The sequence below is a fragment of the Salvelinus alpinus genome, chromosome 6, assembly GCF_045679555.1.
Source record: "Salvelinus alpinus chromosome 6, SLU_Salpinus.1, whole genome shotgun sequence".
Taxonomy (NCBI): Eukaryota; Metazoa; Chordata; class Actinopteri; order Salmoniformes; family Salmonidae; genus Salvelinus; species Salvelinus alpinus.
In genome coordinates this window covers 52,988,679-53,050,300 of record NC_092091.1, presented here as the reverse complement: position 1 = coordinate 53,050,300, position 61,622 = coordinate 52,988,679, and the positions used below count along the sequence as shown (strand labels likewise).

The window sequence follows — 61,622 nt, the reverse complement described above, 5'->3', positions numbered from 1 at the left end:
ATGCGTTCACTCTTCAAGTTCGTAATGATATATTGTAACAACGGACCGACGCGTAACAAATCATGATACCATTGTAACAAAATCGGTTACCAATGTCAAATTTATTTTCCGTGTCGATGTAGGCCACTGCCCTAAAGAAAGTAAGATCTGAGTGGGTAACAGCTCGTCACAATTTTCTAGGCACTGTGGGGGCCATGGGTAGAATAATTGCCGAAGGCCAGTGGTGTAAAGTACTAAAGTAAAACGAATTTAAAGTACTACTTAAGTAGTTTGTTGGAGTATCTGTACTTTACTTTACCATTTCTATTTTGCCAACTTTTACTTGGACTTCACTACATTCCTAAAGAAAATAATGTACTTTTTACTCCATACATTTTAATGCAGTTAAGTTTATGCAAGAAAACTGATGGATTGGTAATTCATTGTATTTTTAATCAGTGATTATTAGATAAATTACACAATAATATCAATACCATTCTCATTACAGTGCAATACAATTCGAAAATTGCATGTAAAATACATAAAATACAACAAAATACAAATACAACACACATATATATATACAGTACCAGTCAAGTTTGGACACACCTACTCATTCAAGGGTTTTTCTTTATGTTTTAAAATATTTTCTACATTGTATAATAATAGAGAAGACATCAAAACTATGAAATAACACATATGGAATCATGTGCTAAAAAAAAGTGTTCAACAAATCAAAATATGTTTTAGATTTGAGATTCTTCAAAGTAGCCACCCTTTGCCTTGATGACAACTTTGTGCACTCTTGGCATTCTCTCAACCAGTTTCATGAGGTAGTCACCTGGAATGCATTTAAATTAACAGGTGTGCCTTGTTAAAAGTACATCTGTGGAATTTCTTTCCTTCTTAATGCGTTTGTGCCAATAAGTTATGTTGTGACAAGGTAGGGGTGGTATACAGAAGATAGCCCTAATTGGTAAAATACCAAGTCCATATTATGGCAAGAACAGCTCAAATAAGAAAAGAGAAACGACAGTCCGTCATTACTTTAAGACATGAAGGTCAGTCAATACGGAACATTTCAAGAACTTTGAAAGTTTCTTCAAGTGCAGTCGCAAAAACCATCAAGCACTATGATGAAGCTGGCTCTCATGAGGACCGCCACAGGAGTTCAAGTAACAGACACATCTCAACATCAACTGTTCAGAGGAGACTGCGTGAATCTGGCCTTCATGGTCAAATTGCTGCAAAGAAATGACTACTAAAGGACACCAATAATAAGAAGAGACTTGCTTTGGCCAAGAAACACGAGCAATGGACATTAGATCTGTCAAAATCTGTCCTTTTGTCCGATGAGTCCAAATTTGAGATATTTGGTTCCAACCGCTGTGTCTTTGTGAGATGCAGAGTAGGTGAATGGATGGTCTCTGCATGTGTGGTTCCCACCGTGAAACATGGAGGAGGAGGTGTGATGGTGTGGGGGTGCTTTGCTGGTGACACTGTCTGTGATTTATTTTGAGTTCAAGGCACACTTAACCAGCATGGCTACCACAGCATTCTGCAGCGATACACCATCCCATCTGGTTTTCACTTAGTGTGACTATCATTTGTTTTTCAACAGGACAATGACCCAACACACCTCCAGGCTGTGTAAGGGCTATTTGACCAAGAAGGAGAGTGAGGGAGTGCTGCATCAGATGACCTGGCCTCCACAATCACCCGACCTCAATCCAATTGAGATGGTTTGGGAAGAGTTGGACAGTGGAGTGAAGGAAAGGCAACAAGTGCTCAGCATATGTGGGAACTCCGTCAAGACTGTTGGAAAAGCAACAGTCTTGAAGGAGTTCCCACAGCTGGTTGAGAGAATGCCAAGAGTGTGCAAAGCTGTCATCAAGGCAAGGTTGGGTACTTTGAAGAATCTAAAATATATTTTCATTCGTTAAACACTTTTTTGGTTACTACATGATTCTATGTGTTATTTCATAGTTTTGATGTCTTCACTACTATTCTACAATGTAGAAAATAGTACAAATAAAGAAAAACCGTTGAATATGTAGGTGTCCAAACTTTTGACTGGTACTGTATATATATTGATGTCACAAATGTATAATTTGTACTGTTCTTTATTAAAAAAAAGTAGATATTTGTTATATTTGACTGTGTAAAACCTAGAACTACTACCTATTTATCTGAGATTGAGGCAAATATATAGCATTTATCATGTTTTAGGGAAGACCCAGATGCAGACAGTGTCGAAGTAACAAAAGTTTATTACTAGAACAGGGGCAGGCAAAACAACAGGTCAAGGGCAGGCAGAGGTCAGTAATCCAGATCAGAGTCAAAAGGGACAGAACTGCAGACAGTCTCAGGGTCAAGGCAGGCAGCGGTGTGACAATGTACAGTACGGCAGGTAGGCTCAGGCTCAGGGCAGGCAGAATGGTCAAAACCGGGAAAACTATAAAACAGGAACTATAGAAAAAGACAGGAGCAAGGGGAAAACCGCTAGTAGGATCGACGGATAAAACGAACTGGCAACAGACAGAGAACACAGGTATAAATACACTGGGAATAATGGGGAAGATGGGTGACACTTGGCGGGGGGTGGAGACAAGCACAAAGACCGGTGAAACAGATCAGGGTGTGACAGCATTTTGCCAAAAAACACGATTATTTGTCTCTGAAATGAAACCATCAAGTGATAGATTCTAAACAAATACATGTCTGTCATTGACCAACCCCATGCCATAATTAGAAAGTGAAAAAACACATCCATCTCCATCATAATTTCTATAAACAATAAAAGATAATTTACCAACATTTCTGAAAATGGATATATAGCGTTTTGGAATTAAACTCTTCATGTGAAAATGAGTGAAAAAAGCAAATGAATAGGAAAAATATTTGCAACCATGACTTCAAACCATCTACTTCAACACTTAAACCTATATTTCTGTAACAATTTATTTTCCGTTTTATTTCATGCCAACATCAAAACAAAGCATAGAAGTCAATGTCATACTATATTGCTTGATCTACACTGTACTCCCTCCCCTTGCTTCATTTGAAATGCATCCAACCTGATACAGTCAAATGGGGGATGTTAGCATTATCTTCGTAAACTCAACTCCCTATGCTCCTCTTCAGGCATGAGCAAATCATCCATTGGATAACGACCATCGTCACCTATATCTTGGAAGAAATATTCCTCACTGTCACAGGCAGTGCTGTGCACACCCTTCTGGCAGTCTGTAGCTTGGCTCTGGTGTCTCTCCTCACTCTCACTGGTATCACTCTCTTTACTTTCACTGGTATTGCTGCTATCACTGCTCTCACTAGTGTCACTGCTCTCGCTACTTTCACTGCTTTCGCTACTATCGCTGGTATCATTGATGTTACTTGTGTCTCTTATGTCAAAGTTAACAGTACTGACGTCACTGGTATCAATGCTGACACTGGTCTCACTGAGAGAACCAGAGGCTTTGAGGAAGCTCTCTACCAATGCCAAGGCTGCGCTGCTCTGAACTGTATCGCCAGGCTGGCTGTGGTTGGTTGTCAAGGCGGTGGGAGAGAGTGTGCTCTGTTTCACTGCCCCCTGATTAGTGGGTAGGTCCAGCTGCCCTTTGACCTCAGAGCTGCTGTTGTTCTCTGCACTCAAGACTCGGACGGCAAACACTCGGATCCAATTCTAGAGAAGTGGACAAGACACAGATGGGTGAAATAATGGTTGGTTGTCGTCAGTTCATACAGAATGGTAATCCTTCATTTTAAATCAAATCAAACTTTGTTGATCACATGCGCCGAATATGACTGTACAGTGAAACTCTTGCTTCCGAACCTTTCCCAACGATGCAGAGTTTCAAAAATAGTAACTAACACAAGTGGAATAAAATAAAATACACAAGAATGGAGCTACAGTGCATACGGAAAGTATTCAGACCCCTTGACTTTTTCCACATTTTGTTACGTTACAGTGTTATTATAAAATGTATTGAGTACATTTTTTCTCTCATCAATCTACACACAATACCCCATAATGACAAAGCAAAAAGAGGTTTTTAGATTTTTTTGCAAATTTATAAAAAAACAAACAGAAATATCACATTTACATAAGTCTTCAGTCTCAGTACTTTGTTGAAGCATCTTTGGCAGCTATTACAGCCTCGAGTCTTCTTGGGTATGACGCTACAAGCTTGGCACACCTGTATTTGGGGAGTTTCTCACATTCCTCTCTGCAGACCCTCTCAAGCACTGTCAGGTTGGATGGGAGCGTTGCTGCACAGCTATTTTCAGGTCTCTCCAGAGATGCTAGATCTGATTAAAGTCAGGGCTCTGGATGGATCACTCAAGGACATTCAGAGACTTGTCCCGAAGCCACTCCTGTGTTGTCTTGGCTGTGTGCTTAGGGTTGTTGTCCTATTGGAAGGTGAACCTTCGCCCCAGCCCCACTTCCCTATATCTGTCTTTCCTCTGTTTCATCTCCATGTCAGCATTATTGTCATTTCCGTTTTCACTGTCCAGACGCTGTCCGTATTCTGTTCCTGTCTGTGGTTTTTTAAATGTTCACTCCCTGTGCCTGCGTCTTGTCTCCAGCAGCGATCCTTACTGTGATGCTTGGCATTCAGGCCAAAGAGTTCAATCTTGGTTTAATCAGACCAGAGAATATTATTTCTCATGGTCTGAGAGTCCTTCAGGTGCCTTTGGCAAACTCCAAGCGGGCTGTCATGTGCCTCTTACTGTGGAGTGGCACAGCGGTCTAAGGTGCAGCGGTCTAAGGCTCTAGAGGCGTCACTACAGACCCTGGTTCGATCCTGGGCTGTATCACGTCTGGCTGTGATTTGGAGTCCCATAGGGCAGCACATAATTGGCCCAGCGTCGTCCGTGTTAGGGTTTGGCCATCATTGTAAATAAGAATTTGTTCTTAACTGACTTGCCTAGTTAAATAAAGGTTAAACTAAAAAATTTAAATTAAAAGTGTGACTTCCGTCTGTCCACTCTACCATAATGGCCTGATTGGTGGAGTGCTGCAGAGACGGTTGTCCTCCTGGAAGGTTCTCCCACCTCCACAGAGGAACTCTGGAGCTCTGTCAGAGTGACCATCGGGTTCTTGTACACCTCTCTGACCAAGGCCCTTCTCCCCTGATTGCTCAGTTTGGCCTGGCGGCCAGCTCTAGGAAGAATCTTGGTGTTTCCAAACTTCTTTCATTTAAGAATGATGGAGGCCATTGTGTTCTTGGGAACCTTTAATGTTGCTGAAATGTTATGGTACCCTTCCCGAGATCTGTGCCTCGACACAATCCTGTCTCGGAGCTCTACGGACAATTCCTTCAACCTCATGGCTTGGTTTTGCTCTGACATGCTATGTCAACTGTGGGACCTTACATAGAGAGGTGTGTGACTTTCCAAATCATGTCCAGTTATTTGAATTTACCACAGGTTGAAACATCTCAAGGATGATCCAATGGATGCACCTGAGCTCAATTTCGAGTCTCATAGCAAAGGGTCTGAATACTTATGTAAATAAGGTATTTCTGTCATCTTGTGGTATTTTGTATAGACTGATGAGAAAAATGTTTTATATAATCCATTTTAGAATAAGGCTGTAACTTAACAAAATGTGGAAAAAGTCAAGGGTTCTGAATACTTTCCGAATGCACGGTATATACTGGGAGTACAAGTACCAGATCAATGTGCACAGCTACGAGGTACTTGAGGTCGATACTGTATCTACATGAAGGCAGGGTAAAGTGACTAGGAATCCAGATAGATAATAATAAGAATAAAATAAAGAACAGAGTAGCAGCAGCAAATTATGAGTGTAAAAGTGTGTGTGTGAATGTGCGTGCGTGTATGTATGTTTGTGTTGTGTCGGTATGCGTGTGTGAGTGTTATGTATGTGTGTGTGTGTGTGTGTGTGTGTGTGTGTGTGTGTGCGTATGTACTGTAATGTTTGAAGGTGTGAGGGATTTGTGTGGGAGTGACATTGTAGAGTGTGTGATTAAATGTGTGTATATGGTGTCAATGTATAGTGTAGTGAGTGTGCGTAGGGTCAGTGCAAGATAGAGTCAGTGCAGATTGTTTGGGTACCATTCATTGGCTATTTTAGCAGTCTGGCTATTTAACACACAGGACGTTGGTGGCTCCTTAATTGGGGAGCACGGGCTCATGGCAATGGCTGGAGTGGAATTAGTGGAATGGTATCAAATACATCAAACACATGGATTCCAGGTGTTTGATGCCATTCCATTCACTTCGTTCCAGACATTATTATGAGCTGTACTCCCCTAAGCAGCCTCCTGTGATTTTAGCAGTCTTATGGCTTGGGGGTAGAAGCTTTCTCGAAGCCTTATGGTCCGAGAACCGATGCTCCGGTACCGTTTGCCAGACGGTAGCAGGGTCAAGAGTCTGGCTTGAGTGGCTGGAGTCTTTGGCAATTTTTTGAGCCTTCCTCTGATGAGCTAGTAGATTGTAAATGACTCGTAAGCACATACTGTATGTAGTAAGTGCTTTGTGCAGACAAAATATAAATGTCAAATTAAGATTTTGACAGGCTTAGTATTGTGTAAAAATGCGTTCTTATTATAAGTATATGACATAACAGGACACAGGATATTATGACAAGTGCAAGACTAACCTTTCGAACGTTTTCTTCACTGCCTTGGCTGTTGTCTCTTGTATCCCCAATAGCATTGGAGTCAGTCTGTTGAAACAAACCAACAGAAGATACAGTAAATGCAACCATCGCCATTTTCCTGACATATTGTAAATTGATTGCATCTTTCTCATTTTATTGTTTTGATATGCACTCTGTGAAATTATGTAAATCTGAGGATCTTTACCCTGTCCTCCAGTGATTGGCTCTCACTCTCCAAAGAATGGCTCTCGGAAGACTGTGAAGGGGAACAGATTACAACAAAATGGACCAAGGAGGTATTTTTCAATGTATTTATTTTTGTATCGACTAACAGCCCTAGTATTTGCACAACCAGAACAACCTACATTAAATACAATACTACAGTTTACGGTAGAATACTACAATACTTACTATAGAATTCTATAGCAAACTGTAGGATACTGTAGAATACTATACTACACACTGTAGTGTCCCTCAATCATTTATGGTACTTACTATACAACATTGTAGTATACTGTAGAATACTATAGTAAATACTACAGTATTATCTGCAAAAAAGGCTCTGTAGTAAATACTACAGTAATGTCTGCAAAAACACCAGTGTGCAAAATACTGCACTTTTTATACTACAGTATTTAATTTGCATTTACTCTGCCCATTCCCCTCCCCATATAGCAATTTATGCCACGCATAAGTGAGAAACCTACATGCCAAGTATAGACCATATATTGTGTTCTCTACAGGTTATAGAAAAGAGCAGAAGCTCTGAACTATCCGTTCAGACCCCAGTCCTACCTGCGTACAGGTTATGGAAAATGTGTTCTTTTAGTATTTCTCCAGTAGGTTTCCTGAAGGAGAAAGCCTCCACTTCTATGTCAAAGATAATACAACTAAAACACTATAGTAAATACTATATTAATGTCCGCAGTAAATACTACAGTATACTACAGTCCACAAAAATACTACAGTAAATACTACAGTACTGTATACTACAATCTGCAAAAACACTACATTAATTACTATAGTATATACTACAGTTTTCTTTTACTCCAGTGTTTATACTATATTTTACTGTGAATACTACAGTATACTACAGTAAACACTACAGTGAATACTATAGTATTTATACCATAGTATACTTAAGCAATAAGACCCGAGGGGGTGTGGTATATGACCAATATAACACGGCTAAGGGGTATTCTTATGCAGGATGCGACTCGGAATGGCTAGATACAGCCCTTAGCCGTGGTATAATGGCCATGTACCATAAACCCCGAGGTGTCTTATTCCTATTATAAACTTGTTAACAATGTATTTAGAGCAGTAAAAATATATGTTTTGTCATACTCATGATATACGGTCTGCTATACCACGGCTGTCAGCCAATCAGCATCCAGGGCTCGAACCACCCAGTTATTAATATAGTATTTTTTCAAGTGGGAAGGATAATACTGGAGTAGGAATACTGTTGTTGTCACTCACCTCTGAATTGGATTCCAATGATTCGGACTCAGACTCTGAACTCTGAAACGCAATTTAACACAGATTGAATATTAAAGATTAGAGCCACTTGATTAAGGAGAACAGGGGCGTCTGTATCAAGCGTACGTATCAAGCGTCTCAGAGTATGCTGATCTATGATCAGTTTTGTCTTGTAGATCCTATTGAATAAGGTTACATGGACAATGGGGACCTGATCCTAGATCAGCACTACTGCTCTGAAACGCTGTGTGAATACGCCCCCAGATATATTTAGGCATTGCTTGTAATGTCAATACTTTTGAGCAGAAAATAATGAGCCTTTTTTAAAAAGATGAACTTACTTGGTCCTCTGAGGTACTTTCTTCAGAGCTCTATAAGAAAAGAGTTATAAAAACATTTACAGTGGGGAGAACAAGTATTTGATACACTGCCGATTTTGCAGGTTTTCCTACTTACAAAGCATGTAGAGGTCTGTAATTTTTATCATAGGTACACTTCAACTGTGAGAGACGGAATCTAAAACAAAAATCCAGAAAATCACATTGTATGATTTTTAAGTAATTAATTTGCATTTTATTGCATGACATAAGTATTTGATCACCTACCAACCAGTAAGAATTCCGGCTCTCACAGACCTGTTAGTTTTTCTTTAAGAAGCCCTCCTGTTCTCCACTCATTACCTGTATTAACTGCACCTGTTTGAACTCGTTACCTGTATAAAAGACACCTGTCCACACGCTCAATCAAACAGACTCCAACCTCTCCACAATGGCCAAGACCAGAGAGCTGTGTAAGGACATCAGGGATAAAATTGTAGACCTGCACAAGGCTGGGATGGGCTACGGGACAATAGGCAAGCAGCTTGGTGAGAAGGCAACAACTGTTGGCGCAATTATTAGAAAATGGAAGAAGTTCAAGATGACGGTCAATCACCCTCGGTCTGGGGCTCCATGCAAGATATCACCTCGTGGGGCATCAATGATCATGAGGAAGGTGAGGGATCAGCCCAGAACTACACGGCAGGACCTGGTCAATGACCTGAAGAGAGCTGGGACCACAGTCTCAAAGAAAACCATTAGTAACACACTACGCCGTCATGGATTAAAAACCTGCAGCGCACGCAAGGTCCCCCTGCTCAAGCCAGCGCATGTCCAGGCCCGTCTGAAGTTTGCCAATGACCATCTGGATGATCCAGAGGAGGAATGGGAGAAGGTCATGTGGTCTGATGAGACAAAAATATAACTTTTTGGTCTAAACTCCACTCGCTGTGTTTGGAGGAAGAAGAAGGATGAGTACAACCCCAAGAACCCATCCCAAACGTGAAGCATGGAGGTGGAAACATCATTCTTTGGGGCTGCTTTTCTGCAAAGGGGACAGGACGACTGCACCGTATTGAGGGGAGGATGGATGGGGCCATGTATCGCGAGATCTTGGCCAACAACCTCCTTCCCTCAGTAAGAGCATTGAAGATGGGTCGTGGCTGGGTCTTCCAGCATGACAACGACCCGAAACACACAGCCAGGGCAACTAAGGAGTGGCTCCGTAAGAAGCATCTCAAGGTCCTGGAGTGGTCTAGCCAGTCTCCAGACCTGAATCCAATAGAAAATCTTTGGAGGGAGCTGAAATTCCGTATTGCCCAGCGACAGCCCCGAAACCTGAAGGATCTGGAGAAGGTCTGTATGGAGGAGTGGGCCAAAATCCCTGCTGCAGTGTGTGCAAACCTGGTCAAGAACTACAGGAAACGTATGATCTCTGTAATTGCAAACAAAGGTTTCTGTACCAAATATTAAGTTCTGCTTTTCTGATGTATCAAATACTTATGTCATGCAATAAAATGCAAAGGAATTACTTAAAAATCATACAATGTGATTTTCTGGATTTTTGTTTTAGATTCCGTCTCTCACAGTTGAAGTGTACCTATGATAAAAATTACAGACCTCTACATGCTTTGTAAGTAGGAAAACCTGCAAAATCGGCAGTGTATCAAATACTTGTTCTCCCCACTGTATATGTATTACAATTAATAAGCATAGTACATTTGAATATTTAAAAAGTATAAATAATGTCTTACTCATGCAAGTAATTATAAAGTGTAACGGATATGTGTTAGATAAAGACCTATTCTGATTTTCGCCAATACACTTACAATTGTATGTTTTACATTCTACACCTGGTGACATTTTAATATTATTCCATTCAACCCACCTTGAGCTCTGAAGTGTCACTTTGATCCGGAGATTGTGAGGCGGATGAACTTAACCTTTGCGTTTGATTCTGAAACACAATGCCAACAGAAAACCGCAATGCATTTAATGACAATCTGTGCCAGCATCAACAATCATCATGCTTATTTCAAATCTTAACAAGTCCACCATTGCCCAAACAACTCATTGTAGGGATAAATATGGGTGTATACAGTGCAATGACCTCTACCTCGATATACAATCTAAACTTGAGGTTTGGCACAGGAATGATGAACTACCGTAACTGTCAGCTTTTCTGACTTGGACTGCGGTGGAGGTTGACAACGTGATTGCAGTCAACGGGCTTGCGTTTGTGTGCATTTTTCAGACCCACACCGAAACACAATAATCAAACTGCAGATACTTTTGATTGCTTGTTTTGATAGCACTTACCATGTTTGATGATTCCAGTTCGCTCTGCTCCAAAATAACTTTGTACAGAATCTGTCAAAAGAAACAAATACAGTAGGAGAACACAAAATAACACAAAAGTCTGATGTGTTAAATCTATATCATCTCATCATTTACATTTTATTGTGAATAAATTAAGATTGTTCAATAAAAACAAGGGTACTTACTGGGTTGGCATAAACCGCCCCAACCAAGCAAAAAATCACTATTGTAATCTTCATTCTACAATGAACACAGAATATTAACATTGTTGATTTTAGTAACTGTGGATTGATGCATTAGGCCTACTGGAATCATTTTTTGTATTTCAAATAACATGTATCAAGCGTCTGAATAAAACCATCAATAATTGTCCTAGGTGTGCTGTTAAAAGAAAAGCATAAAAATGTTGCCAACCCAAACAAGTGAGACAGTCGCTTAGGCAGTGCAATTCATTTCCCACATGCAGATTTTTCATATACATTTTATATACTATAGCTATATCCACTCTATATACTACAACTATATACACTTTAGTGTATAAATTCTGTGCTAAACCTGTGTATTGTGTATGTGTTGAAATCGGTCCTTTACCTTTTCCCCAGTTCTTCCAGAATCAGATGTTTGTAGCTGTAAACCCAACTCTGCCAATGGTCCATGTACTGTGTACAGTAGTAGTTTGGAACGCCAGGCACTACTATCCCACTGAATGTTGAGACAATAAGAGCGGGATTAAGTGGATGTGGTGAGTTGAGGAGACAGACAGGGCTATATACTAACCAGAACCCTCAATTAACATGATCGCCTCACTTCCTCCCAGCCAACTCAGCTTCACCACACTTTTTGTGAAAGTGTATGGGTGCCGGATACCGAACGCACACACACCACACGTGATTCCAAGAGCATGACCACATCGGCCACACCATCTCCTCCACCTTCAGGGCCTTCTACATCTCCATGGCCTCATCTTCATTTTCTACTACAGGATCTTCATTGCATCCTGGACCTTGTACCACAAACAGAGCCCACAACCACAATTTCCCAAGTAGCTACCGCGTCACACAAATGCTTCTCTAGGACTGCTTTCGATGGCTATGTCTGGACTGATTGTTAATCGGCAAGTAAACAATGTATTAAAGATGCTATGCTATACCATAGAAAATGTTTACATTTTGGGGGAATAAAAGCGGTTTTCATTTGTACTTAGAAAATTGTAGATTGCCTTTATCCAGAGCGGTATTAGAGAAGAGTATATAACAGATAATTTACAGAATGTTACCAGTGGTGTAGTGGAGGGTAAATGCACACAAACGCTGTTCATGCACATTTTTTATTTTGCACCTGCATTTACCTACCTTTTGCAGAAAAATGCATTGAAAGTAAAGTGAACATTACTTTACTCACACTGACTGGCGATCAGTGTTCACCCACATATTTTTAATTGAGAATGCATTTAGTTGACAATATGGTTTTCATCTTTCGTCTTGTTAATGAAAACATCAATAATAAAACACCTTTGCAATTAGTCTTAATGTTTTACAGTAGGCTATACAATTACCATTTTGAATGGAGAAATACAATTACAGTAAGAGTGCAGGATTGAAGAACAGTTCTGGCTCATGACATGGTTGCACCATAAGCCTTTAAATCTCTGAGATTTCATGTGCCATCCTCCATGCATATTGAGTTACACCTGCCTGGGTCTAGTCTCCAATGCAACCAAGGTCGGGAAATTTTAAAACATAGGTAAACGGAAAGATGAAATGATACTGTGGTGTAGCTGTTCTTACACTGATCTGGCATCCAGCAACATTAAGACAGTTATATACAGTTTAAAATATTACATGACATTACATATTATAACACTTTACCCAATACATTTAGTGTGTTCCCTCAGGCCACTCCTCCACTATCACATATTTACATATTTACAATACAACATCTCATGTGTGTAGAGTGTGTGTCTTATCATGTATAAAGTGTTGGTCCCATGTTTCATGAGCTAAAATACACAATCCCTGAAAATGCACAAAAAACGTATTTCAAAAAATTGGGTGCACACATTTGTTTACATCACTGTTAGTGAGCATTTCTCCTTTGCCAAAATAATCCATCCACCTGACAGGTTTCTGCATAGTGTTCCTTTAATTTAGAGTACACATTCATTAGCATACCTCTCATTTAATTGAGGATACACTGACTCATTAATGTTATTACATGAATATAAACATATCATTGAACTGCATCTCTGAGGGAAATACACTACATGGCCACCACATCGAACGTCGAACATCTCTTTCCAAAATCATGGGCATTAATATGGAGTTGGTCCTCCTTGTTGTTATAACAAGTTAGTTATAACTAGATGTTGGAACATTGCTGCGGGGTCTTGCTTCCATTCAGCCACAAGAGCATTAGTGAGGTCAGGCACTGATGTTGGGCAATTAGGCCTGGCTCGCAGTCGGCGTTCCAATTCATCCCCAAAGTTGTTGAGGTCAGGGCTCTGTGCAGGCCAGTCAAGTTCTTCCACACCGATTTCAACAAACCATTTCTGTATGGACCTCTCTTTGTGCAAGGAGGCACTGCCATGATGAAATAGGAAAGGGCCTTCCCCAAACTATTCCCACAAAGTTGGAAGCACAGAATTGTCTAGAATGTCATTGTATGCTGTAGCTTTAAGATTTCCCTTCTCTGGAACCATGAAAAACAGCCCCAGACCATTATTCCTCCTCCACCAATCTTTACAGTTGGCGCTATGCATTGGGGCAGGTAGCGTTCTCCTGGCATTCACCAAACCCATATTCATCTGTTGGACTGCCAGATGGTGAAGCGTGACTAATCACTCCAGAAAACGCGTTTCCACTGCTCCAGAGTCAATGGCGGCGAGCTTTACACCACTCGGCCATGAAAACCCATTTTATGAAGCTCCCAAAAAACAGTTTTTGTGCTAACGTTGCGTCCAGAGGCAGTTTGGAACTCGGTAGTGAGTGTTGCAACTGAGGACAGATGATTTTTACACGCTACTCACTTCAGCACTTGGCGGTCCTGTTCTGTGAGCTCCGAGACAATTCCGCTTCACAATAACAGAACTTACATTTGACCGCGGCAGCTCTAGCAGGGCAGAAATTTGACGAACTGACTTGTTGGAAAGGTGGCATCTTATGATGATGCCATGTTGAAAGTCACTGAGCTTTTCAGTAAGGCCAATGTTTGTCTATGGAGATTGCATTGAAGTGTGCTCAATTCTATACACCTGTCAGCAACAGGTGTGGCTGAAATAGCCAAATCCACTAATTTGAAGAGGTGTCCGCATACCATTGGCCATGTAGTGTATCTGCTTGGCTCTCTGAGAGGATAGCATGATTTCATATACCGTATTCATTGCTTGCACTCATGTTAGCACTGCCCCAGATGATAATAAAGCATGGCCAGGGACAAGTCCTCATGGTTTATATAAGAAACCCCATTTATTTAATGAGAAATATTTCACTTTTTTGTGTAGCTTACATATTTACTTATTTTGGGGGGATATAATTCAGCATGGAAAGATGAATCAGATATTCAAAGTATTAAAAATGTCTTCAGATGTATTGATTTACAAAGCAAAAGACCATGAACATAAGTTCAACTAATGAACCAATGACCTTGCCTTGCCTTCTGCATGACATAACAGCAGTTACCTAGCAACATCCCACCTGTTTAAGGGATTAGAAGCTTCCATCCATAGTCAGGATGGAAGGATGGAAGCGTGTTTTGACTTTCGACCGCGTGTGCAGTTCCTTTTTTCATTTAAAGGATTAGAGCAGGTAGCCAAGTGGCCAATGCCTCACAGATACCACTGATAAGGTTGGAGGGGTTCACCTAATCCCGGTCGAGCACATGGGCAGCGGTATAAAAGTTAATGGAGGGAGCAATAGGGTCTACACACTGAACACTGACCAGGCTTCCACCAAGATAAACGTACGCAGGTAACGCTTTTCCCATTCACTATGTTGTGTTTCCAATGTATTGTTTCACTGCTGTGTTTTGTGTTTATGAGTTTTCAACTTCTGAGATGAATATGCTGGTTTTGAATGGTTTGATTCATGTTTCCTTTCAGGATATTGCCACCCGTCACTAAAATGTGCTTGTTGAAATCAACTGGACTATCCATTATCATGTCCGCTCTTCTATTCATCTCAGACTCTTATCCAACCAGTGACAAGACAAACAGTAAGTTTTACATTTCAATAACTGTTTTTGTTGATGGTTTATGTGTTCTGGGAACAAAATGAGCAGTGAGTTGTTCTGTTGTCATTATAGAGAGAGAGAGAATATACATTGGTATATTACCTCCTTATTCCAAAACTGTGTGTTTACAAGGAAGAAAGCCACACATTGGTGATGCATAGTGCACCAAGCTTAAGATCAGACTATTCAATAGATTCTCAATGAATTTATGTCATTATCTTCACAGTGGGCTGTGAGGAATGCACACTGAAGCCGAACACCATCTTCCCCAACATCATGCAGTGTACAGGCTGCTGCTTCTCCAGAGCTTATCCAACCCCACTACGGTCCAAGCAAACCATGCTGGTCCCCAAGAACATCACCTCTGAAGCCACATGCTGCGTTGCAAAAGAAGGGGAAAGGGTAAAGACAATATTTAGCTAATAAAGTAGTTGGGATTGATATTCTCTACTACCTAAAGTTTGATCATCTGACCTGACGACATTCCTAGTGTAACGCACATAACATCTAAACGTATCATTTAACAACAACTCCAATGAACCTGAATGTTTTTATTTTAAACCGTCTCTCTTTCACTTGATTCTTTCTCTCCTTCTCCCCTCTCAGGTCACCACCAAGGATGGCTTCCCGGTGACGAACCATACAGAGTGTCACTGCAGCACCTGTTATTACCATAAATCATAAACTGTCTGTACGGGCTGGAAATCTCCTTGTTGTAGAAGTAAAAGCTTGGCAACAGATCATATATTTTGCACAACTTATTCACGAAGTTCCTTGTGTTTTAAGAGAAATCACATATTAGGAAATCATTGTGATCCACAAAAGGTAATATTCTACGGATAATATTTATAGTGCTCTCATGGTAGCAATGATATAAAGTTGTATTCCTGTACTGTGTTAATCAATGTAGACTTTACTGTATGAATTGAATACTGATTAAAATGCCAATTAACATGATTGCATCACTTCCTCCCAGCCAACTCAGCTTCATCACACTGTATTGGTGTCGGATGCTGAATGCACACATACACACACACACACACACACACACACACACACACACACACACACACACACACACACACACACACACACACACACACACACACACACACACACACACACACACACACACACACACACACACACACACACACACACACACACGCGTGCGTGCTTCCAAGAGTTACTCCATTCAGTCTTTCTTCTTCTACCTCCTCCCCCTCACTGACTTAAGTCAATATAATTTAGGATGCTAAACTATAGGGTGGGCAGCTTCTTGTAAAAACAAGCGTGCCCACTCCTGGAACGGAAGACGGAAGGTCAAATAAGAACATGTCTCCTTTCTGTGAAACTATTCCATTTCCTCAAAGAAATACAGTAAATAGACACTGAACATACATAGATCATCATGCCAGCCATGAGCCTGTCCTCCTCATTTCTCCCATCACTGGCCTGCACTGGTTGTAAGTGAGTGAAAATGTACCTTTCAGTCGGTGTAGATGATAGGGTGGATTATACATTCATACTTGTTGTTAAGATGAGGATACCAAAAGCATTATACACATCTCAACATTTTTGGACAGACAATTTTACTTTAAGTGTATTGTTTTCTTTCTGAATGTCGATAGTACATTATTCAACGCTTATAATATGAGTCATACACAGTAATATGATGGATATGAGTGGAATTCTTATGCTATAAACATAGTACAGTCTGCCTACATGCTGACTACAGTCGCTTTCCTCTAGAAGCTCATGTAGTAAATTGTTTCCTGGATATCCATATTTGGCTCATCCTAAATCGGCCTATGGAATTCCATGTGTGTGGGGAGGGGACTGATTCTCAGAACAGTGCACTATTCTGGGAGAGAGCCTTTTGTCTCTCACCACACCATGGGTGTGTTTTTGTGGGTGTGTAAGCATATGTTTGTGTGTGTGTGGGTGTGCACGTGCATGCATGCATGCATGTGTGTGTCTGGCTGTGGCTTGTGTAGGCAATGTGGTTTAGTTTAGGATGGGGGGTGGGGGGGGTGTAACATAAGGCTGAAGACAAAAAACCCACAGCTCACAAAATCTATTTTTTTTTGGTCTCTTTGGTAAACAACCTAATTAAACATTTTAGCTAAACATGTCGGCACATACCCTTTGGAAACAGTTCTCTTATTGTAAGAATCCGTTTTTACCCATGTAAATTACCTGTATTGACCAACCCCATTTTGAGAGAAATCAATTTTATCCATATTACAGGCCCCAAAACTATCACATATTGATAGTTGCCGCTATCACCAAATGAAGATTGGACAAAACGAATTGCTGAATTATATTAAATGGGATGTAAGGAAACTTTCTTAGCTGACCACTTACTTTCAGGGTGACTGAGGAACTTGATACATATGGACATCTAGTGGTGCAAAGTGGCAACATCAACACTTCATCCTCGCTATATGAGCCATGTTATAATTCCCTGGTGTGTTTGCATTTCACTTTAGCGACCTGGTTTGCTTTCCTGTCCAGCTGTTTGCTACTTTGGCATCAGAGTGGGATGCGCCTTCCCTGTTCGGAGGGGGCAGTGTAGCAATCTTTGCTATGTTAGCCACTTTAGAATCCGCACAAATTGAGCTAACCCTATTGGCGTGATGTATAGGGTGTTTGCCTTTCACGCCAGCCACCTGTGTTCACTTCCTTGCTCTGCTGTTGGTTACAGTAGGTGTAATACATGAGTTTAATACAATATGAATTGAAACAAGAGAACAACAATCAGCATAAAGTGGAAGTCCAGCCGTTCTATTGTTAATCTTCAATAGAATGACGTAATAAAATTGTTATACGGAATCAACTAGACAAACCTACTATTACAACATACTCACAAAGTCTAGGGTCTCTATGCTCTAAAAATTAGGGGTACAACAAGGGTTATAAGATCCTAAATGTTCCTCGGAGAACCTTAGGGTTCTTGGCTCTGAAAAATGCCAACAAAAGGTTATTCCAAGAACCTCAAAGGAGGTGGCGTTCGTCGAGGAACCTCCTTAGTTGGTGGGGGTTCTTGCAGGAACCTAACTGCTCAACTGGATTTGAATTTGAGATGACAAGCAGGTGCATGCACTTAACTGAAAAATTGAAAGATCTCCTCAATGTAAGGTGAGGTTTCTCCCTTGTATGATCTACATTTATATTGTTTAATGATGATACCATCTATATTTTCATATTTTTACAAATGGCATTGTTGTTTGACACTTCCTCCCTTTTAAAATGATTTCTAAAACAGAAAATGGACACAATTCAATAGATATCAATCAACAAAGAGGTAAGAATATGTTAAAGGCTATGGGTGCATTGGGTGCAGATGACTGAACTGCTCACTTTTGTGTTGATCTGAGTCTGCAGGTATACTGACCAGAATGCACACAAAGGTATGTACAATTGGTATGTTGTGCAGATCACATGTATCATCTACATTTAATTTTGGTTTCTCTAAAACCTTAGAGAACTCCCTTACCTCTTCAATAAAAATCCCAGAGGCCTCTACATTATGGACAAGGTATTTGTATAAATTTGTTTTAAAAAATTCATTCACATTTGAATCATCTGTTTCAGCTGTTCCTGGCTCCGTGGACTCCGAGCCAGACTGAGGCCCCTGCAGTGGACGAGTGTTTCCGGCATGCAGAGGTGTGGAACGCCGCCAACGTGAGGCTCCAGCGCACCGTCCGCTGTCAAAAGGATCAGGCTGACCGGACCGCCACCACAGTGAGGCTCCCATGTTCCATCCTGGTGATCGTGTCTGGCTCTCTACCAGGAACCTCCCACTCTGCCTGCCCTGCCGGAACCTGAGCCCCCGGTTTGTGGGGCCCTTCAAGGTACTTCGGGGGGTCAACGAGGTGACATATAGATTACAGCTCCCCACTAACTACCAGATCTCACCCTCTTTTCATGTTTCCCTTCTCAGGCCGGTGTGTAACGATTCTCCTCTTCGTCTGGGGAGGAGTAGGAAAAATCGGACCAATGTGCAACGTGGTAAGTGTCCATAATTCGATTTTTAATAAATCAACATGAACACGGAACAAAATAACAAAAAAAACACGAACAAACAACAGAAACAGTTCTGTATGGTGAAACACAGACACAGAAAATAACTACCCACAACCCATAGTGAGAAAACCGGCTACCTAAGTATGATTCTCAATCAGAGACAACGATCGACAGCTGCCTCTGATTGAGGACCATACCAGGCCACACACAGAAATACAAACATAGAAAAAACAACATAGAATGCCCACCCCAGCTCACGCCCTGACCAAACACAGAAATAGACAACCTAGACATAAAACATAGAAACATACAAAGCAAACTATGGTCAGAACGTGACACGGTGGTTCCTGGTCCTCTGGCTGATGCCGTCCCCCACGACACCCCTCCGCCTCCATTGAACATCGAGCGAAGCCCTGCCTAATAAAGTTATGATTTTTGCCGCAACCTTATTTCAGAAAAAAAATAAGAAAGCTGGGGTCTTGGAAATGAGTTGAGTCACTAGCTTCTTGAGGAAGAGCGAGCAGCTGGATCGAGCAACAGGCCTGAAGTAGGTTCTGTCCTTGACTTTGATCTCTGCTGTCCTCACTTTCCCGTCTGCTCCAGGGATAACTGACTTGACAGTTCCAACTTGCCAGAGTGCCCTAGGAATCATCATAGCGGTCCCAATTACACGGTCTTCCTTATCCTTGTGCCACTTATGGCATCATTGAAGTGCAGGTAAGTAGTTCCATGTGAAGCAGTGCCAGATATTGTTGGCTAGAACCTGGCTGTGTCAGACTCTGGGTAGATCACCTGTGGTAGTGACGAGTCTGGCCATTCTATGAGAAGAGAGTTAGGAGTGATTGGATCCGGTTACGCAATGTCCGACTACACATATCCCAAGGGCTTAGAGTTCAAGATCCCTTCTATTTCGATTAGGACAGTCCCCAGCACCTCTTTGGAGATGGTCTGTTTGGCAAAGGGTGGTTTGCAGGGCAGTCTCCCAGCATCCTCCATAGTGTGGCGCACTTGGTTGGTTGAAAGCGAAGCCAGTCAGAAGATTCGCTAACTGTTCCTGGAGCTGTGGGTGGAGAGTCATGAAGGCCTCATGTAGCTCTCGTTCCCTTCCCTTGACATTTGTTCCTTGATCGGACAGGAACTCAAAGGGCTTTCCTCTTCGAGCAATGAAGCATCTCAATGCCAGTAGGAATGAATCAGAGTCCATGTTCGTCAGTAGATCCACGTGTACAGCCCAGGTGGTCATGCACTTAAAGATGATGCCCCATCTCTTTTCATTTCTTCGGCCAATCTTGATAATATACTGTCCAAGGCGGTCCTTGCCTGTAGAATAGAATAGGGGCTTGTGGCGCTGCAGTCGGGCTAGAGGCAGCTCAGCCATCCTAGGCACATCTGGCTGGCCTCACCACTTCCTGCATTCGGTGCAACCAAGCTGAAAAATGCGAAAAGCTACCCTCCCTCTCAGAATCCATAACCTTTGACGTAACTCAGCAAACACTCTCTCTGGTTCCGGGTGCCTCAGCTACTCATCATATGAGCAACACGGTGAGTGGATGACCTGGGTCCAGAACCACTGGGTGAAGAACGTCAGGGTCCAGATGGTCACACCTCCAAATGCGACCTCCAACACAAATCAGTCCGGTGTCATTGTCAAAGCCCCTTTTTTCAACAGATTTGTCAGGGGTTCAGTCACTGCTGCGAAGTTGGGTAAAAATCTCTGATAGAACCCACTCATTGTCAAAACTCTCAACACCTGCTTCCGTGTCTGTGGCACCGGCAAGTCAAGTATGGCTTGGAACTTGGCTGCCCTTGGCTTCACTTTCCCCAACCCTACCACATGACCCAAAAAGGTCACCTTGGGCTTGTGCAATTTCACACTTGGGTAAGTTTACCACCAGCCCTGCCCCCTCCAAACACTGGAACAATCCACATATATGGTCCACATGCTCTGCTCATGAGTCGCTGTACACTATCACATCGTCAATGTAAGTGACCACATTGCTCAACCCTGCCGTCACATCAAACGTTGGAATGTGGCTAGGGCATTTTTCATCCCAAACGGAAGAACCTGACACCGATACAAGTCCTCTGGTGTCACAAAGGCAGACACCTCTTTAGCATGTTTTGACAGGGACACCTGCCAGTATCCCTTCAGCAAATAAAACTTTGAGACACACTGAGCTTTCCCAATCCGATCGATGTAATCCTCCAGCCGGGGAATAGGATACAAATCGTTTGTTTTTGTAAGAAGTATTGACATGCTGAATGCACCGAGCTGTCTGTTTAAACTACTAACACACAGCTCGGACACCATTGCATACAGCACAAGACCTGCCACCAGATGTCTCTTCATAATCCCCATGTCCAGAACAGACTATGGGAGGCACACATTACTACATAGAGCCATGGCTACATGGAACTCTATTCCACAGATTAAAAAAACAGATAAAAATATACTTTATGGAAAGGCGAGAACTGTTAAGAGGCACACACACACAGGCACAGACACACACATACACATGCTAACACGCACTCTACACACATGTACACATGGATTTTGTATTGTAGATATGTGGTAGTAGAGTAGTGGCCTGATGGCACACACTTAATGTGTTGTGAAAAGTGTTATAAAATGTAATGTCATGTAATATTTTTTATTGTATATAACTGTAACTGCCTTAATGTTGCTGGCCTTGTCAGCAGCTAATGGGATCCTTAATAAATACAAATATGTCGCCCAGAACCAATCCTTGAAGGAGGAGACATACTGCAGAACATCATCTCCTGTCTCTGGTAACAACAGCCTCTCCTTTGCCATCTTAAGTGGACCTCTCACCTCGTGCACATACACAATCTCAAACAAACTAAATCCTGTGGATTCCTTCTGCTGTAAACAGCAGAAAGGGTACCTGGGTACCCCACACAGTATGCCTTCATCATGGTTTTCAGGGTCTTTGATGCCACCGCTCTATCGCCCCCTGTGACTGTGGGGGGTACGCAGAAGATGTTATCTGTTAGAGTCCCAACTCACTCTGTACTTCCCGAAAAACTCTGGACATGAAATCCGACCCCTGACCCGATTGGACCGCTCGAGGTAGGTAAAGAATTGGAGCAAATCTTCCACTACAGTCTTAGCTTTAATATTCCAAAGAGGGATGGCCTCTGGGAAATGTGTAGTCAAGTCCAAAATTATCAGCAAGAACATATTTCTCTTCTTAGTATTTATTAATGGTCATACGTAGTCTATCACCCAAGGAAAAGGTTCCTCTACCACAGGAACTGTTTCCCCACCATCTGGCAGGCATGACATGTTTGACAAAACGCTGCTACATCCCCCTGAAATTTGGTTCATGTATACTTTGGTTCATGTATTTTGCACACCAAGATGTCCGACCATAGGATTCGCATCCCTTCCTCACAAAAACACTGGAAATTACTGATGTAATCAGATGTACTACATTCCACTCTTCTGATGCTGTTCAGTCTGGAGCCCTCCATTTCTGTATCAAGACCTCCTCCTGAAGGTAACACCCCTCTTCTATCTCCTGACTCTCCTTGAGCGATGATGCGGTATCGATCAGAGGGGCATTGGTAGGGTCCTTCCGTTGCTCCTCAACAAAAACCTTCCGCTTGAATTGAAGGGGGTCCCGCACCTCCCCTAGCATAGCAAACCAGGTGTCTGCTAACTGGGTTGCTGGATCCTCTCAATCCTTTGAGGGGTCTACCGGTACTTGCTTGGCCTACGTTTGAGAGTGAATCACTCAACAGGCTGGGAGTATTCCTTTTGCCTCAAAGCTCTCAAACTGATCCCGGAGCCCAGCAACAAAATATCTTGAGTCCACCAAATGAACAGCGTTAGAGAGGTTCAGTCGGACTGCCGGAAGTGCACTGCTTGTATTCTTAAAACGTTGGAGTATTGTGTTCCACAAGTTACACTGTAAAGCAATCTCAAGTTTATCCATTTGGGTATAGTGCGTTAGAGCCTTGTTACACATGGCCAGAGTGTGATTTTCGTCCTTAGATTCTTCTAGAAGAGACTGACTAACATTGGCATAATTGAGCCACAATGCTTTTGTGGCTTGTGCATGGGCAGACCACATCATACCAGAAAGAGTTTTGTGGGTTTCAATTCAACTGTTTTCATTTGGTTGTAAACCTGATGTAACAATCTGCCATCGCCAAGTGGATTTGGGGCAAAAGTTAAATATTGACTGCACAAGCGTGAAAAACCAATCTGTGTCAAGGCAGCAGTTTACAGTATTTACCCCAACCAAATTCAGAATATGTGCAGTGCAAGGCACCTACTCTGCCAATGGGTTGATCTCTCATATGCTTGATTGCAGGCATTTCGGTTGTTGTGTCTTTATGTTGTGCAGAAAAAGAACCTGTCCGTTTGTGTATTGTTTGTTTAAGTTGTTGCTCGTGCTGTTGATTTATTTTCTGTCATTTTATTTTCTGGGCCCCACTCAGGCCACTATCACTTTCCCCCACATTTTCAGTAGGCAGGCTAGCTAGCAAGATGTCATATGCCATACTTGGTAACAGCTTTCTGATTGGATTATGAATGACACTTGACTCACACAATTGACCAGTCACTTGTACTTATTTTGTAGTTTATTTTTTTAAGACTTTTTATTAATAAGTTACCCAATCAAGGCTGGACCCCCAGTTACCCACGTGGGCCCCCCAACTCCCCCCCCCCCCCCCCCCCATCTAATAATTAGCAGAGCAGCAGCAGGCAGCAACAGGCTGTCTACACTCATTGAGAGTGGGCGATTGAGTCCCGCTGTGGTTGGCAGTTGCAGTAAAAAAAAAAAAAAAATTATATACAGTTGAAGTGGGAAGTTTACAAACACCTTAGGCAAATACATTTCAACTCAGTTTTTCACAATTCCTGACATTTAATCCTAGTAAAAATTCCCCGTCTTAGGTCAGTTAGGATCACCACTTTATTTTAAGAAAGTGAAAGGTCAGAAAAATAGTAGAGAGAATGATTTATTTCAGATTTTATTTCTTTCATCACATTCCCAGTGGGTCAGAAGTTTACATACACTCAATTAGTATTTGGTAGCATTGCCTTTAAATTGTTTAACTTGGGTCAAACATTTTGGGAAGCCTTCCACAAGCTTCCCACAATAAATTGGGTGAATTTTGGCCCATTCCTCCTGACAGAGTTGGTGTAACTGAGTCAGGTTTGTAGACCTCCTTGCTCGCACACGCTTTTTCAGTTCTGCCCACAAATTGTCTATAGGATTGACGTCAGGGCTTTGTGATGGCCACTCCAATACCTTGACTTTGTTGTCCTTAAGCCATTTTGCCACAACTTTGTGCTTGGGGTCATTGTCCATTTGGAACATCCATTTGCGACCAAGCTTTAACTTTCTGACTGATGTCTTGAGATGTTGCTTCAATATATCCACCTAATTTTACTTCCTAGAGATGCTATCTATTTTGTGAATTGCACCAGTCCCTCCCGCAGCAAAGCACCCCCACAACATGATGATGCCACCCCTGTGCTTCGCGGTTGGGATGGTGTTCTTCAGCTTGCAAGCCTCCCCCTTTTTCCTCCAAACATAACGACGGTCATTATGGCCAAACAGTTCTATTTTTTTTCATCAGACAAGAGGAAATTTCTCCAAAAAGTACGATCTTTGTCCTCATGTGCAGTTGAAAACCATATTCTGTCTTTTTTATGGAGGTTTTGGAACAGTGGCTTCTTCAGGTTATGTTGATATAGGACTCGTTTTACTGTGGATATATATAATTTTGACCTGTTTCCTCCAGCATCTTCACAAGGTCCTTTGCTATTGTTCTGGGATTGATTTGCACCTTTTGCACCAAAGTACGTTCATCTCTAGGAGACGAACGCGTCTCCTTCCTGAGCGGTATGATGGCTGTGTGGTCCCATGGTGTTTATACTTGCATACTATTGTTTGTACAGATGAACGTGGTACCTTCAGGTGTTTCGAAAATGCTCCCAAGGATGAACCAGACCTGTCTACAATGTTTACAATGTCTACAATGTTTTTTCTGAGGTCTTGGCGGATTTCTTTTGATTTTCCCATGATGTCAAGCAAAGAGGCACTGAGTTTGAAGGTAGGCCTTGAAATACATCCACAGGTATACCTCCAATTGACTCAAATGATGTCAATTAGCATATCAGAAGCTTCTAAAGCCATGACATAATTTTCTGGTATTCTCCAAGCTGTTTAAAGGCACAGTCAACTTCGTGTATGTAAACTTCTGACCCACTGGAATTGTGATAAAGTGAGTTTTAAGTGAAATAATCTGTCTGTACACAATTGTTGGAAGAATTACTTGTGTCATGCACAAAGTAGATGTCCTAACCGACTTGCCAAAACTATAGTTTAACAAGAAATTTGTGGAGTGGTTGAAAAACGAGTTTTAATGACTACAACCTAAGTGTATGTAAACTTCCGACTTCCGACTTCAACTGTATACTGTATATACATACATATATATTTTGCTGTCTCCTGGGCAGAGGGGCTTCATTCCCGGTAAACCCCTGCATTAATCTGGCCCTGACTGTGGCCTACCCCTCTTACCCACCTACTACATAACACAATGCTTATGTATGTTCACCCCACAGGAAGCTGCTGAGGGAAGGATGACTCATAATAATAACTGGAATGGAATGGTACACTATGTATAGCAAAGTATGTGGCCCCCCTTTCAAATTAGTGGATTCGGCTATTTCAGCCACACCCATTGCTGACAGGTTATAAAGTCGAGCACACAGCCATGCAATCTCCATAGACAAACATTGGCAGTAGAATTGTCTTACTGAAGAGCTCAGTGACTTTCAACGTGGCACCGTCAGAATGCTACCTTTCCAACAAGTCAGTCCGTCAAATTTCTGCCCTGCTAGAGCTGCCACGGTCAAATGTAAGTGCTGTTAGTGAAGTGGAAACCTCTAAGGAGCAACAACAGCTCAGCCGCAAAGTGGTAGGCCACAAGCTCACAGAGCAGGAACGCAGGGTGCTGAAGCACGTAGCACGTAAAAATGGTCTGTCCTAGGTTTCAACACTCATTATTGAGTTCCAAACACCCCTGGAAGCAACATCAGCAAAATAACTGTTTGTCGAGAGCTTCATGAAATGGGTTTCCATGTCTGAGCAGCCGCACACAAGCCTAAGATAACCATGCACAATGCCATTGGACTCTGAAGCAGTGGAAACCATTCTCTGGAGTGATGAATCTCACTTCACCATCTGGCAGTCCGACCGAAGAATCTGGATTTGGCGGATGCCAGGAGTATGCTACCTGCCCCAATACATAGTACCAACTGTAAAGTTTAGTGAAGGAGGAATAATGGTCTGGGGCTGTTTTTCATTGTTTGGCCGAGGTCCGTTGGTTCCATTGAAGGGAAATCTTAACGCTACAGTATTCAGTGACATTCTAGACGATTCCATCGAACACCTTTGTGATTAATTCGAATGCCGACTGCGAGCCAGGCCTAATAGCTCAACATCAGTTCCCGACCTCACTAATGATCTTGTGGCTGAATGGAAGCCAGTCCCCGCAGCAATGTTCCAACATCTAGTGGAAAGCCTTCCCAGAAGAGTGGACGCTGTTATAGCAGAAAACGAGGGACCTACTCCATTATTTTGGAATGAGATGTTTGACGAGCAGGTGTCCACATACATTTGGTCATGTAGTGTATCAAACACATGGCAACCATCTGTTTGATGTGTCCAATACCATTCCATTGACTCTGTTCCAGACATTACTATGAGCCCATCCTCCCCTTTATAAGGTGCCACCGGCCTCACGCATCAGTGTATCATCCATCCTTGTGATTGTAAACCATTTTGGGTGATTTTAGTTGACCATAGGAAATAAGAGCTAGTGCGTAAACTTCCGCAATACGGGTTTGATTGAATAGGCTCTCTCTCTCGCTTCCCTGCTTGGCTATACTCAGTTGACTGTCTCCTCTGCTGTAGTCCACTGTCCACTGTCCACTGTTTCCCTTGACACAGAAGGCACAAAAGACCCTGAGAGGTATGGTGTGTGTGTTGCTGGACGAAGCGTCAGTGTGCGAGAGACAGTGTGTGCACTTTCTCGGGTGAGATAGTACATTGTGTGTGTATGTGAGGTTTGTGTCTGTGTGACCCAGTCTCAAACCTCTCCTTGCAGCTGTCAACATCAGGTAACAACTTTTACTTCTTCTCTCTGAGCTACATCCACTTGAAATTATAATTTTAAATTCCTTGAAGACGCATTTTGTTGTCACAAAATCAAATCCCTCTAAATGTATTTATTGTCTTATTGAGAAAATTGATACTGGAGATGTGGTGGATATATATGAGAAGAGTGATTTTGTGTTTTGTTGACTGCTAAATCAATCTGCTCAGATGTGTATTTTTTGGCCCCATTGTGTTGCATAGGGTGCTACTGCAGGATTGTTTTAGATGTTATGGACTTTTTAGATGTCTATGACTCAGATTTGACATTAGCGTGCATGCTTTAGAGAGCATTTCATGAAATTACTGGGTAAAAAAAACAATTTTGTTCATACTTTAAAAACTCTACAAAGTTTGACCAATGAGTAATCCCATTAATTTATTTAGCTAGTAAAACCGACAAAGACAACATTCACGTGATATTTATACCATTAGGCTAAAACAGAATCATCCTGTTTCAATCTCTTCCAAGTGATTTATCATTTTTGGCATGCAATATCTCCCCCCCCACCCCCCTGCATTGTCTCCAAACCCAGGGACAAAAAGTTTGTGGACTTAGTCGACTCTCTTTCCTGTCTAGTAGCTTCTGATGTTTGCTTTAGCGTCCACTGAACTCTCAATGTGACTTTTTGAGAGAGGGGTGCATCTCTGAAGGGAGAGTTTCACACTATGGTAACTGAGAGGGAGGGTGTTTCATTTTTATTTTTTTTTGCTTTATTTAACTAGGCAAGTCATTTAAGAACAAATTCTTATTTACAATGACGGCCTACACCATCCAAATCCAGAGAACGCTGGGCCAATTGCGCACCACCATATGGGACGTCCGGTGGTGAAACAGCCTGGAATTGAACCAGGGGCTGTAGTGACACCTCTAGCACTGAGATGTAGTGACTTAGACCGCTGCACCACTCGGGAGCCCAAAAGGGTCTCAAGATTTAAATGTTCTAAAGTTGGAGGAAATGGTTTGTCCATTGGTTTTGAACGATTGCATAATAAGGGATTTGTTATTGCCCTTATCAGAGACCAAGGTAGACAAACCTCATGTCTGTCTTTGATATACAGTATGATAAAATAATTTGAATGGCCCATTTATACCCATAATTAAAGTGGCAGTCTGCAGTTCAAACAATAACAAAGCGTTTACCCTGCCACTGATTTTTTAAACAGCTGAGGGATGGGGCTGGTAGATAGACAGAGCTATGGATGCAAGGACTGCAATATTTTAGGTTCTGATGGGGTACGACAATTAAACAAGGCATTAATAACTTTATATTCTTCAAGAATCAATGGGTATATAACAATAATATAAAAGTATGCACATTTGTGGCCTGCTGGAGGTCATTTTGCAGGGCGCTGGCAGTGCACCTCCTTGCACAAAGGCGGAGGTAGCGGTCCTGCTGCTGGGTTGTTGCCCTCCTACGGCCTCCTCCACGTCTCCTGATGTACTGGCCTGTCTCCTGGTAGCGCCTCCATGCTCTGGACACTACGCTGACAGACACAGCAAACCTTTTTGCCACAGCTCGCATTGATGTGCCATCCTGGATGAACTGCACTACCTGAGCCACTTGTGTGGGTTGTAGACTCCGTCTCATGCTACCACTAGAGTGAGAGCACCGCCAGCATTCAAAAGTGACCAAAACATCAGCCAGGAAGCATAGGAACTGAGAAGTGGTCTGTGGTCACCACCTGCAGAACCACTCCTTTATTGGGAGTGTCTTGCTAATTGCCTATAATTTCCACCTTTTGTCTATTCCATTTGCACAACAGCATGTGAAATTTATTGTCAATCAGTGTTGCTTCCTAAGTGGACAGTTTGATTTCACAGAAGTGTGATTGACTTGGAGTTACATTGTGTTGTTTAAGTGTTCCCTTTATTTTTTTGAGCAGTGTATATATATACATACATATCTTTTAAAAATAAATCTTCCTTTATTATTTTCAGCTAACCCTACCACCCCTCCCCTAATTGGAGTAAACTATTGAACAACAACACGTAGGCTTCTACTTGCAACTTATACACACTATATACATTCTACGGACACAATCTGTTTTACAATAGTTATAGTTTGTTTGTTTTTTGTCCTGTCCTTCCTCTACCCTCAACTTCTCTCATCTTTTTCTGATGTCCATCCAGTTTGATTTCTATTTGTCATACAGTATATTTTTTAACTGTGCTGTTTCACAAAAGTTCTGAACCGATATACATTTTACAGACACAGTATATTTTAAAATGTTATATTGTTGTTATTAGTCCCAACCTTCACCTCCATTCCTCCCATTTATCTCTTAACAGCATCCATATTGGATTTATTTTTGCCAAATAGTTTTCAACTGTGCTGTGATGCTTTACAAACAATCTGAACCTTTCTATTCTCATAGTTTCTACAGATTGTAAATCAAATATAAACCTATTTGCTAAAAGTATTATTATATGATTGATCAATTGGCTATGACTTTTCAAATCACCCAGCATTGCTATCTACAGCGTTAGCTCCAGGTAAATGTTGCAATTCTTCAGCCATTCCTGGACCTGTGCCCAAAAACAAGCTACATATGGACAGTACCAAAATGATCTAATGACTCTGTCTCTTTGCAGAAAAATCTGCTGAGCTGGGAAGGTTGTATCCCCCATATACTGTATATAACATGATTTTGGTGGCAAGAATTTTGTATAATAATTTAAATAAAAAAAATTAACGTTTTGAATCCGGCATCATTTTGTGTGTCAGTTCATAAACCACGTGCCATGGAATCGGTACATCGAAAATCTCTTCCCAACTTAACAGCAAAAAAAGAAACGTCCCTTTTTCAAAAGAAAGATGCCGAGGGTCCCTGCTCATCTGTGTGAACGTGCCTTAGGCATGCTGCAAGGAGGCATGAGGACTGCAGATGTGGCCAGGGCAATAAATTGCAATGTCCGTACTGTGATAAGTCTAAGACAGCGCTACAGGGAGACAGAACGGACAACTGATCGTCTTCGCAGGTGTAATAACACCTGCACAGGATTGGTACATCCAAACATCACACCTGCGGGACAGGTACAGGATGACAACAACAACTGCCCAAGTTACACCAGGAATGCACAATCCCTCCATCAGTGCACAGACTGTCCGCAATAGGCTGAGAGAGGCTGGACTGAGGGCTTGTAGGCCTGTTGTAAGGCAGGTCCTCACCAGACATCACCGACAACAACGTTGCCTATGGGCACAAACCCACCGTCGCTGGACCAGACAGGACTGGCAAAAAGTGCTCTTCACTGACGAGTCACGGTTTTGGCTCATCAGGGGTGATGGTCGGATTCGTGTTTATCGTCAAAGGAATGAGCATTACACCGAGGCCTGTACTCTGGAGCGCGATCGATTTGGAGGTGGAGGGTCCATCATAGTCTGGGGCGGTGTGTCACAGCATCATCGGATTGAGCTTGTTGTCTCTGCCTGCAATCTCAATGCTGTGCCGTTACAGGGAAGACATCCTCCTCCCTCATGTGGTACCCTTCCTGCAGGCTCATCCTGACATGACCCTCCAGCATGACAATGCCAACAGCCATACGGCTCTTTCTGTGCGTGATTTCCTGAAAGACAGGAACGTCAGTGTTCTGCCACGGCCAGCGAAGATCCCAGATCTCAATCCAATTGAGCACGTCTGGGACCTGTTGGATCGGAGGGTGAGGGCTAGGGCCATTCCCCCCAGAAATGTCCGGGAACTTGCAGGTGCCTTGGTGGAAGAGTGGGGTAACATCTCACAGCAAGAGTTTACAAATCTGGTGCAGTCCATGAGGAGGAGATGCACTGCAGTACTTAATGCAGCTGGTGGCCACACCAGATACTGACTGTTACTTTTTATTTAGTATACAGTCAGAAGACGTTTCTTTTTTGCGGAGTTTATTTTGCAATATGTATGGCACAGCTGCTGCAATAGGGTGTCGTTCAATTGGTAATATTCCTTTGTGTCTTCTACTAATGCCTCTTAATAGGAAAGTAATCAGATTATGTTACTGAGTTTGGGTAATCCAAAAGTTACATTATTGATACACTTTTGGACAGGTAATTAGTAACTTTAATGGGTTACATTTAGAAAGTAACCTACCAAACCATGTCAGTTCAACACAACTATGGAAAATTGAAATCCCAGACGTGCTCAATTGGATTGAGATCTGGGATCTTCGCTGGCCGTGGCAGAACACTGACGTTCCTGTCTTTCAGGAAATCACGCACAGAAAGAGCCGTATGGCTGTTGGCATTGTCATGCTGGAGGGTCATGTCAGGATGAGCCTGCAGGAAGGGTACCACATGAGGGAGGAGGATGTCTTCCCTGTAACGGCACAGCATTGAGATTGCAGGCAGAGACAACAAGCTCAATCCGATGATGCTGTGACACACCGCCCCAGACTATGATGGACCCTCCACCTCCAAATCGATCGCGCTCCAGAGTACAGGCCTCGGTGTAATGCTCATTCCTTTGACGATAAACACGAATCCGACCATCACCCCTGATGAGCCAAAACCGTGACTCGTCAGTGAAGAGCACTTTTTGCCAGTCCTGTCTGGTCCAGCGACGGTGGGTTTGTGCCCATAGGCAACGTTGTTGTCGGTGATGTCTGGTGAGGACCTGCCTTACAACAGGCCTACAAGCCCTCAGTCCAACCTCTCTCAGCCTATTGCGGACAGTCTGTGCACTGATGGAGGGATTGTGCATTCCTGGTGTAACTTGGGCAGTTGTTGTTGCCATCCTGTACCTGTCCCGCAGGTGTGATGTTTGGATGTACCAATCCTGTGCAGGTGTTATTACACCTGCGAAGACGATCAGTTGTCCGTCCTGTCTCCCTGTATTTTGCAATTTACTTTATGGGCTAGGTATGTTTCTAACCCATTGCTTTCTACTTCAATACAGATAATAATACAATTAGGCTCTATCTTTATATTAAAAACAAAATCTGTCAGATTTCTAGTAATTTCAGTTGATTAAATACCCTTTATCTTCAAGCATATGACTTGGAAATATTGATTAGATAAATAGTTTTACCTGAACATAAGCCAAAAACTAAGGACTTATTAGCCTACTCTGTTGTTTATATTTTTGTTGTCAAGGAGGACTGATAAGGCCCATTGCTTCAAAATATTGTTGAAAAAGAAATACTGCTGTCATAGAATGGCATGCCTTGAGCACCTCCCGAAAAATGGGTATTTGCATGTGAAAAATGATTGTCCGGCCTGCTGTTTAAGTTTTTGTTGGTGACACTTTGATATCTCGATAATTTCAGTCTATCAAAAGTGCGCAAGTTTGAGCATGTGTCCGTTAGGCCTATGGAAAAATATTAAATCAGCTCAAATTAGATTGAGCAATAAAAGGTCCCACTCACGGTATTCAATATGATACAAAACGAAGGAAAAAAATAATTTGCCTGCACTGGTCCTTTAAACTTTATACTCAATTATAAATACTAATAAATAATATATGCCATTTAATTTGATGTCATTATAGGTATGAAGAACCGTTTACTGTTCCTTTGCCTATTGGCCTCAGCATTTGCTGTGTCTGTAAGTACTGATAAATCCACTCTTGCTTTATGAAACAGCTTTTTAATAAAATAAATTAATAACCACAAGTCTAATGATATTTTATCAATAATTCCTTGCTATTCCCAAGGTCAAAGGCAAACCTCACGACAAACATCAAGCTTTATCCAAGTCCTCACACACAGCTAAAGAGAAGGTAAAGTGCATCCAACTCCTGTATTTTAAATACATCTCTATAAAAACAGAACACATTGACAAGGATTCTCAAGAAACTTTACCTTTCATTATTGTATTATTATTTCATTTACGGCAAAAGTTTGTCCAGAGGCTATATCTTTTGTTATATTTACAAAACGTTTTTTCCAGAAACCTTTCATTTTTAGTTGTATTGACTTTTTACACTTCCCTTCCTGCTAAAGGACATTGTTCCAGATGAGGACAATGAGGGGGAGGTCTTGCCGACTTTCATGACCTTCGAGTCTAGCAGTCAGGATCAGGAAGACGAGGACATGAGCTACGAGGACAATGCTAATGCTAATCTGGGTCCCTCCAATGAGGAAGGGGTGTTCGAGGTGTCTGACAGTGGTGAGAGGAGCACCCCTGTCCTGCTGAGCGATAAGGCACTGGTGGACCTCCTCCAGGGGGAGTCAGAGGAAGAAGAGGTGGAAGAGGAGGAGGAGGAAGAAGAAGAGGAGGGAAAGATTGAGTCTGAGGAGACACAGTCTGAAGAGGAGGAGGGAGAAGAAGTGGAGGGAGACTTGGAAAAGGAGGAGGAGGATGAGGAGGTGGTAGAGGTGGAGGAAGAGGTGGATGTGGAGGCAGAGAAAGAGGCAGAAAAGGTGGAGGCGATGGCGGATGAGGAGGAGTCAGTTGAGGATGAGGAGAAGGGAGAGGAAGAGGAGGAACCTGTGTTCGGGGACGGAGGAGTAAAGCAAGAGGCTGAAGTCGAAGAGACGTACAGCAACACCGAGCCGGAGATTCCAGAGGATCTGGACTACGCAGGCGACAGTGACAACACACAGCCCCTGGAAACCGAGCTTGAGGAAGGGAAACCCCTCGCCAAAGACGCCCAGCTCCTCTTAAAGAAGGAAGAGGAGGCAAAGGTGGAGGAGAAAGAAGGACAAGTTAGCAAGGAAGACGAAATCCCCACTGCCACTGATGACTATGAGTCCCAGCAGGACATACAAGACACCGAGGCCTCTGAGAGCCAGGAAGTGCTCGGCCAGTTCAAACTCCCAGAGGGAAGCAAGGACCAGGAGAAAGGTTCCAAGGACGATTCCCAAGAAAAGGGGAACAATAAAAAAGACGGAGACACAGACGCTGAACTCCAAGAGACAAAGAACAGTGTGGATCTTGATGGGACACGTCTTTCTGTAGAAGGGGGAGAAGAGAAGGAGGAGAAGAACATAAACGAGAGCGCCAGTCACTCCCTAGGCAAAGCTAGGAAGCAGAGGAAGAACCAGAGGGTGAGGAAGCACCCCCCACAGAGGGATGAGGCCCCGCCAGCAGAGGGAGTCCCAGACCACCAGGGGGATGAGGGGGAGAAGGAACACTACCGCACCACTGACAATGCTGTCTACAAGCCCAAGCGGAGAAGAGCAGGGAAATGGGTAACACTCATCACATATCGCCCATTAGCTATAATGCAATGTCATCCTAAAACTTCAACCTACATTGAACCATGTAACCCCTATATAAAGGAGTGACCTATTTGAAATTAAACCGATGGTCCATGGATGGATCTACTCTATTCTCAGAGCTTCCCAAAATTAGTGTACTATACAGTATAGGAAATAGGGTGTCATTTAAAATGCAGCCCACATCTTATCTATTAACATCTGTGGGTAGTTTGTTGACCTCTATTGTGATTTCACCTTCTGTTTCCTACCCAGGCTCCTCTGGTGGGAATGAACCCGGTCCAGATCAGGGCGACAGTGGACCTCTACCCCAGCGCCAGGCCCTCTTTGGCGGCCAGCTTATACAGACCCCAAGCCTCCGCTGCCGGTAAGTGTCAATCTCAGCAAGGCACGCACGCACGCACACACACACACACACACACACACACACACACACACACACACACACACACACACACACACACACACACACACACACACACACACACACACACACACACACACACACACACACACACACACACACACACACACACACACACACACACACACACACACACGGAATCTGCTGACTGGGCCCTTTCACTAACACTCCCAGAAGAATAGTGCCACTCCAATTCACCGCCGCTACGAAAACAAAGCCCCCCTCGCCTCCGCTGGATTAAGCGTTCAATGAGAGAGCTCATGTTGAATTCGAGCACTGTACAAACTCAAATGGCAATGGAATGCAGGGGGTAATGGCTGTGGTGGTAGTGCTGGTGTTTCCATTGACATCTATAACCACTGGAAAGTACATACTTGTTAATCATGATTAAGACTTGATTAAAACATGAATAACACATGAACAAAGTATAAATGCAATAACTTAGTGAATCTAGCAGAAAAGAAACAACAGTGTTTTCACATCAATGTTCAACTGAACAGGGCATGAGTGTTTAGGCAATTTTTTTCTCTCTTTTAGACCCTTGTGAGAACTTCCGTTGTAAACGTGGAAAGACCTGCCAACTCAACGAGGAGAAGAAGCCTATGTGCGTGTGTCAGGAGCCTTCTGCCTGCCCACAGAGTGTCACTGACTATGACCATGTGAGTATGAACAGTGGTCATTGGGGTGGCCTGGGGGAGGTTCAGAGTTCTGAATCGTTGCCTCTGGAACATATGTACTATACAGTATGTACTGCTGCGAGCATGGGTTGAATCTGACCCACTGCTCTAGCACTTTCTCTCTCTACTCCTTCCTTTCTTTCTATCCTGTCCAATAAACATAGACAATATGAAAGGAATTCCTTTAAACACATTTGGGAAAAGTTGCTATTAGGGACAGGAACTGTGGGCAATAGAAATCGATAAGATCGGTACCACAGAACTATGCCGCTATAAAAGTTAGGATTTGGATACGTTTTCTGATCCTACATCTGTAGTTCGAGGAAACTTGAAGGAAATATGCCAAGAATCTGGCAATGGTAGGTACAGCCCTGACATGATATTCTAACAATGTTGGGGAGCTGTTGGTTTTGGCTAGAATTGTATCTGCAGGCCTCTGTTCCCAAGACAGGTGCACTAGCCTCCGTCCCAATAGAGTTAACTCTATTGGAACTCTGTGATGCTTAGTTTCTTACCAAGAGTAGGATCACTACAATATCTTTGGCTGAAGCATTTCATTTGTTAAATCCATAACACATGATGTAATGTATCTTTCATGCAGGTCTGTGGAACTAACAATGTCACCTACGACACATCCTGTGAGCTCTTTGCCACTAAGTGCAACCTGGAAGGCAGCAAGAGAGGCCATAGACTTCACCTGGACTACACTGGACCCTGCAAATGTAAGACAGCTATAGTCAGACCACCTCTACAGTTTCTGACCAATACAGTAGCCAATCTGAAATAACTACAGTATAACACTTTTATTTTATTTTAATTTCTTCCTCTCCCTTTCGTTTTCTTTCTCATTCTCGTCTGTTTCTCACTCTCTATTTAATTCTCTCATCTTACCTTGCCTCTCCCCCTCCTCTCTTTCTCACTCTTTCTCTCTCTTTCTTCCACTACCTTGCTCTCTCTGTTAGTCATCGCACCGTGTATGAATGGCGAACTGGTCCAGTTTCCTCTGCGTATGCGTGACTGGCTCAAGAATGTCTTGCTGCAGCTCTATGAACATGACTCCATGTCCCCTGGCTTCCTCACCCCCAAGCAACGCATCAGAGTGAGTAAATATCTTATAAAAGTAGTTCATTGATAGTTCCATTATTTATATTTTCAAAATAATTCATATTCATATGAAGGCGCTTTATGAAGTTTAACCAACTGCATTCTTAGTGATTAATAGTGTATATCTCAAAGCCCAAAAATCACCAGTGCCTTACAATTGATTTTCAAATTGCGATCTTGTTAGCACATATTCAATCCAATCCAATTTTCATATTCAATCCAATCCAATTTTATTATTCATGTGTGACCATAAATAATCTCCCAGGTGAGAAAGATCCACGAGAGTGAGAGGCGCCTCCATGCCGGCGACCACCCCATTGAGTTGCTGGCCCAGGACTTCGAGAAGAACTACAACATGTACATCTATCCCGTGCACTGGCAGTTCGCTCAGATGGACCAGCACCCTTCTGACAGGTACAGTACTCCAGGAGAAAGATTATTTTTGTTGTTGTTGTTGTTGTCATAATCATGAAAAAGAACCCGCGGATCGTCTTGCTTACGCCAAGCTTTCATTGAAATGCGTATAAGCTTCAGTAAACAGTTACCCGCCTAGTGCAGTAGGCCAGTAAGATATCATGGATGATGTCATACCTGCAGTCAAATCAGCAAGTAGTGATACAGTCATAAATAATATTGAAGAAGTGTTGTGTTATATCTTTGATTTGATTCAAGAGTGAATAGCTTCACTTGTAGCTGTTCATCTTCACAAGACATTCTGATTACGGCTCTCATTGTAATGTTGGTGAATCTGATTCAGATTACTTGTGAATCAGATACATGGTGAGTCTGAATCTAATATGTGATTAAGAATCAGTTTAACTGAACCGTTCACATTTGAGTTTACCTTAAAGGCCCATAGAGTGGGAAACAAAAGTGGAAGCACAGCTGGGATATTACTGAAATTAGTCAATTTGGGTAAATCTAGTTCAGACTGTGTGTGAATCGTTTCTAGTTTTGGGTCAGACTCCCCATACTCAACCCCCAATGGAATAAAACGGAGTGAAACAGGGAAGCTCTACTTGAAGAATGGGAGACGCTTATTTTAGTTTTCTGTTCCAAAATGTTTCAAAACGTTTTCCATTGCATAGGCTTATGAAAATTACACTGGTGTTCCTATCCAGGTTCCTGTCCCACTCTGAGCTGGCCCCCCTGAGGGTCCCGTTGGTCCCCATGGAGCATTGTACCTCCCGCTTCTTCCAGGAGTGTGATGCAGACAAAGACAAACAGGTGTCCTTCAGGGAGTGGGCCCACTGCTTCGGCATCAAGGATGGTAAGAGTGTGCAGTCTTATACAAAGTGAAAGCAATTCAATGATCAAAGAATGAGGCTTGACATGATGTTGCCAACGCTGTGATAGTTGTAGTAGTTAGATGTGAGTGAATGAATGAATGCTGCGTTACTGTAGCTTACAGAAGGACCATGGTCATGTGCTTTCACACATGTTTGATAGTATGACCCTGCATTGTAAACTCTTGTAAAGATGTAATCTTTTGTGATTTTCCATTTTCCCCCTCTGCAGAGGACATGGATGTCAACCTGCTCTTCTGAGTCCAATCAGTACCTCATCAAGCAACCAGCTTTAATAATCATTCAACAAGATCACCTTCAATCATGGCAGAACCACATACATTAATTGGCAGAAGAGAGACTTGCGTTGATTTAAACTCTATGTTTTTGGGATGTTCTGTAAAGTTAGCCTGGTAGAACCAGCCTAATCGCTGTGTTCACCGTTATATTTAACTTCACGTATCAGTCTGGCATTTCTCCTTATTGAAACTGTTTGAGCTTATGTCTGTAATGAGAAGCATCATTCAAAACTAAGTTGTCAGTGATGGGATCACCTTCAACCAATCAGAGGACAACGTAATTAAAAGCACAGGATTTTGGGGGTGGGTTTTCTGAGAGGACTCTGATTTGACCAGTCATTTCTTGGCTTGTCCTAAACTCCCATCTATTGGAGAAAGCCCAGATTTATATGCAGAAAAACAAAATGGCGAACACAGGAATCAGGTGGGTTCTACCATTCTACTACAAAGTACAATTGACTAAAAATTAAAAGTGAGAATGGACCACTGTCCTTCCATGTCTTAAGTCATAGATGGAAGAGGAGGATAGTTCATGTTGTCTTTAAATCAGACTAATATAAAACAAATTTGGATCTATAAATATGTGGATGTTCTGTGATACTGTATGTAGATACTGTATAGCTGATAGTGGTATTAGTAGAGTAAGTGATGAGATTTTTTTAATTTTTAGCAATTAACAATGATATCAGTGTTATGAACACATTCCAAGAGGGGGAAAGTTTACGAGTGCTTTTTTTGTAGATGACAGACAACAAAACAGAAATGGACTTTGCAGGTGAGACCGATCACTTTACTTTTTGACCAAAATATTGCAGTATTCATTTTAAACATTTAAGTGGGAGCATAACAATATTTTTTTTGCATGAAAACCATTTGTAATTGACTGTCAAAATAAATTGAGCCGTCAAAAGGAGAAATTGAAATGGCAGCAATGGAGTAGAACATGTGATGTTGACAGAATTACTAAGAGTAGAATGCTGCAACAGTTTTTTTATGTCTTGTCTGATATAGCTACTTCCCTAACCTTTCTAATAAAAGTAATTTTGACCTCATCGGATCTCATCACATTCCCGTTTGATTGTTTGACTTTATGCACAATTGGATTGAAGATAACTTTATTGATCCCCAGGTAGAATTGTCATCAATAAAGTTATTTCATGCACTATAACAAAATTGATACAACGAAGAGAAACCACTCCAGTATTTATTATTTAGGTTAAACTGAAATACACTCAAACCTTCTTTATATTCTTATATGATAATTTGTACTGTGCAATGACATAATTGAGAAGTAACTGTAATCAGTTGTGGTTGGTGATGTCACTTTCACGTCAGTGGTGACGTTTTGTCTCTTCTAGTTTGCATGAAAATAATGACAGGCATCTATTTTACACAGCCACCACAGGCAAACAGTTGACTCATCCAAGAAAAGGCTTATAATAAGGACTTAATCGTAATATGATAACATGGTTCAGATTCATGGTTTGGGTTTGGAATGCAGGTGATTTTGATTAAAGCCCTCTTTGGGTCAGCAAGCCACTGTGGTCTGTCAAGATGGTGAGGATGACTGTGCATGTTGAGATCAACATTTAGAGCTGTATTCTGATTGGACTGTTACCAGTGGACATGGAGGAAGTGGCTCTTTATAAGAATGAAACTAGAAACAACATGTCATCTTCAGAAGTGTCTTTGTGAGCTGAAAAACTGTCGTCCTTCACAGAGGTATGACAGGTGACAACTTAACCATTTTCATGGAACAGCCTTCATGCAATTTAATCCAATTTCATGTACTTATTTTGTATTTATTGAGCCTTCATGACACTGGGTTATTGCTCCTATCGGTTATATGAGATGACTTTCTTTTTTGTATGGTAATGCAGAGCAACATGTTTTGTATGCTGTGGATCATCTTTCAGACAATGGCTCTCCTGGTAAGACAAATTTTTATATTTATTCAACACTGTAGCTACTACAGCGTCCAGACCTGGGTTCAAATACTTGGAAATCCTTTCAAATACTTTGAGTGCTTCCTTGAGTTTGCTAGTAGTGCCAGATTTGGCACTTTCAGATTCAGGGTTTCCAGTTTTGGGACTTTTCTAATTTAATTTCGCTTGGCAAGCTCAAACAGGCACAAAGTATTTTAAATATTTTTTCAAGAATTTGAAACCCAGGTCTAATAGCGTCCACTGCTTTCCTGGTTTCATTTGTAGGTGGAAGCTGGAGGACAGTCTTCAGGTAGTGGCGAGGTATTGTGTGTTTCTTAAACATCTTAACAATAAGATATTGTTGATAGAATCGTCTTGACATACATTTACTTTCTGAGCTTCTTTACAATTGCAGAGAGTCACTTTTACCATAATGTTATACACACATACATACAATATAATACATACCAATGTCTCAATACATATACAGCATAAAGAAATAGTGTGGACAGTATGACTCAGTGAGAGAAGTTAAGGCATTATGGGCAAAGTAATAGGATAATGTGCATTACTCTTCCCAGGCTGGTGGTGGCAATGGAGGAGTTGTGAATGGAGGCATGGTCGGTAACGCTGTTAAACCAGGGGTTATGAATGGGCTTGTCTTAAATGGACAACCCTTTCTGGCACAGGTACGTATACAGTGTGGGTGGTTCAAAAGTGTCCCTGCGCTGCAACACAGAAACATCACATATATATTTCATTACATAGGTTTTTGTTAGAGGATTGCAAGCAAACTTACTAGAGAGTAAACTAACATGGTTCAAGCACACCAAGACAGTCATGAAGAGGGCATCACAAAACCTATTCCCCCTCAGGAGACTGAAAAGATTTGGCATGGGTCCTCAGATCCTCAAAAGGTTATACAGCTGTACCATCAAGAGCATCCTGACTGGTTGCATCACTGCCTGGTATGGCAACTGCTCGGCCTCCGAGCGCAAGGCGGATAGTGGGTAGTGCTAATGGCCCAGTACATCACTGGGGCCAAGCTTCCTGCCATCCAGGACATCTATACCAGGCAGTGTCAGAGGAAGACCCTAAAAATTGACTCCAGTCACCCTAGTCATAGACTGTTCTACCGCACGGCAAGCGGTACTGGAGCGCCAAGTCTAGGTACAAGAGGCTTCTAATCAGCTTCTACCCCCAAGCCCAAGTCTCCTGAACACCTAACAAATGGCTACCCAGACTATTTGCATTTTGCATTACCTCCCCTTTTACACCGCTGCTACTCTCTGTTGTTATCATCTATGCATAGTCACTTTAATAACTCTACCTTCATGTACATATTACCTTTAACTAACCAGTGCCTCCGCACACTGACTCTGTACCAGTACCCCCCCGTATATAGTCTCGCTATTGTTATTTTAACGCTGCTCTTTAAATAACTTTTATTTCTTATTCTTATATATTTGAAACTGCATTGTTGGTTAGGGGCTCGTAAGTAAACATTTCACTGTAAGGTCTACACCTGTTGTATTTGGCGCATGTAACTAATAATATTTGATTTGATTTGATAATTTGATTTGATTTGAGAGTCATATAGACAATGCACCGGTGCTGCAGTACAGGCATTTTAAAAAGTAACTTTTGAACCAGCGCGTCTGTACTATGGGCTACCTCTCTAACATGTCATATTTCTAATGTAAACTGTTTCTCCTGGTCTAAACTATTCTTTTTGGCAAAACAGGTGATTCCAGTTGGTGGATCATTACTTATTCAACAACCGGGTGCACCTGGTCAGGCCGCCATGCCCCAGCTGGTTCCCATTGGTGCACTTCAGCAGGGTGGGGCACTTCCTGTAGGGCAGGGGGGAGCAGCCAATGGAGTGCCACTACAACAAGGACAGCTTCCTCAACTAGCCAATAGGGTTTGTCTCCTTTGTCCAACTTTGCTTCTCTAACACTTATGTGAAGCCTAGAGATATCACGAGAATCCATTGAAAATAATCAGTGTTACAGTGTGACTGTTTAAACATATCTTTACAGGTTGTACCATTATTTGCAGTTCTGCCACAGGCAAATGGCATCGGAGGCCCCCAGGCTCCAATGTTGATGCAGGTATATCATTACTGTTGTATCAGTAGTATGTCTTGTATGTTTATGTTTTGTAGATATCTCAATGCACCAAATACATCCCATTTAACGGTGCTCACACTTTGATGTCAATGACCCATAATGGTGATTCTGGCTTTTTCGTCCTCTCCTGTCAGATTATTCCTGTGGGTGGAGGAAACAACCTTCAGCAGCCAGCGGCTGGAGGGAAGGCAAGAAAAGCTAGAGTCAAGGTAACCTGATGGGCCACCTCTACCCATTAGTCATAAAGTTGTGGGCACTAAAAAGTTCCCCAGGCTGACTGTGCAAAGCGCAGATGGCCGATGTATCCGGTGAATGAGATTAGGTTGTTTTGTGGTATTAGTAGAACAATTGCCACAATGCAAGCGTGTGCAACACGGCACTAAAATATTCTAGCAATAAATTAATATAAAACCCTGTGCACAGGAGCACGCTTAGATCCAGGTGCTGGTTTTGGCAGGAACAACTACTCTAGTATCTAGTAGTATAGTTTGGCATAAGTATAGTAGTAGTTTGTCACAAAAACATGTACTTTGGCACCAGATTTTAAAACCATTAGTGCTCGCAACTGTAGATTGCACATATTACATCACAGTCATAAAGCAACGTATTATGCATCTTGATATACCTTTGTAAGAGTTTCACCTGCTCTCTCATTTTAAATCCCCTTCACAGCATTCAGTCCCTTTTCATGGAATGCCCACATCAACAAGAACAGATGCTCCACTGGTATATTCTCAGTTATTCCTCCTCTTCACTTCATTTCTGACAGTGTGATTGCCCTTATAACCCTCATCATGTATTTGAAAGAATTGCCCTCAAATAAAGATGACTCATTTCCATATTATCAAGGCAGCTCTCAAATGAACCTTTATCCATTATTCACATTTTAATCACATTCTCATGAAACATGAGACAACTCAGTGGCTCAGTTTCTAAACCCAGAGGCGCAACATCGAGAGACTTCCGGGAACGCTTGCGAAACAGACCAAGCAGACAAGGCCGGGGTTTGAGAAGTCAATGAGAGAGAAGTCAATTTATTAAACTTTTCTTGAAATGTAAATGACAACATAGATTCGAGCCATTTTCTTAAGTAATTGAACATGTTATTACTCCAACCTTGCGGAAGTGAAAAATAGACAAATTTTCATTTTCGTCAAAAACAACTGTATTTCGAAGGAGTGCCTTTGATTTGACAGCCTGCACATGCATAGTTCAACGCGAGAAGGCTGTTAGTGTAACGACTCTCCTCCTCCTCTTCATCCGAAGAGGAGGAGCAGGGATTAAACCAAGGTGCAGCGGGTTGTGAATACATATAGATTTATTTGCTGACGAAGACGAACACAAAAACTTATACTTGCATAAACTACAAAACAACAAACGACGTTAAACAGACCTGAACTGGTGAACATAAAAAACAATGCACTCATGAACAGGAAAGAACGAACGAGAGACGAGACAGTACCGTGTGGTGCAATAAACACAGACACAGCGACAACCACCCACGACAAACAATGTGAAACAACCTCCCTATGTATGTCTCTCAATCAGAGGAAAACGAAAACACCTGCCTCTGATTGAGAGCCATACAAGGTCAATTAAACCTGACACTTAACATAGAACAAACACAGACTGCCCACCCATCTCACGTCCTGACCCACTAAACACAACAATACAAAAGGAAAACAAGGTCAGGAACGTGACAGAACCCCCCCCTTAAGGTGCGAACTCCGGACGCACCATAAAAAAAAGTCTAGGGGAGGGTCTGGGTGGGCATCTGTCCGTGGCGGCGGCTCTGGCGCAGGACGTGGATCCCATCCCACCATAATAAATCCCCGCTTCTGTGGCCTCCTCAAGGTGGCGACCCTCGCCACCGACCTTGGACTGGGAACCCTAGACATGGGTCCCGCTGGATTTAGGGGCAGCCCCGGACTGAGGGACGGCAGCTCCGGACTGAGGAACAACACCGGACTGGCTGGCGGATCCTGGCTGGCTGGCTCTGGCGGATCCTGGCTAGCTGGCTCTGGCTGCTCCTGGCTGGACGGCTCTGGCTGGTCCTGGCTGGACGGCTCTGGCTGGTCCTGGCTGGACGGCTCTGGCTGGTCCTGGCTGGACGGCTCTGGCTGGTCCTGGCTGGACGGCTCTGGCTGGTCCTGGCTGGACGGCTCTGGCTGGTCCTGGCTGGCGGAAGGCTCTGGCTGATCCGGTCTGGCGGAAGGCTCTGGCTGATCCGGTCTGGCGGAAGGCTCTGGCTGATCCGGTCTGGCGGAAGGCTCTGGCTGATCCGGTCTGGCGGAAGGCTCTGGCTGATCCGGTCTGGCGGAAGGCTCTGGCTGATCCGGTCTGGCGGAAGGCTCTGGCTGATCCGGTCTGGCGGAAGGCTCTGGCTGATCCGGTCTGGCGGAAGGCTCTAGCGGCTCCTGTCTGGCGGACGGCTCTGTAGGCTCTTGGCAGACGGGCGGCTTTGCAGGCTCATGGCAGACGGGCGGCTTTGCAGGCTCATGACAGACGGGCAGCTTTGCAGGCTCATGACAGACGGGCAGTTCAGGCGCCGTTGGGCAGACGGACAGTTCAGGCGCCGCTGGGCAGACGGGCAGTTCAGGCGCCGCTGGGCAGACGGGCAGTTCAGGCGCCGCTGGGCAGACGGGCAGTTCAGGCGCCGCTGGGCAGACGGGCAGTTCAGGCGCCGCTGGGCAGATGGGCACACCTGTAGGGAGGAGACGGAGAGACAGCCTGGTGCGTGGGGCTGCCACAGGACCCACCAGGCTGGAGAGACCTACAGGAGGCTTGATGTTACGAGGCACCTGAAGGACCGGGCTGTGGGGGAGTACTGGAGCTCTGGTGCGCAGCCTTGGCACCACTCCCCCAGGCTGGAATACTACACCAGCCCGTACCCTCCAGAGTGCAGGCACAGGTTGAACCGGGCTGTGGATGAGCACTGGAGCTCTAGTGCCTACTACGCGCACTTCTCTCTTAGGCTCCACTACCACATTTGCCCGGTACGAGCGGAGCGTAGGCATAGGACGCACTGCACCCTCCCAGCGCTCCGGAGACACAGCACGCAGAGCCGGCGCAGGATACCCTGGACCGAAACTGCGTACCGGAGACCAGACGCGCTGAGTAGGCACAATACGCCCCGGCTGGATGCCCACACTCACATGACACTTTCGGGGGGCTGCTCTATAGCGCACCGGGCTATGGGCACGCACTGGCGACACCGTGCGCTTAACCGCATAACACGGTGCCTGACCAGTGACGCGATGCTTATAATAAGCACGAGGAGTGCGCTCAGGTCTGCTACCTGGCTTAGCCACACTCCTCTCTAGCCGCCCCCCAAAAAAATTCTGGGGTTGCCTCTCGTACCTGTCCCGCTGCCGTGCTGCCTCCTCATATCGCCGCCGCTCAGCTTTCGCTTCCTCCAGCTCAGCTTTGGGGCGGCGATACTCCCCAGCCTGTGCCCAGGGTCCTTCTCCGTTCAACTCGTCCTCCCAAGTCCACAAGTCCTGGGATTTCTGCGGTTGCTGTCCTTTTCCCCGCTGCTTGGTTCTGGTAATTTGGTGGGTGGTTCTGTAACGACTCTCCTCCTCCTCTTCATCCGAAGAGGAGGAGCAGGGATTAAACCAAGGTGCAGCGGGTTGTGAATACATATAGATTTATTTGCTGACGAAGACGAACACAAAAACTTATACTTGCATAAACTACAAAACAACAAACGACGTTAAACAGACCTGAACTGGTGAACATAAAAAACAATGCACTCATGAACAGGAAAGAACGAACGAGAGACGAGACAGTACCGTGTGGTGCAATAAACACAGACACAGCGACAACCACCCACGACAAACAATGTGAAACAACCTCCCTATGTATGTCTCTCAATCAGAGGAAAACGAAAACACCTGCCTCTGATTGAGAGCCATACAAGGTCAATTAAACCTGACACTTAACATAGAACAAACACAGACTGCCCACCCATCTCACGTCCTGACCCACTAAACACAACAATACAAAAGGAAAACAAGGTCAGGAACGTGACAGTTAGACCCGATTACATGTTTCTGAGCGTGAGTTTAGCTAGCCAATGTCGCCATGACATCGCCTACAAGTGTGATTGGAGATTTCTATTGGAGAAGCAGTATCTGTCTATCTTTATACTGTACTGTCTTTGGTTAGAATGTCTAATCTGAGATTGGAAGGGTGGGGGTTCAACCCCCGGTCAAGTCATACCATACATAAAATAGCATCAACAGAGATGGTCGCCTCGCTTCGCATTCTTAGGAAACTATGCAGTATTTTTTTTTTTATGTATTATTTCTTACATTGTTACCCCAGGAAATCTGGGTCTTATTACATACAGCCGGGAAGAAATATTGGATATAAGAGCAACGTCAATTTACCAACACTACGACCAGGAAAACGACTTTCCCGAAGCGGATCCTCTGTTTGGACCACCGCCCAGGACAATGGATCTGATCCAAGTAGTCGACCCAAAACAACGGCGCCGCAGAAGGGGCAGATGGAGCGGCCTTCTGGTCCGACTCCGTAGACGTGCACATCTCTCACCACTCACGAGTATACTACTCGCCAATGTCCAGTCTCTTGACAACAAGGTATACAAAATTCGAGCAAGGGTTGCCTTCCAGAGAGACATCAGAGATTGTAACATTCTCTGTGTCACGGAAACATGGCTCTCTCGGGATATATTGTCTGAATCGGTTCAGCCACCGGGCTTCTCCATGCATTGCGCCGACAGAGATAAACACCTCTCTGGGATGAGGAAGGGCGGGGGTGTATGATTTATGATTAACGACTCATGGTGTAATCATAACACCATACAGGAACTCAAGTCCTTCTGCTCACCCGACCTAGAATTCCTTACAATCAAATGCCGGCCATTTTACCTACCAAGAGAATTCTTGTCAGTTATAGTCACAGCTGTGTACATTCCCCCTCAAGCAAACAACAAGACGGCCCTCAAGGAACTTCACTGGACTCTATGTAAACTGGAAATCATATATCTGCATTCATTGTACTTGGGGATAAATCAAATTTGAGAACAAGGCTACCTAAATTCTATCAGCATATTGATTGTATGACTTGCAGGGCTAATACTCTCGATCACTGCTACTCTAACTTCCGCGATACATACAAAGCCCTCCCCCGCCCTCCCTTCAGCAAATCCGACCACAACGGCATCTTGCTCGTTCCGTCTTATAGGCAGAAACGGAAACAGGATGTACCTGTGACGAGAACCATTCAACGCTGGTCTGACCATTCGGAAGCCACGCTTCAAGATAGTATTGATCACGCGGACTGGAATATGTTCCGGTCAGCCTCAGAGAACAACATTGACCTATACGCTGACTTAGTGAGTGTGTTTATTAAAAAGTGCATTGGAGATGTTGTACCCACTGTGACTATTAAAACCTACCCTAACCAGAAATTGTGGATGGCGGCATTCGCGCAAAACTGAAAGTGCGATCCACCGCATTTAACCATGGAAAGAGGTCTGGAAATTTGGCTGAATTTAAATAGTGTAGTTTTTCCCTCCGCAAGGCAATCAAACAAGCGAAAAACCGGTACAGGGACAAGGTGGAGTCACAATTCAATGGCTCAGACATGAGGCGTATGTGGCAGGGTCTACAGGAAATTATGGACTACAAAAACAAAAACAGCCACGTCACGGTCACCGACGTCACGCTTCCAGACAAACTAAACACATTCTTTGCCCGCTTTGAGGATAATACAGTGCCACCGTCGCGGCTCGCTAGAAAAGACTGTGTCCAGCCCCCTCTCCTTCTCCGTGGCTGACGTGAGTAAAACATTTAAACTTGTTAACCCTCGAAAGGCTGCTGGCCCAGACAGCATCCCTAGCCGTGTCCTCAGAGCATGCACAGACCTGCTGGCTGGTGTGCTTACGGACATATTCAATCGCTCCCTTTCCCAGTCTGTTGTCCCCACATGCTTCAAGATGGCTACCACTGTTCCTGTACCCAAGAAGGCAAAGATAACTGAACTAAATTAATATCGCCCAGTAGCACTTATTTCTGCCATCATGAAGTGCTTTGAGAGGCTAGTCAAGGATCATATCACCGCCACCTTACCGGCCACCCTAGACCCACTTCAGTTTGCATACCGCGTCAACAGGTCCACAGATGACGCAATCGCCATCACACTGCACACTGCCCAATCCCATCTGGACAAAAATAATACCTCCAAGCTCATCATCAAACTGGAGGCACTGGGTCTCAACCCTGCCCTGTGCAACTGGGTCCTGCACTTTCCGACGTGCCGCCACCAGGTGGTGAAGGTAGGAAACAACATCTCCACTTTGCTGACACTCAACACTTGGGGCCCCACAAGGGTGTGTGCTCAGCCCTCTCCTGTACTCCCTGTTCACCCACGACTGCGTGGCCATGCACGCCTCCAACTCAATCATCAAGTTAGCAAACGACACAACAGTAGTGGGACTGATCACCAACAACGACGAGACCTCCTACAGGGAGGAGGTAAGGGCACTCGGAGTGTGGTGTCAGGAAAACAACCTCTCACTCAACATCAACAAAACAAAGGAGATGATCGTGGACTTCAGGAAACAGTAGAGGGAGCACCCCCCTATCCACATCGAAGTGACAGCAGTGGAGAAGGTGGAAAGCGCCTCTTCAACCTCAGGAGGCTGAAGAAATTTGGCTTGTCACCCAAAACCCTGACAAACTTTTACAGATGCACAATCGAGAGCATCCTGTCGGGCTGTATCACAGCCTGGTACGGCAACTGCACCGCCCTCAACCACAAGGCTGTCCAGAGAGTGGTGCGGTCTGCACAACGCATCACCGGGGTCAAACTACCTGCCCTCCATGACACCTACAGCACCCGATGTCACAGGAAGGCCAAAAAGATCATCAAGGACTATAACTACCCGAGCCACTGCCTGTTCACCCCGCTATCATCCAGAAGGCGAGGTCAGTACAGGTGGATCAAAGCTGGGACCAAGAGATTGAAAAACAGCTTTTATCTCAAGGCCATCAGACTGCTAAACAGCAATCACTAACTCAGAGAGGCTGCTGCCTACATTGAGACCCAATCACTGGACACTTTAATAAATAGATCACTAGTCGCTTTAAACAATGCAACTTTAAATAATGCCAGTTTAATAGTGTTTACATATCTTATATTACTCATATCACATGTATATACTGTATTTTATACCATCTACTGAACCTTGCTGATGCCGCTCGGCCATCGCTCATCCTTATACTTATATGTACATATTCTCATTCACCCCTTTAGATTTGTGTGTATTAGGTAGTTGTTGGGGAATGTTGGATTACTTGTTAGATATTACTGCCCTGTCGGAACTAGAAGCACAAGCATTTCGCTACCCTCCCACTAGCATTTGCTAACCAGAAACCAATAAAATTTGATTTGATTTGACCACCGACTCAAAAAATTGGACCTGATGCCTCTCTTCCTGGCACTCAGCAATAAGTAAATGTATTGGGGGTAAGGCCTTGCAACAAATAGCGTTTGTACATGCAAAAGACTAGAGTCTTATAAATCAAATTGCCTCACGCTACAGAATCAGGACATAGTGTAGTCTCTTGCCCCTATGGGCCATTCCGGCTCAGACAAGGCTTACTTGCCCAATGTGTACTTCATGAAACATGCATTCTCTTGAAACATGCATTTAAATCCTATACGTCACTAATAAACTCAGGTTGTAACAATACATGTTTTGTTAATATAACACTTGTGATAACAATAACACATGTTTAAAGTAGCTAATAATGCTTCTATCATGTTTCCATTTTGCCTGTCAGACCAAGGTGTTTGCTGGGGAGGTGGAAGAATCCTCTGGCTCTGACACCAGTGAATGCTGAAGTGAGGCCGAGCCTCTGAAACCTGGACAGCATTCTAACTAGGGTTGCACATTTCTGGTAACTGGGACTTCTGGAAAGTGTGAAAGTGACCAGAATTTTGCAACCGAAAATGAACTATATAAACTGTAATACCAGAATCTCATGCGCCACTACAACTTGTGGTGTTGCCCTCTTGTTTGTCTCCCCCTCTTGCTTCAAAATCTATCTCTGAATAAACGTTATGAAAGAAAAGTGGAATTCCAGTCTCCTTTGACCAAAGCTAAAACTAGATTAACAGGCATTGGTCTGACTGTATCTCGACTGTGTGTCCATTTCCATGTTTAGTAACGGCGTTCCCGATGTACTGGAAATTATGTTATCACAGCTGATGTCTTTGAATAAATTATTAAATGGATGGCAATCTCTGCAAGTGTTATCTCTCCATGTCCTGCAATCTAATTGCCATTCATTCTCTATTAAACTATTGTGATTGATAATTACACACATAATTGACCATTGACCAGAAACAACAACTGCTTTCTTGGGAATATGGGAGCGATCTACATAGGTATTGTTAATTTGGTGTTGGATAGGAAATTCCCCAAGACTCATAGATAGCTGAATGAAACACCACTGTTGTTTAAGCCCCATAAATTCTCACTAAATGCCAACACAACACAACAGCCCATACAGCACAAGCCAGGCAATAAACGTCTGGTTGATGAGGGTAAAAACTTTACAGAACATTCAGATAGATAGAAATGTATTGTATAGATCAGACAATGACTCAGTTATATCGAGAAGGGTATTAAAATGTTAGGTGGACCCTTGCAACCAAGAACTGTATGTGAGTTTATAAAAATTCTGATACAAGTATTTATCCCTTTTTTGGAACATGTATATCACATCAAGTGTCATTATTGAAATATCATGTCATCACACCAGTGGCGTAGGCAGACATCTGTTGATTGCAGGGCCAGCAAAAATGTTGGTTCAATTATCATAAAAGCACACAAAATAAACCATCCAACATGTGATTTTGCATTACAGACCAAATAGTCTTGTAGGCGTAAATCCATGACGGTTGCATTTAACATACGACTCACAGACCCACACATAACAAACCACAGGCTTATAATTAATAGTCTATGAGACTAGAACATAATGCCCTGACACAACAGTAATAATCACAATAGGCTTGGCAACCTCTCACTGGCTTAGCGACCAGGAGATAGTAGGCTAAGCTAGACTAGGCTAGGCTAGGCTCAGCGACCAGGAGATTTAAGGCTAAGCTAGGCTAGACTAGGCTCAGCGACCAGGAGATAGTAGGCTAGGATAGGTTAGGCTATGCTCAGTGACCAGGAGATAGTATGCTAGGCTAGGCTAGCCTCAGCGACCAGGAGACAGTAGGCCAGGCTAGGAGGCCACAAATGTAACCATTCAACACTAGGAGAGCCGAGAGCGTCATATTGACTCAAAGCAAATTCACTTTTTTAACTACTCTGCCATTTAAGTCCTTGACTTTTCCTAAATAAGTCTAACACACTATCATTGTTAGTATCTTAATATTACAAGCAGAATTTGTGTTATAAGCAGTTTTATGAGGACATAAAGCACATTATTTGGGGCGGTAGGTAGCCTAGTGGTTAGAGCTTTGGACTAGTAACCGAAAGGTTGCAAGATCGAATATCTGAGCTGACAAGGTAAAAATCTGTCGTTCTGCCCCTGAACAAGGCAGTTAACCCACTGTTCCTAGACCGTCATTGAAAATAAGAATTTGTTCTTAACTGACTTGCGTGGTAAAATATATATATACATATTTTTACATTTTTCAACTCAAAATATGCCATTCTGTTCTTTGAAATGCATTTTTTAAATAAATAAATTCCTTTAAGACCTGCCCTTAACAAATTAATAATAAATTATCTTTGTGATGGTGTTTATTTAATGGATTTTAACACTTGAATTCTGGTGTTTTAGTGGTATTTCTGTTGACATATTGTCACGATCGTGTGGAGGAGAGACGGACCAAAACGCAGCATGTGGAAAATAAGCCATCTTCTTTTTATTTGAACGACGAAGATGAACACGAAACACTTATACAAACTATACAAAACAACAAACGACCGTGAAGCTACAAACGAAAGTGCACACACAAGCTACTTACGTTCAACATAGACAATTCCCCACAAACAGCTAAAGCCTATGGTTGCCTTAAATATGGCTCCCAATCATAGACAACAATAACCAGCTGTCTCTAATTGAGACCCAATTCAGGCAACCATAGACTTTCCTAGATACCTACACTCAACCATAGACACAGCTAGACTACTATACTAAACAAACCCAACTACTCTAATAAACCCCCTAAACCTTACAACCACCCTAGACACTACAAAAAACACATACATTCCCCATGTCACACCCTGACCTAACTAAAATAATTAAGAAAACAAAGAATACTAAGGCCAGGGCGTGACATAACCCCCCCCTTAAGGTGCGAACTCCGGGCGCACCAGCACATAGTCTAGGGGAGGGTCTGGGTGGGCGTCCGTCCACGGCGGCGGCTCCGGCACTGGTCGTGGTCCCCACCCCACCATAGTCACTACCCGCTTACGTAGCCTCCTCCAAATGGCCACCCTCCAAATTAACCCCACCGGACTAAGGGGCAGCACCGGACTAAGGGGCAGCACCGGACTAAGGGGCAGCACCGGACTAAGGGGCAGCACCAGGATAAGGGGCAGCACCAGGATAAGGGGCAGCACCAGGATAAGGGGCAGCACCAGGATAAGGGGCGGATCCTGGCTGGCTGGCGGATCCTGGCTGGCTGGCGCTGGCGGATCCTGGCTGGATGACGGCTCTGGCGGATCCTGGCTGGATGACGGCTCTGGCGGATCCTGGCTGGATGACGGCTCTGGCGGATCCTGGCTGGATGACGGCTCTGGCGGATCATGGCTCGCTGACGGCTCTGGCTGGTCATGGCTCGCTGACGGCTCTGGCTGGTCATGGCTCGCTGACGGCTCTGGCTGGTCATGGCTCGCTGACGGCTCTGGCTGGTCATGGCTCGCTGACGGCTCTGGCTGGTCATGGCTCGCTGACGGCTCTGGCTGGTCATGGCTCGCTGACGGCTCTGGCTGGTCATGGCTCGCTGACGGCTCTGGCTGGTCATGGCTCGCTGACGGCTCTGGCTGGTCATGGCTCGCGGAAGGCTCTGGCTGATCCGTTCTGGCGGAAGGCTCTGGCTGATCCGTTCTGGCGGAAGGCTCTGGCTGATCCGGTCTGGCGGAAGGCTCTGGCTGATCCGGTCTGGCGGAAGGCTCTGGCTGATCCGGTCTGGCGGAAGGCTCTGGCTGATCCGGTCTGGCGGAAGGCTCTGGCTGATCCGGTCTGGCGGAAGGATCTGGCCGGCTGAGACGCACTGTAGGCCTGGTGCGTGGTGCCGGAACTGGAGGTACCGGGCTAAGGACACGCACCTTCAGGCTAGTGCGGGGAACAACAACAGGGCACACTGGACTCTCAAGGCGTACTATAGGCCTGATATGTGGTACCGGCACTGGTGGTACCGGGCTGAGGGCACGCACAACAGGGCGAGTACGGGGAGAAGGAACAGTGCGTACAGGGCTCTGGAGACGCACATGAGGCTTGGTGCGTGGTACCGGAACTGGTGGTACCGGACTGGAGACACGCACCTCAAGGCTAGTGCGGGGAGCAGGGACAGGGCACACTGAGTTCTCAAGGCGCACTATAGGACTGGTGCGTGGTACCGGAACTGGTGGTACCAGGCTGAGGGCACGCACCTCAGGACGAGTGCGGGGAGAAGGATCAGTGCGTACAGGGCTCTGGAGACGCACAGGAGGCTTGATGCGTGGTGCCGGGACTGGAGGCACTGGGCTGGAGACACGCACCACAGGGAGAGTGCGTGGAGGAGGAACAGGGCTCTGGAGACGCACTGGAAGCCTGGTGCGTGGTGTCAGCACTGGTGGTACTGGGCTGGGAACACACACCACAGGGCTGGTGCGAGGAGCAGTAACAGGACGCACAGGACTCTGGAGACGCACAGGAGGCTTTGTGCGTGCTGTAGGCACTGTCTTAACCAGACGGCTAGCACGCTCCTCAGGACGAGTATGGAGAGCTGTTCCCGGTGACATTAAATCACCAACACGTTCATTCGGACGAATGCCGTGCCTCATGCACCAAACCAGTACATCCCTCATAACTCTCTCCTCCAATTTCTCCATTAACTCCTTTACTGTCTCTGCGTCACTCACCTCCAAATCCGCCCTCACCGGCTCCTTACGGTAAGCAGGAGGAGTTGGCTCACGTCTCCCGACTGACCCAACTAAACTACCCGAGAGTCCCCCCCCCAAGAAATTTTTGGGTTTGACTTACGGGCTTCCAGCCTTGTTTCCTTGCTGCCTCCTCATATCACCGCCTCTCCTCTTTCGCTGCCTCCAGCTCAGCTTTGGGACGGCGATATTCTCCTGGTTGAGCCCAGGGTCCTTTTCCGTCCAATATTTCCTCCCATGTCCACGAGTCCTGGTTACTTTGCCGCTGTTGTTGGTTCCGCTCATGCTGCTTGATCCATGGTTGGTGGGGAATTCTGTCACGATCGTGTGGAGGAGAGACGGACCAAAACGCAGCATGTGGAAAATAAGCCATCTTCTTTTTATTTGAACGACGAAGATGAACACGAAACACTTATACAAACTATACAAAACAACAAACGACCGTGAAGCTACAAACGAAAGTGCACACACAAGCTACTTACATTCAACATAGACAATTCCCCACAAACAGCTAAAGCCTATGGTTGCCTTAAATATGGCTCCCAATCAGAGACAACAATAACCAGCTGTCTCTAATTGAGACCCAATTCAGGCAACCATAGACTTTCCTAGATACCTACACTCAACCATAGACACAGCTAGACTACTATACTAAACAAACCCAACTACTCTAATAAACCCCCTAAACCTTACAACCACCCTAGACACTACAAAAAACACATACATTCCCCATGTCACACCCTGACCTAACTAAAATAATTAAGAAAACAAAGAATACTAAGGCCAGGGCGTGACACATATAGCCTTCCAATTACATAAACTAATGAAAATGCTATTGTTTTCTTTGAAATCTATTTTATTTTGTATTCTAATGTTACGTATGACCTTCATAAATATAACCAAACGATTCCGATAGCATAAATTAAATTTATTAGACTGTTGACTTTCAAAATACACGTCATTGGCCCGAAGGGGGTCCAACGAGGCCAGGCTTTTCTAATGTAAATGTTAATCACTGGCACGGAGGCCAATCAAAGTAGATCAGGTTTGAATTAGGTTGCATGCTGCATATTTAACACCATCAAAAGACACTTAAATTGTAGCCTAACAGTATGCTAATACACATAATAATAGGTCATAGCCTACATAGACTAAAATAGTGGTCACCAACCTTTTCTTAGTCGAGATCACTTTATAAAATGCAAGCCGAGTGCAATTCTCTGCTGGGCTCGGGAAATCCAGTGCGCCTACAATGTATTTTGTGAGATCAATTCAATTACCAATAGCCTATATAGGGGCCTAACTATAGTGCATGGGCGGAGAAGCACAGGGCAAAATTATATTAACAATTAAATTAAATTCCGAATACTTTTTAGATAATATTCTATAGGAAGTGCAGGAACTCAAGTGGAAGAAAATTTGAGGTGGCGATACTCAGTTCCGGTGAGCTCCTGCCGAAGTCAAGTACTGTGCTTAGGTAAAAAGACAAATAATGTCTCGTTTGGAACACTGACAAGTAGAGCATACATTATACATTATACATTATACATCGACTGGGTCGACCCAGGCCCATCCACTGGGGAGCCAGGCCCACCCATGCCTATGCCCTGCATCACACCTCTCTCTTTCAATTAAACTAGCTGGTTTTTGATTTCATACTTATTTACCATACTTGTTATTATGCTTTTCAAGATGAACATAGTATGGTTATTTGTCTGTTCAATTCACAGAGCCAGATTACCCTCCAGGGGGCCTTCCTGGAGGTCGGGCACCCCAGATAGCATATGATAGCCAAATGTGTAGAAATGCAGGAAATTAGCTTTACAAATGTAGCATTTTCTCTCAGCCTCATGACAAAATGTGAACAAAAGTATGAGATGCTTATATAGGAGAAAATCAAATTTCTCTTGAGAGTTCTTACATTTCTTAAAGGCCTTATACCTTGCTTGAATAGATTCCAGAATCGTATGATTAAACCAAGGGCTCGATCTCTGCTTTACTCTTTTCTGTCTAGGGGGAGCCATCACATTCACCACATCAAGGAATCTATATTCAAAGGCTTCCCAGGCACTGTCTACCCTTACACTATCCAGCACAAGTGACCAGTCAATTTGACCCTCTTGCTTCTTAAGCATTACCACACAAGTATGTTTTGAGTGCTCTGATTCAAACAGTTTTGTTGCACTGAAATAGTGCATATCTATAAAAACTCTCCTTGGGCAAAATGTTTAAAAAAACATCACTGATTCTACAGACTATTACTCTATGAAATGAACAAGCTGCACATGCTTTCCTACGACAGTGAAGTTCACACGCTGCATTGTGAACTTTCCCCGACCATTCATTCATGAACCCACAAATATGTCACTAAGATGTTTCCCATTTTCAGTAAGACGTTCAAGACAAACACAAGCCACAATGGCCACGTTGACTATGGATTGAACCATAGTGTGGGAAATATTTGACACAGACAAACTTATTATACAATATTTCCTTACATTTTTGGACAATAGTCTAACTGTTTATCAGCGTGTGTGTATAACCAAAAGGATCAGTCATTAGTCGTAACATATCATTAAAAAAACAAGCGGGGACATTTGGTCTCAGACTTCACAAACGACATGACATACTATTATCACAATACAGCCGCAGACTCACCTAGGTGGTATTTACCTGTAATACTGTAGTCGGGTACACCAATCCCAGACAACCTAAGAGCTGCATGACACCATTCCCATCCAACCACAATGGAGAAGTGGCATAGCTAAGCATGGGTCCTGTGAACATGTGCGTTCTTGTAGGGCTGTTACAGCATGTGAAAGAAAATAGGCAGTTTAAGGTTTAGCAGTGGCACAAGTCTGTTCACAATCTCTTTAGGAAGCAATAAGTATGTATTTACCCTGCTTAAGGAGTACATTTGTTAAAACCACAACAACTGTGATAGTATATATAGTTACATGCATTCAGAAGCAATCTACAATCATATTATGTTGATTTACGTTCTTAGATTCTTTACCCATATGGATTTAATTCTTTACTTAGCTCACGGGCCTCCATGATTACAACCTGGTTGCTTAATCTGTTTGCGACCTTTCATGGTCTTACTGCGGTCACTAGTGGTCACTTAGTAATATTTGGAACAATGGTCAATGGTCTTATTTTGGGGACCAGGTATTGGAGTCATTGAAGATTAAAACCACACAATGCCTTTGGCTTTATTTTGATTGGGTAACTCCTGTTATTATGGGCATTAGGTGACCAACATGAAGATTTCTTATTTCTGGGCTCTGTTCTAATTGGTTGCCATAGAAGATCTAACATCAATAAAAGGCTATGTTCAAATGTCAGAGGGCAACTGAGAATACTGCTTTGGAGGACAGCACCTGAAGCAAAACAACTTTCACCACTTTAAGGTCTGTAATTTTTGCCTTCATTTTCAAACATTATATATGATTTAATAATTTGGTTAGCAGCAAATAATCTAGATAATGTATCTAGTACAGTAGCCCCAGTAGCTTAGCAACACTAATCACGTTTGTGGTCTGTCTGTCAATATTCCAGATTGCAAAATGAAGCTTCTTCTTTTAGTAGCCTTCATGGCCACCATCTTCAATGTGAGTATATCACGTGATCATCACACAACAATGTACAAAATCAAATGTTTCAAAATGACAATAATGACAATTTTCCATTTTTCTCTCAATGATCTCTTTAGGTCAATGCTGGCAAGGTAGGATACTGGACCCTAAAAACATATTTATCCTTCACCAATCCAATGCTTTTAGGTTTGTGGGAAGTATTGAATGAGTGGACACTTCAGGAGAAGCTGTTGATAGGATTCAAGGTCATATCATATCTATCTTTGTCGTTTCTCAGAAGCTGAGACTGCTGGCAGGTCTAAATGGTGGAATTGTGTCTGGGGTTAACCCTGGACTGGTGGTGGGGGGCCTGAACCCTGGCGTCCTCACTGGTGGCACTGGGTTGATTGGGCAGCCTCATTTTGCCCAGGTCAGTCATCAATATCCCTGTTTGCAGTTTCATTCTATTTCAAGAAATGTATTATACAGTAACTGTTCACGACAGGTGGATAAACAAACAATACACTGTTTTTATACTACTTATACACCTTTTCATAAATAATTTCACATAACCATTTATGCAATAGTCAATTGTGTATTAGGGAGAGATGATGTGGGAGGTGCTGAATAATTTGGCACGACTTTCTCTCCTCACTCATACAGATGGTTCCAGGTGTCCCCACGTATGTCATGCAACCCCAAGCTGTTCCCAATGGTCCCTATGGTTTCCCCAATGTCGGGATGCAGCAGCCTCAACTGTTCCCTAACTTCCCTGGACAGTACCAGTATCCTGCCCCACCAGCTAATGGGGTATGACTCGAAATAAATACACTTTCACACTTCTTATTCTGCTACGTATGTCCTTTTCTGTTATTTGAATATTTTATTAGTTCTAAAAATGGGAAATACATTGTACACATTTTTGTCCTGGGGTACAACTTTGAAAAACAGGACGTTTATATTGCACATTCTGCTTTTTATTTTGGTGTTATTATAGTATTATAAGAAAAGAAACAATTTGGAAATGCTTTGCAGTAATTAAAATGTTAGTTCTCCCATGAACAGCTGCCTTACTACATGGGCGTCCCTCAAATGGCAGGAATGAATCCTCCACAACAGCAAGTCATGGTATAGACAACTCTATGTACTTAAACATATTCTGAGTTCACTTAATGTTGGAAACTCGGAAACGCTGACATTTCCAACTTGCTAACCTAGGCGGAAGAGTCGGAATGCGAGTTTCCTACTGGGGAGGTATCAGAATGAACCCATATGAATCTCTAAGCAGATAACTTATGTTAATCTTAACTTGAGGTCCCGAGTTTCCAACATGACGTGAACGGGGCATGATCACCAGAGGGCGAGAGTGTATTACATACCAGGAAAATATAGGCACGCACAAATCATGAATATATTTAGACCACTCCATCATTTACAATTTATAATAAATGTATAATAATAACTCTTCCTTCTGGTTAGGGAGTCCAAGGTGCAGGTGGGATTCCCATGATGCAACAGCAGCAGCCACAGCAGGGTCCTCCACAAGCAGAGCCCGTGAGAAGATTCAAGGTACAGTAATGGTCACTGACTGTACAGTACATGTGCCTCATGGTCAATAGTGTATTTCAATCTGTAATTGACTCTGTGTAAGGAAAGGAATCTAGTTAATGTGCATATGTTCATACAATTTTCACCTTTTAGCGCTTTCTGATGAGGAGGGCACGCACCATGAAACCTGATTTGGACATTCAGGTACGGAATAATGCACATTTAATCTGATACATTCCAGTTGAATAAATTCAGTTGGACAACTGACTAGGTATCCCCTTTCCCTTTCCTTTCCCCTTCTCATTCAGATTTCAACTGAGACAACCACAACTCCGTTCCCAACTACTTGTTAAGACAATATTCAAGTTTAGAGTCGACAGATTTGTGAGGAACAAGGTATACATCAAAATACAAATGCTATTTGTGGTACTGTACAATATACCATTATTGAAAAAAAGAATAAGCAAAATGTATCTTGGGTCATTTATTTACAGGTGTCTGCTGTAGAACATGGACACAGGGGAATTTCACCAAGTCGTCCACAGCACTTTAAGTTAATCATATCAGATACGCTAGCGGTTAAGAGCTTTGGGCCATTAACCGAAAGGTTGCTGGTTTGAATCCCTGAGCCAACTAGGTGAAACATTGGTTGATGTGCCCTTGAGCAAGGCATTTAACCCTAATTGCTCCTGTTAATTGCTGTGGATAAGAGCGTTTGCTAAATTACTAAAATGTAAACGTATAATGTCTTCTAACATTGTATACATGCAGATCTTATTTGACATTTCTTGTGTGTTTCTTCTTGAAATTTCAATAAACATGACTATTAGCCTTCATAAAAGTTGTTTGTTTGGTTTGAAATGGGGGTTGATTTTTGTCCCTTCTATGTTTGTCATGTAAATGTATGGCATATTGCCCCGATTTCGCCATCTAGGGGCAGAATTAAATTCATTTGAGTATCTAAAATATTATTAGCCCAGTTTACCGGGCTAGTTTAGTCCATAAGAAGCACTTTCAATGGAGAATCTCCATTGAGCATGCATTTCAGTCCAGGACAAGGTTGAATTTCTGTCCAGGAAACCATCCCTTTAACAATTTGTGAGGACCTGAGAAAGTAAAGACACTGTTGGTGAAGAAGCACATAGACAGGCTTCAAGTGACTGCAGGGCTAAAGGATGAACAGACCCAACGCCATGAACAAGCGACTAAGGGGGCAGTTGAAATCGGTTCGGAAAGCAACATTTTGGGGGATTCTTGCATTGGAATTATATTGAATTCTGCTTATAATTCTGCTTATATATCACGCAATACCACAATAAACATAAAGTTCAAATGCAAAGACTATGAGACCATTGATTGAGTGCTTTTGAAGTGACAGGTTGGCGAGAAATCTGTAGCCTATCTCCGCTGCACTGTATCAGTACAATGGACTGCACCCTACTCACTAAAGCAATGACATTTTGATAATGAATATAAGCTACAAGATAGATAGGGTAATTCACCTATTACAAACAACCTATGTGAATGCACATATCTGTCTTACCAAAATAATGCAAACTAAATGCTGAAAGAACTAGCCTAGTTATTCATGCACGCAAACAAAAATAGTTAATAGCAGTTTGGCTTAGAAAACCAACACAGCTGCGAATGCAAACAAATTAATGCGAATAGAACAAAACAGTGGTACCACGTAGGCCTAGAAAACAAAATATCGGATGGATAAAGGCCATGACATATATTTCGGCTAGTTACATTAACAGTAAACAAACGCAGTAAACAAAAGGCGAATGGAGATCCAAATAACCAAAATATAGACTACAACCTACTACAGTGAGAAGCAGCCACGCAGAGCTGTCTTGCCAAACAAAATGGCCTATAGGCCTGATTCAGACATGGGAAATCATGCCGCTCCTGAGTACAGCAACACTTTGTGATATGGCACAATACACTTCTGTGGATTAAATTCAACCCACGTAATCGATTAAGCAATGCCAGCATACCATAAACAAGTTTCCAATACGCACAGTTCCATTTACAAGCACAAAAACCAATAGGCTACCAAGAAAACCATAATAGAATGTATGTATATTTTTATTATGAAACATACCGATATGTAACTATACCCAGGAGCATCATTTGGGTTCTTGCATTGGAATTATATTGAATTCT

At 43.3% G+C, this 61,622-nt stretch overlaps 4 protein-coding genes across 5 annotated transcripts; 3 read left to right on the top strand and 1 right to left on the bottom strand.

The window, feature by feature from the left end:
• Positions 1–2,231: 2,231 nt before the first annotated feature.
• On the bottom strand, positions 2,232–11,524 carry scpp1 (secretory calcium-binding phosphoprotein 1). Its single transcript, XM_071406987.1, has 9 exons — positions 11,320–11,524; positions 10,914–10,968; positions 10,729–10,779; positions 10,298–10,366; positions 8,434–8,463; positions 8,093–8,134; positions 6,816–6,866; positions 6,611–6,676; positions 2,232–3,664 (listed from the first exon to the last, which is right to left on the bottom strand). Exons 1-9 carry the CDS (start codon positions 11,382–11,384, stop codon positions 3,086–3,088), a joined length of 1,008 nt encoding a protein of 335 aa, XP_071263088.1. The 5' UTR covers positions 11,385–11,524; the 3' UTR covers positions 2,232–3,085.
• A 3,036-nt stretch (positions 11,525–14,560) lies between these two features.
• LOC139577865 (glycoprotein hormones alpha chain 2-like) lies at positions 14,561–15,912 on the top strand. Its single transcript, XM_071405008.1, has 4 exons — positions 14,561–14,693; positions 14,825–14,937; positions 15,182–15,357; positions 15,562–15,912. The coding sequence occupies exons 1-4, from the start codon at positions 14,605–14,607 to the stop codon at positions 15,637–15,639; spliced, it is 456 nt and encodes a 151-aa protein (XP_071261109.1). The 5' UTR covers positions 14,561–14,604; the 3' UTR covers positions 15,640–15,912.
• A 10,913-nt stretch (positions 15,913–26,825) lies between these two features.
• On the top strand, positions 26,826–39,180 carry sparcl1 (SPARC-like 1). 2 transcript variants are annotated; one of them, XM_071406986.1, is made up of 11 exons: positions 26,826–27,003; positions 32,667–32,722; positions 32,832–32,897; positions 33,121–34,311; positions 34,594–34,705; positions 35,300–35,421; positions 36,041–36,161; positions 36,402–36,538; positions 36,809–36,957; positions 37,665–37,813; positions 38,062–39,180. In XM_071406986.1, the coding sequence occupies exons 2-11, from the start codon at positions 32,669–32,671 to the stop codon at positions 38,088–38,090; spliced, it is 2,130 nt and encodes a 709-aa protein (XP_071263087.1). In that variant the 5' UTR covers positions 26,826–27,003; positions 32,667–32,668; the 3' UTR covers positions 38,091–39,180. The 2 variants fall into 2 exon arrangements, with proteins under 2 accessions (XP_071263087.1, XP_071263086.1); XM_071406985.1 differs by having other exon boundaries at positions 26,826–27,151.
• A 588-nt stretch (positions 39,181–39,768) lies between these two features.
• On the top strand, positions 39,769–50,205 carry LOC139577864 (uncharacterized). Its single transcript, XM_071405007.1, has 9 exons — positions 39,769–39,850; positions 40,009–40,059; positions 40,339–40,374; positions 40,635–40,742; positions 41,798–41,977; positions 42,096–42,167; positions 42,320–42,394; positions 42,858–42,911; positions 50,003–50,205. Exons 2-9 carry the CDS (start codon positions 40,015–40,017, stop codon positions 50,060–50,062), a joined length of 630 nt encoding a protein of 209 aa, XP_071261108.1. The 5' UTR covers positions 39,769–39,850; positions 40,009–40,014; the 3' UTR covers positions 50,063–50,205.
• The last annotated feature ends 11,417 nt before the right edge of the window (positions 50,206–61,622 follow it).

What these genes read in the sequence shown, in the direction of transcription:
- scpp1 (XM_071406987.1), bottom strand. Translation starts at nt 11,384, where the DNA reads ATGGACCATTGGCAGAGTTGGGTTTACAGCTACAAACATCTGATTCTG. An exon ending in CTGGAAGAACTGGGGAAAAG is followed by an intron (nt 10,969 to 11,319) that starts GTAAAGGACCGA and finishes TGTTCATTGTAG; the next exon opens with AATGAAGATTACAATAGTGA. An exon ending in GGGCGGTTTATGCCAACCCA is followed by an intron (nt 10,780 to 10,913) that starts GTAAGTACCCTT and finishes TTCTTTTGACAG; the next exon opens with ATTCTGTACAAAGTTATTTT.
- LOC139577865 (XM_071405008.1), top strand. Translation starts at nt 14,605, where the DNA reads ATGGGCAGCGGTATAAAAGTTAATGGAGGGAGCAATAGGGTCTACACA. An exon ending in ACCAAGATAAACGTACGCAG is followed by an intron (nt 14,694 to 14,824) that starts GTAACGCTTTTC and finishes GTTTCCTTTCAG; the next exon opens with GATATTGCCACCCGTCACTA. An exon ending in TTGCAAAAGAAGGGGAAAGG is followed by an intron (nt 15,358 to 15,561) that starts GTAAAGACAATA and finishes CTCCCCTCTCAG; the next exon opens with GTCACCACCAAGGATGGCTT.
- sparcl1 (XM_071406986.1), top strand. Translation starts at nt 32,669, where the DNA reads ATGAAGAACCGTTTACTGTTCCTTTGCCTATTGGCCTCAGCATTTGCT. An exon ending in ACCCCAAGCCTCCGCTGCCG is followed by an intron (nt 34,706 to 35,299) that starts GTAAGTGTCAAT and finishes TCTCTCTTTTAG; the next exon opens with ACCCTTGTGAGAACTTCCGT. An exon ending in CCCCCAAGCAACGCATCAGA is followed by an intron (nt 36,539 to 36,808) that starts GTGAGTAAATAT and finishes ATAATCTCCCAG; the next exon opens with GTGAGAAAGATCCACGAGAG.
- LOC139577864 (XM_071405007.1), top strand. Translation starts at nt 40,015, where the DNA reads ATGTTTTGTATGCTGTGGATCATCTTTCAGACAATGGCTCTCCTG. An exon ending in AGTCTTCAGGTAGTGGCGAG is followed by an intron (nt 40,375 to 40,634) that starts GTATTGTGTGTT and finishes TACTCTTCCCAG; the next exon opens with GCTGGTGGTGGCAATGGAGG. An exon ending in AGGCTCCAATGTTGATGCAG is followed by an intron (nt 42,168 to 42,319) that starts GTATATCATTAC and finishes CTCTCCTGTCAG; the next exon opens with ATTATTCCTGTGGGTGGAGG.